The sequence below is a fragment of the Trachurus trachurus genome (genome assembly GCF_905171665.1).
Source record: "Trachurus trachurus genome assembly, chromosome: 18".
Classification (NCBI taxonomy): domain Eukaryota; kingdom Metazoa; phylum Chordata; class Actinopteri; order Carangiformes; family Carangidae; genus Trachurus; species Trachurus trachurus.
The window spans coordinates 27455242-27527330 of record NC_139909.1 but is presented as its reverse complement, the minus strand read 5'-3'; the positions used below and the strand labels follow the sequence as shown (position 1 = coordinate 27527330).

Here is a 72089-nt window from a genome sequence, read left to right as displayed (position 1 = left end):
TACATTATAAATAGAACTTTGACATACGGCTCAGATTGAGCCAAAACTGTACTGGTAAAGTGACAATAAAGACATCTTGAATGTAGTCTACCAGAGCAGCCTGTGTTGCTGAAACACAGCAACCCAAATGTTTGGCCCGACTCTTTTTACTGCTCAGGATTTAAAGCCCGAGGGTGTAATAATGCAAGAGCAAATACACAAGGAGGGAAAGAAAAAACACAAACAAACAACCAAAAAAAACTTTGAATTGAACCCCTGAGTCAAATCAGGGAGAGCAGCAATTCAAGACAAACAAACAACAGGGGACTTGAATAACTGACGCAAGATTTCCAATTAAGCCACACACATCTGCAAAGTGTGTATCTCTGCGTGGGACGACGCTCTGTGGCAAAGTCACACAAAGGCACGGCTTACCTCAGGGTGTCCATCATGTTGGGGCTTCCTGCTCGAGTCTCAGCTGACAGGTGACGTCTGACGTCATGATGACGTGTTTCCGTAGAAACAGGTAGTTAGGGAGGGACACGTTACGTGTGTTGATTGGTGGCCAATTGCGCTGGATGTAGCTTACAACGACACCTGCGGACCTCGGTGATAGACTAGATAGAGTAGCCTATCTTCTCTGATTAAACTGACCCCAGGGCAGCAGTCTGACGGCGGGGGGAGGAGCGCAGGTTCATCATCCCCGCGACGCTGATGCTCCGTAGAGTCTGCACGAGCTCACGCACCTGCAGCTGATTAGCTCGTTACTGCCATGGTTACTGCTCGGAGGTTGTGACGTCGACTGTCAGGATCTGTGTTTCAAAGGTAGGATGTAAAACTCAACAGTTTTAAGGGGAGACAGACACAGATATCACCAATGAAACTTCCCAAGTTTATCATTAAGACAAATATTTTTTGTATTAGCCTACAAGTTTTGTAAAATGTTATGTTTAAATATGTAAATTAGGCAATATCTGATTAAATATGCGCTAATTTGCATATTTCCATAACTGAAATCTGAAAAATGGATAAAGCCACTTTCAAAATTGTTGTTTTATTTTGTTGACATATTAGAGTCAGAAGTTTTACAGAGGGGATTTTGGATATCTGTTTTTATCACTCTGTAAATGAGAAAATAGGCTACTGTCAACAGCCCTAAAAAAATCCAATTTTGCCATATTTTTAGGAATAAAACGTTGTATAAATCAGGCTTTGAATGATATATCAACAATCCCCTCTGTAAAAACCCTCAGAATATAGACAGGAATAAAACTGAAAGGTCTGGGGCCTCATTTATCAAAGAGCGTGTAAAAGTCCTCTTAAATTTTCAGTACGACGGAAAGGCAAAATGTGCGTACGACCAAAAAATATACACTCTTTTCAGATCTATCAAACTCCGCGTACACACGGCTGCACGGTATTTCCCTTGAAAAGCGTGGATGAGAACACGCCTCATACCCAGCCCCCTAAATGGCCCCACACAACCATATATGGTCAATGCAAATCAGTTACGTGCATATTAAGTAGCCATGTGCACTCTGGAAACGTGTGGAATGACGTCAGTGGAAGACGGTGAAGACAACAGACGGACGGAGAGCGAGAAAGAAGCGGAGTTTCTCTGAAAGCGAGATACACGGTAACACGGCAATATCAGTCAGAAACATCATCTTGCATTGAAAGGCTACAATACAAACAAAAAACTCCCAAATCTAAATGAAACAGAACAGAAAGAAGAAGAATCACATTCATTCTGCCCCTTATTTTAGATTATGTCATAATAATTTAAAGCAGGGTTTCCACTGCCAGTTAGTACTACTTTGCACCCCTTTCCACTAACCCCCAACTTCCATTCACTGGACGACTTTGATTTTGATTTGTGCATAGCTATAAAAAATAAAAATAAAAAAAAACATTGAAGTCCACCAGTCTGTGACTTTTCCTAAAATGATGTTGGGCAGCACCAATTTTTGTTAAATAGGCTACAATAAATATTATTCACACAAAAAATATCGATCATGTTTTCTCATTTGCTTTGATTTGCGCCGACATTATTGGGCTTGCTGCTTGCTTGTGTGTGTCCACAGTCTGGTAACACACGCACGTCGCAGAAATTATTTTCCAGACTGGACAGACTGGTTGTGGAAGAGGTGTAGCCTACATGCAGGGGAAAAATATCAATATGATATAAAAAGAAAACGAAATTCGTTTTATAAAGCCAGTATTTAGGAGCAAACAGTGTAAATGCACAGGGGAAAAATCTGAGTCGCTGTGCTTTTCATGTAAAGTGCCGACGTCAACACGTGTGCGGTGGTGGTGGTGGTGGTGGGGGTGCTGGGGGGGGGGGGGGGGGGGGGGGGGTCATCATCACCACCACTTGCTACTTCAAACAGTGTCCGCGGTCCTCTCTCCCTCGCACACTGCAGTTCTCTGACTCTGCAGCGGCGTCGCCAATTCCTCCTGTTCTTCAAAAAGCGTGTAAATGCCGGTACGCCATGGTCAGACTGGTCGTAAATTTCGGCACTTTCTCCCGACAGGTTTTGGTTTGATAGATCCCAAATTAGGCGGAGAAAAGCGCGTACGCACAAAACGGGGGAAAGAGCGTGTAAAAAAGCGTGTATCCACAATGATAAATGAGGCCCCTGGTGTCTGTAAGTGCTGCTGAAGTGGAGATTTCAGGCCCAGAGTCTGAGGAAAAACTTTCTATAAGTCTATATTTTAAGCTTGTTTGTAGCAGAAGCTCCCAGTGTCTCAGTTCACTGCTCTTCCTGTGTCAGTGCAAATCGCGCGACATTCAGTTCACGGCTCCGCAAATCGCGCGAGATTCCGGCAGAGCAACACTGGGAGCTTCCGCTACACACAAGCTAAAAATATAGACTTATTTAATTTTTTTTCTGAACAATTTCTCATGTCGGGGCTTCATTACAAGAGGGACATTACAGACGACAAGCTGTGTGGAGGTATTTGGATGTTTTTTGGTGTGTCTTTTTGGACGAAGAAAAGTGAGCTCCGTTCGCAACCGTCATATGGACATGCAGTGCTGCACGGAGCCTCGCTGTAACTCAGAGAAGGCAGACATTTCAATTTTGAATGAACTATCCCTTTAAAGACTTGTACTGTTACATAGATTGTTAATGTAAATCACACTTTTACGATTGGTTGCGGATACAAAGGAAATGACCATTTTTGGAGCCCACATAATTGTTCAGGAGAGAGAGAGCTTTACAATGATACCTGACAGACAACAGGCACAGGACAGCACAGTAGCCTATATGTCACAGTTGCATGTTAACTTAATTAATTTAGGAGAAATCTACTGACAAAAGAGACAAAATGAAGTAAAATAACCACCTTAATGTGGATGTTCTACCATTTCTTTTGACTTTTCTGAGAGAATACATGTTAAGGAAGAAAAATAGCCCAAAATCTCAAAACTGATCAGTGCATGAAAAAACAGTGTTTTTGCCTGTAGTGTCTCGCCATTGGACCCAAATTAGGAACGCCCTCAAGTGCAGGATGAGTCATCAAACATCTGAAATCGTTTTCAGGAAGAGCAGATAGCCAACTCTGAAGCCATTTAAAAAAATATATATATATAAATTCTGATGTAAAATAACAAAAGAAACAAAAACACTTAGAAATCAACTTTCTGACACAAATCTGGCAAATATCAACAAATAAATGAACAATTAAGAATCCTGGATTAAAGCTCTGAAAATACATTTTTCACAATATAATGAAGGGGAAGCATCAGATCCATGTCTGGAATGGATGAGCTAAGTTAACTAACTTCTCCTTTGCAGAGCTGGATGGTGTGTCCTATCAGCTGTGTTGTGTGCATGTGGGCATGCTGCCACTCTCCAATCAACATTGATTGAGTCCAGGTGCAAGTTTGTCCTTCCAAGTGCTACAGAGCTGAATCGATACCAATTCACCCACCAAATTTGTTCACGCTCGCAACAAAACTCTTGAATTACAGTATGTCGCGCTTTGTATCCAAATGGTGTCGGATTCACAGTGCAGACATAGTGTGCTGTGCTCACATATCTGCCCAGTACACTGTGTGTCCCGCGTTGTCCTTTAGCAGTGAATGTTAGATCCTGTTGTCCTTGGATCACGTGTCAGCATTTAGCTCTGTGTATGTGTATGTGTATGTGTGTGTGTGTGTGTGTGCACGGCTGCACTGGTTTCATCAGGAAAATTCCTTCATGGACCAAGTGATTGTGATGGTCGGTCACGAAACTGCCCCAAACAACAGCACTGATACAGTAAATGCACATCTTGGAGCAAGCATGTAACTAGAACATTAAAAGTTTTATTTATATGCACAAGACAAAATTATTTAAAATTATAAGAATGCAAAAATCACACACTTGACACATACATTATGTTCATAGACAGCTCCTATAGTTGTAGTGAGTATAATACAATTGCTGCTCAGCTAACATGACAAACTGGCTTGTCACATTTAAAAATAAGCTTTCATGAAATGTGAAGACTTCCCACAAACTTCCCTTTGTCCTACAACTTATTGCCCTGTCTCTCTTTAACAAGAAGCAGGCGTGCTTGAATGGAAGAACGGTTCTGTCCTTCACACTGTCTGATTTGCTTAGGAAAGGCGCTCACGTCTAATACTAATCTGAACGACAGCAGTGGAAATCCTGGCTCAGTTTCAGAGGCTAGATTGGGCCTGGCCCAATGACCTTCTCTGAGAGAACATGGAAAGTTTGCCGGCTCAATATGTCACAGCCAGCATGAGCTTAGAAAGAGAACAAGAAGAGAGTGATTAAATGGGTTAGATCAGTGGCTGGCTTTGGTAGACGTCGGTAGGAGAGCAGCTCTGGTTGTACTATGAGATTAACGTAAATTGTATCACGCTGAAACTCTCCCATCATGGATGCATCCAACTTTACAGAGCACCCAATCAGTGAAAAACAAACCCAAGACTGTTTTTACTTCCAAAAATATTGAACTCCCACTTAAAAAGGTGACTGAGCACTGGTACGCAGCACTGAAGCATTCTGTGCAACAAGTCGAGCACATCTGTAGATCGATAAAGCCCTCCAAACATTATAGGAAGTGACAAAGCTATCATTTTGTAGGAGGCAGGCTTATGAAATTCCCTTTCAGGCTTCCTGCTGGATAAGAGCAGAGCCCGTCCGCTGAAAATCAGTGTTTCACTGACATAAATAACTGATAATTCAGAAATTGGACATTTCTTAAGGCATAATTATAGCAACTGAAGTAAGTTTAAAGCAAATTAGCCTCACAGGAAGTTGAAACAAAGTGTTAAAACGGGGTTAATTGAATTGTAAGCCTTGTCACAGAAGATTACCAAGTCCAAGAAACACCACTTTAATTGCGTTATTACCATGTGGATTAAGGCATGGGGTATTTTTACCCAGTAATTATAGCTTGACTGTCCGTGCATTTTAATGCACTTTAGTCAGGATGATTTGGGCTGAAATTTTTGACAGCCCAAACACAGAGGAAAGTTCCATTACAAAATGTATCTGTAATGCTTTGGGATAGCACTGACATTTGAGCTGTAGCGGTGCCCACAAAATAAGGATTAACAGGATATATGGTGATAATGAGTAATTAATTTGACAGCGCATCGCCTTGATTTGATGCTATTTAAGTATCAGAGGAGAGAATCAGACTCACTGCCGTGGCCATTTCTCCTTTTTCAGATTGCATGTCAGCCATGGAACCTTTACTACAGGAAGCCTCTGTTCTCCTGAACATCTCATCTTAGTTTACCCTGAGGCTGTAGGACTATGTGCTTCCAAACTTCACTGTCTGTACAGTGTCATTACATCTGAGCAGGAAACATGCTTTTTTCTCTCTCTCTCTCTCCGTAAAGCAGAGAATCTGTGATTTCCAACAAGTAGCCCCACTGCTTTTTGACATATTGCTGCAGCTTTCACTCTGTGTTTTTGATCGATTCTCCTCTGCGTTCTTCACTCAATTCGACCATCTCATTGGTTCCTGTGGGTGCTGTCACAGCCAATCAGAGTGTCTGATACAGACGCTTGGCCATATACCCAGACTGAACACAGAGTGAGGAGAGGTTGACAGAAAACAGACAAAAGCTTGTGATCTATGTTGATCTATAAAAACTAAGGAAAAATGCCAAGGTCTGGTTTTTGTTTTGTTTTGTTTTATGGGCTTTAAACTCGTCTTCTACTTTAGGTCCTTAAGGAACGACACGAGTGATTAACTGAGGTCCTGCTGATTTTGAGTAGGCTTTATATACCATTTGGTGAAACTTTTAAATATTGTCAGCTTTATGGGATGCTTTGTTGTTGAGTGGTTAGAGCACACCCCATGTTGGCATGGCCTGAAGCTGTGATCGCTGATTCGATCCCAACCCAAGACTTTACTGCATGTCTTTCTCCTAGTCTCTTTCCCTGCTTCCCTTCTCTCTTCACTGTCTTATCCAGGCATTATATGTCCCCAAAAATACTTTTTAAAAGGAAAAATGCAAAGGTTACAACACCAAACAGTCTTACTGTGGGCTAAGCCTACCACTGAATGACTTCTAATGGAATGTTATACATTGTGCCGAGGTGATGAACTTTAACCTGGTTCTGTGTTTCCCTCTAACACCACCAACAGGTCAAAGTTTCCCCTTAACAAGTGAAATACCTCAACATTTAATGAGAACATTAGCACATTTAGTTTTTGCAAGAGCAACTAATGACATTCACATCAGCCCCAGTCACAGCTGATTGGAATGTGGTGCGTTTAGTGCTAATTAATATACATGTTTGCATACCAACATGCCAAACTGAGATGGTGAATATTACACCTGATAAACCTCCAGACATCAGCGCAGCCTCACACAGCTTTCTTGTGTGGCTTCACATTCGTAGTCTTGTTAAGCGACACAAACACACACCCCTGTTTCTACGGCTGCACTGCTGTTTTGTTGCGTCGGTGACTGGTGAAGATAGTCATTACTTTTCTAGATGGACCGTTTTCAGAGAAGCCGGGGTCTTTAAATGGAGTGCTAATGTCACTGAAGGTGTATCCGCGCTTTGAAATGATAAGGAGCGTGGACTGCATCAACCTCTTCTTTTGATACCTTATTGATCTCCTGCTGCTATCCACTCTCTGCACTCCATATGTTGGTCAGTTCACAAAAACAGTTATACCGTTGTCTCTTTGCGGAGCTGCAGGGAATTCCATCTGTTGCTCAAGGGCACTACAGGGCAGATGTTTCCAGACACTGAAATTTGATCATAGCCCTCCAATTAAGCAGCGGCCTCCCTACTTTCTCCTACTTCTCACATTCGTGATTTCAACAGCCAGGGAACCTAGGACGGTCACAGAATATCATTAGCCTAATGGACAGGAGCGCAGGATGGCAAGAATGAATGATTGCATTACAGTGCCATTTGCCGCAGACTGCACACTGACATAAATAGTGCAAACAAACAATCACTGTCCATGTGGCCATTGTACTGTACTGTGATGGCTTGCCGTCTGATACATGGGTTCAAGCCGGGGTCTGAGAGGGAGAGGGAGCGGTGCTCTCATGTGCCCTTGAGTCAGAGTGAGTGGGTTGGGTGGGGGCTAAGTAGCTGGGAACTGGATTTAGACACAACTCCACGATCCGCCAGGACCACTCTGCATAAAAATACAAGGAGCAGATAAGAGACAGAGGGGAGAGAGACAGTCAGAAAGAATACGTAGGGAGGGAGGGAGGGAGGGAGCACTCAGCTTTTCTCTCTTTCCAAGCCATCCTGTCAAGAATGCTTGAATGGAGCCATTATGAAGCCCAGATCCAACTAGTAGCTATGGGTCAGTTTAAATAACAAGAATAAAAACCAGATAGCTAGCCTCACATTTTCTCAGGCAGTTATTGCTAGAGCTGGGAATAGGACCCCCATGAGTGGTGGCAATATCACTTTAGAGAGTCAAGAGTCGAGAAAAACAACATTTTGTACCACAACATGATGTTTTTTTTTTATTGTTGTTTAAATTTATAATAATTCTTTGTTTGCTCCTGTGAAATGTTTTCACCCCTTCAAGCCTCAAAAAATGATCACCATGAATAACTCTTCGATTTAACTGCTCACGACTCAGGCATTTGCTTTATTTAAAAGGGCCACAAACAAAGAGGGTTTATACCCATTGATCTAAACCATGATGGTAATGGTGGAGTATTTAAGAGCTGTTTACTTCACTGAGCAGTTTGTAATTCAGGTCTCATGCTACTTTTTTTATTTGCAGTACTCCATGTTCTTAATCCAGTCTCTAACAGACTGTAAATGATCTCTTTGTAAGGGGGAAATAAGCATATTTGATTTGTCAGTATTTTGAATGAAGTCATTAAGTACTGAAGTCATGGAAATTATGCTAATTGTTATTGATGCTACTCCATGATTGCCAAATAATTACCGATGATATGCTGCTCACATCATCACATTTACATGTTGCTCTCTACACCGGCTCGTTAGCGATGGCGCCGTGATGCCGGGCCTATCAGGATCCTCTCTCTCGCCACCTGCACACTTGGGGAGTGTGGGAGCGAGGGGACGGAGCGTCTGCATCACAGTTTTGGCCCAAAGTGCGCCGTCGCAGGCCTTGTCACGTCGAGTCAGTCGTACTTGGCCTCCTCCCCTCTCTCTATGTCTTCCCTTCCTCGGTCAGGTGACGCTCACAACAGGGAAAAAAAAAAAAAAGCCTAGACGTCTGCATCCGAGGCTCTAACGCTCTCTGTCAGCTGGCTGTCCCCGCGGTCACAGTGGAGATTCATCTTTTCTGCTGACGTCCCTTCTGTGTGGCGGAGAGTTGCCAGCCCCAGCAATCTTAAAGGCCTGCCGTGGCCTCGGGCGCCGGGGGGGCAGGTAAACGCCAGAGTCGTCAAGGCAACGACTCTGTGGTTTCTGTTGGTACACGATCAAAAGGCCAAATTACCAAATGATTGCCTTCTGGATCTGATTCCCATGCTAATCCATCAACAAAATCTATATGAGCACACGCATGCACACACACATCATTACAGACACTAAAACACTGGAATCTTTTAGGTTTCCCTTTTTTGTTGTTCTAATTAATACGCCACGTCTTGGGCACACTCGAGGTAATTAACATTGTTTTTTGCCAGCAACACACAGCAGATGGTGATTGAAAATAGAGGGATGAGTCGCTCAATCAACCACCATTTGTCTGTAGCCATTAATTATCTAGCGAAGAATACATTCAGTCCCCAAAGTTGATAGTTTGGGGGGAAGAAGAATACTGTCCTTCTGTTCCTCATTACTCTTTAACAGCAGAAACTGCTGAAACTAGAATGCCAGATAGGGAGATTGCGATTTTAATAGCACTGTCATTATCTTCTCCCATAAGGTGGCATACGATAGAAGGCTTGTGGCGGGGGGGGGGAAAAATCGTGCTAACAAAGAAGCGTTTCAACAAATGGAAGCCAAGCAACATCTAGTGGTTCATTGTGTTCCGATTCATCAAAGAACACTTTCAGAGATGTTAGGGACAAGATGCACAGCTCCATTCAACACCACGGCTCCACTAACTGCTGCAGGGACTGTTTATTTTTCTCACAATCAACTGAGAGCCGTCGGATCTCGTGACCACTGCCCGATTGCACCGCAGACCACGTGACTTTATCAGCCGTGGAATAGCAGCGTCTTGCCTGGCAGCTACAGTGCCATGATATCATTATGTTTCAATTCATGTATAGCTTCTTCCTCCAGACCTGGCAAAGTCTATGCAGGACGTGCTGACTTCTGCCTGGCAACAGATTAGTGTTTGACACTCAGCTTATATGAAATCCTCTAAAAATAAAAGGCAACAAGAGGGACAGAGAGAGAGGGAGAGGGAGGGAGGGAAAGGACAAGAGACAGACAGTGAAAAGGAGTTTGGGGAGTTGAGCAAAGAGAAACCTTGAAGGGACACTGGAGGCGAGAACTCGGTGACATAGCATCACATCCCGGCATCGCGTCTTTGATGTTATTTTGTCATCACCAGCAGCTCCCTAATCCTACGTCTTTGGCACACTATAATCTTGTTTTTATTCTCTCTGCCTGCCTTGTAGTCAGAGATAATCAGTGTCACCAAACTTTAATTATTGTGATAGAATAGGAGATAAACGCTGTTGCTTCAGTGTCAGTTGTTATTTCATTGATACAGAAAGGAAATTTGTCCTCTTGATACATCTTGTGTTAGGCTGAGAATAAAAAAAATAAAAAAAGTGTTCTTGATAGTAAATTACCGGTAGGATCGCTCATGTTCCACCCCATAGGCTTTAATTAACTAGTCTCAGTAATCTAATCTTATTATCGAAGACGGCTTTTTCCACACCCTGACCTGCTTACATGATACCGAGACAGGCAGGACCGTGAGAAAAATACAGTAGTAGATGATATGCTCACAGAAGAGCTGCCAGAATTCTGCAGCGTTTCATTTTCAAGTTGCTCTCGACTGCTTTGGCCGCCAAAACGCCAGCCATTTACACATTCTTGTCACATTGCTGGAAACAAAGACTGAACAGCCAGTGCCATGTCCGGGATTTCAACAGCATCCGACACAGCAGCCGCAGCCAGATGCCAAATAAAATACAGAGCTACACACAACAACAGTGTTTGTCCCACAGAGAGCCCAGCCCCATCAAACCCCATTATCTCCAAGGCTACCACTTACTTCCAACTGGAGTAGAGATAGCTGCTTATCTAGTGGTTAATAATAAAAAAGACACATAACAGATAAAAAAAAGCCCATCCTATCATGATGGAAAGAGAGAGGTGGGAGAAAAGAAAGCCGACAGGGAGAGGAGAGATTTCCAGGGACAGTTTCATTCTGTGGAAAGGGCAAGCAGAAGGAGACCTCCCGCTGTAATGCAGCAGCCAAGCCGAAATGAAAGCCAGCCGCTCTCTTCTCCGGGGCTAAACAGCGGCCTTAATAAAAAACACAATCAGACCCCCAACCTTAAAGTTTAATGCACATTCTTCCCATATTTCTCTTTGCACCAGAGAAAGAAAAAAAAAGGAGGTGGAAGCGTGGTGGAAGCTCCTGGTGTGATCCCAGCTCCCAGGGTAAGATATGTGTGTGTGTTAAAGAAAGAAAAAGGAGAGGGGGGGTTGTTATAGTAATAATGAAGCCCCACTGAATATCAAGCACACCATCAACTTACTATAGCTCTCCATTGTGTTAATGAAATTGTTCCCCCCAACTTTTTAATTAACTTGCAGACTCATGGTGTGGAGTCAAGTTGTGGACACAGACAAAGACTACAGTGTTCTCTCCCAGGTGATATGAATATCAAAGAGGGAAGCTGCTCTGAATTAAGCTGAGTTTCTTTATTAGGGGAGAAACTTCAGAGAGAGACAGATGTGCTGAGGATGGGCTCGTGTCATTTCTCCTGCGTCAGTCAGCTTTCACTTAACACTTTGATATAGAAGCACAGAAGGGAGGGAGGATGGATTTATTTTGAATCCACACATTTACGACGTGTATTTGATTTCATAACTTTTAAATCTACCTTTTTAGGAAGCCCAAGAATCATTCCACAGCGCTGAGTGAAAGTGGTACAACAGTGCCTGATGAAGAGACATTCATCACAAGGAAAGGAAGATCACAGGGAAAGAAAGAAAGCATTTTTTTTTTCAAACACATTTCCCTTTATTGGCATGGTGAGGCTGATGAGAATTGCACATAAAAAATAAAATTCACAAGAAAGTCGTACAATAGGTAGAACCACAAAGGCATTGGTAAGGACTTGGCAGAAGGCAACGTGGATAGGACACAAACTGGTAACAACCCACAGCGACCCCCCCTCCCCCTTCCCCTCCCGCGCACACACACACATACACACACACACACACACACTCACGCACACACATACGCTCTAGCACTTCCAGAAACGCACACGCACCTGCCTAAAATCACAAACTCACATGTGCACATCCGTACATTTGCTCGTACACATATTGTCCTTCCAAAAGAAACATGATTACCCAACAAACATTTAAGCAGTGGCAAAGTCCTCAATAGGTCACATTATTAAAAAGTCCGCCACAGTTGAAATTTGAACCATAAGGTGTTATAATATATTGCTACTCTAGGCAATTTACAAAGCTTTTTTTTTTTATTACAATGATTAAAGCCACATCTATCAAATGGGACACGACACCATTACCCAAACGCTATACAGACAGCAAAAAAGTAAAACAATGTCTTAAAACACAGGTAAAGGGTTTTTTTTTTAATCCTTCCTTAGACCAATTTTTGCCTCTTTGCATCATAAAAATTAGCTGTTTCTTGTCTCCACAGTCAAACTCCATGAAAGGAAGCCTGTGATCAGTAAAAGCCTTCCTGCAAAAAGATTTTTCCTTCCTGTGATGGAAGCCGGCTCTGTCATTACTTGGCTCGCGCTCGAAACGGGATATTAATTGAACCAGAAACCGCAAGGTTACCTTTTATGTCATGTCGACGGCGCTGTGATATCTGGACTGTGAGTGGGGGGAGGGGAGGGAGGGGGGGGTGTTGGCAGCAGCGGTAGTGGTGGTGGTGGTGGTGGTGGTGGGGGATGTATGGGGCGGCATGCGATACATTGTTGAGTAGTTTTCTCTAGGCTGATAGAATGTCATTTAAAAATCTGCCAGTAACGACAGCTGAGAGGAAGATATCCAAAGTGGGTAGACACTGTACCGACTGTCATCCTGTAATAGCCATGCACTACACAACAAACAGGTTCAACATTTTTTACACACAGGTGGAGTTTAAGAGTCACGTTTTGCACAGATGTCACAAGGTAATGCGTGCATTACAATCACATAGACTCAGTTACATCTTTAAAGGGAAGAGCAGGAGGTGGGCGTGGGGACATTCAAGTGTTTACTGCACGTGGTGATGTCACGGTGATGATGATGATGATGCCAAGATACAGGAATGGAGTCATCCTAACTACCAGCGACTGGGTAATGGGTCAAGTCCAAAAATCACACAACAGTAGGAGCTAAAATACAACTCTGAAAAATAATTTATTGCTTTTTATATAGTTTTTTCTTTCATTTATATTATTATCATTGTTATTATTATCTTGTAATTATTGTGAATAATATTAGTAGCATCATTGTATATATATATTTTGTACATCAAATACAAGATCTTTAAAAAATTCAGGAAAAGGAAATTGTAAACTTTTGTTTGGCATTCACATAATCAAGCGTGAGTGGAGCGATGACAACAAAGTGTTTTGTGGTGGTACAACACAATTCCTGCAAAATCATTTTATTGCTTCATGTTCTGCTTCTGTGTGGAAAAGGAAAACCAGCGACGAGCCGCAGATCTGACTGATAGCGGAGACAGAAATCATTGAGATGATGAGGGGGTTGACTGCTGGAGTGATTAGCTGAATGTTCTGATTGTTTCGGAAAGGCATAGAAGGTAATATTATCCCCACCAAAGCATTTATTGTACACCCTGTCTAGTGATTACGAGTTAAATAACACAAATCGGAGGACAACATAAATAAGCAAATAAATTTCATGAGGTACGCCATGTGAAATGGAGCCCATAAATATTTTTGATTCTAATATTAAAATAAATAGATAAATATGTGTTTTGTACTGATTGAAAAGATTTGAATGCAGTTTTCTCTCTCTCACTGAAGGTAATCAAAAGGAGAACCATACAAAGCAATGAAATCAAACCGAGTTATATATCTATATATATATACTGATTGCTTCAGAAATAATTAATAAAAAATGGGGTACCTTTTTTTTTACAATCATGAAAAACACGTTAAAAATGCATTTTACACTGGTTGTATAAGCAAAAAACACTGATTGAGAAACTTTATAAACAGAGAAAACTATACATGGTTGACTGTTTTTCCCCAACAAAATAACTTAAAAAAGGACGTTTGTTCACATGCTCCCTCAAAATGAGCAGTCGGACACATCTTTTTTTTCTTTTTTACAATCATATCATGTCTTCTAAACATCATGTAGGTGTACAATATGTTTTACAGTATTGTAATTACTACAGATCGACATTCTGGATTAAGAAATTTTCTCCTCATTTTTAAAAAAGGCTGCGTTTTACAGTGCATAGCTGTAACAAATAAAGAACTTTATCCGATATGTACATAAAATAAAAATATTCCTTTTTATAGTATTTGTAAATACACGGCTACATTTCTCCTTAAAATGTAGACAACAATGTTACCTTGAGAATTTTACCTCCAAGATACAATTCCCTATACTCTTGTTTGTCATGTAACACCAGATCCAAACACCAGATTCAAAAGAAAGAAGAAAGAAGAGAAAAATCAACAGCAAAACAAAAAAACAAAAAAGAACAAAAAAAACAAATCTGGCTGAACAAGCTGCATGTTTTCACCCCCAAAGAATTGTGGGCATTGTAGTGCTTGGAGAAAAAAAATCATTAAAGTTTTTTTTTTCTTCTTTCACTGATGGTTGTACAGCAGTAGAGTGCACCAAACCTGTGCACCAGGTTCTGAGGGTTCACTGGCTTTCCCAGAATGCAATGTCTCTTCCCAGCTCTTCAGCAGCTATGTTCATGTAAACTTTATTTTTGATATATTCATTTATATTGATATAGGTCTATAGACTTATTCTTATATACTCTACGACATAGAGTGTAAAACTTCTGGTAGTCTCGTCGTCAAAGGAGCGAGAAATAACAGTGAGGTATAAGAAGTCCCTCTGTGTGACAGACAGCAGGTGCCACTGAACTGGTTACCTTCTCAGGCTGCGCTGGGCCTCCCTCAGCAAGCTGTCAAAATCCATGGAGTCATACTTGCTTTTTGTGGAGGCTGGATCAAAGTCGTCCGAATGGGAATCTGAAATGGGGCGAGCAGGATTGTGGTTAGAGCTGAGCAGAGCAGGATTCTTTGAAACAAGACTTTCACCTTATTATTCTCAGTGGAGTTTATGATCAGAGCTCCCAGAACAGCCTCCCTTCACCACCACATTGTTCAACCCCGTCTAGCTGCAGTGTTAATCTGATTCATCAGTCACTATGCTATGAAGCTTAGATGTCCATCTTCCCGAAAGTGAAAATAGTTTCTCCTCTGACATCGCAACAGAGAGTCCATGAATTCATGAGTAACATGAAACCAGAAAAATACACAACCCACTGTCTGCCAAAGGTCAGTCCTGAAGATAACGTTTTATAAATCCTCAGGGCCTGAACTATTTTTTGATCGGCCTCAATTAATAGATGGAGATCGTTTCAATCAACCTGTTACAACCAAGGAGTTCAGATAGTGGGGCTAGGAAAAAGTGTTTTCTTCTACAGGGAGGCCACAGATGTTAAATCGTACCCATATGTCCTATTTTTCCTGATCAACCTGATAATACATGGAGTATCTTATCTCGGGCAACAGACAGCTTCACAAATGGGGCCCCCAAAGGGCCCAGCAGCACACTCCAAGAGCTTTGAGAAATGGGAATGACCATGGCAGCTAGGAGACGCCAGTCGTGATCTAATGCAATGGCCGAGGGCTAGATTGCGTCACACTGCGCACCTTGAGGGATGAAAAATATCCCGGTGCTCTACTTAAAACTAATGGACAGTGTCTCAGAAAACAACGGAGAAAAAAGAAAAAAAAGAAGCAAGAGCCTACAAGATTGAGAAGAGAGGGGGGCGAGGGGGTGGGTCGGATACCACACTATTATAAGATTCTCCCTTCCTCTCAATCTCTTTATCCTGTGCTGCTATCAGTATGGGGACGACCAAAATAGCCTGTTCCTGACAAAGAGGCGGTCAAATGAAGGCCTTTCCATTTCAGTAGACTGATTAGTCAATCTCGGCATAATGTCTGTCCTCAAGGCTTTAGGATTAGCAACTGTTTCTCTGTGTGTCAATTTCTCATCATGTCTTCTTTTAAAAAAGCCGATAGCTTCAAGCATGCGTTTTTGAAAATGTACAGAGCGCACTTCACTTATTGAGGAGAGTGCTCTTATTCCGAGTGACCCGTCGACCCCTCTCCTAGCTTCGCCTCATTCAGCCCTGACCTCCCATTCTGCTGGTAAACACATGTCAGGGGAAAAACTGGCTGCGGACATGCGAGAGTCGATATCTGTCTGATATGTCATGAAAAGGAGGAGATGATCTTTTGTGGCAGCGCAACACTTAACATAATGAGGCACGTCTCAGTTAAGTTTCAATGTGGCTGCTCAATTACTGCCACTTTTATCATTGTGCAGCTACAGAAGAAAAGGAGGAATCTTGTCTTTCTTCACGTGTCAGAAAGGGGCATCACCAGAGGAGAGAGCCTTGATTTCACTGATAGCTTGAATTATTTATCAAATGTGTCATTCAGCCTTCAGCTGCTCTCATTCAGGTCCACTTTCCTATCTGAGATCTATGTATGTGAGCCATATGGAGGCTGCACACACGGCGCCTCAGCTCCACACGGATGTGCACCTTCACTTGAATGAATCACTCATGTTAGATGGATTCTGCTGCACCGCTGATACTCATGACCTCCCGACTACCAACAAAGGCAGCAGGTACCCTGTAAGTAGGTATGCTCCCACAGTGGCCCCTCCCTCTATGTAAATGACGGGCGCCTACGTGCCACATCAAGGCTCTGCCTCATTTCGGCACCGAAACAGCTGGCAACAGATGGAATCTCACTCCGGAGGGAGGAGGGGTTGCTGGGACTTAACCTTGCTCCCACCTTCTTCTTCCTCACCTCATCTCTTTTCTTGTCTTTGTTCTAGCGTCGCCTTTCTCCTCCTAATTTCCTCTCCACTCCTCCCTTTTCTTCTCCACGCTCTTAAAGTGATTCCCCACTCCCACACAGCACATGGAAACATACCTTGAACACAGCTGCTCGCACGCTTTTAAGTGCTATCTGTCTCCCTAATGTCTCGCTTTTCATATCAACGGCAGAAAACAAGCATCCGCATCCATATGAGTAATGGAGGCTGCCTCGATTTGCCGTAGAAGCGACCAGCAGGATGGAAACGGAGCTCCAGTCTCTGCGTGGTCGCAGTCCGACCTCTGAACTCTCTTTGCCCTTTTGAGCCACAAATGCCTGGTGGACACATCCGAGGCTGGAAGAGTTTGAGATAGATCTCCTTTGATCAGGAAGCATCACTCAAGCTTTTTTCTTTCTTTTTTTTTCCTGTCTTATCCCCCCTCCTCCTCCTCCCACTTCCCACTTTTCGTCTTAACACTGACATCCCTCCCAGCTACGCAAATGTACTGCATGACTGCAGGGGGCTGATGCAGAGAACAACAAAGCTGCACTTACCCAAGTCTGTGTAATGTGATTTGCAGAATTGCTTTTGTCCGCCAAAGCACAGCTCGAACTGAGGCTCGTTTGACCTGCGTAAGGTGTGTCCGTTCTCAAGGGCGGCGAAGGCGTCACAAGTGTAGCGGTACGTGATGAAGCCAAAATTGTCCCTGGTCAGGAATAGAAAATGACACGTCAGAGTGTTGCTGTGGGGCAACAATAACCGAACAGGGGGCCTTCTCTTAGATGACGATCACGCTATTTATATGCAAAAGAGAATCAATAAATGTGTATCTTTGGGGCTCTGTAGGCCGAGCAGCAGATGAATCAGGAGACACTCTGCGACTGCAAAAGCTCCGTCTTTGTCTCAGACCTTAAACACTTCGCCTCTGCTCTGAGTTCAGCAGGTACAGCAGAAGACTACTGAAATAATCATTACTATAGAAACATAATAGGAATGCTGGAATAAATCTCTGCTGTAGCTCCACACTAACACCAGACCACTATGTTGATTCACACAGACGTGTACAGAGAGTCCTGGGGCCTTACCCATCGTCCCTTAAGTTCACTGCACATTCTTCAATTTCGCCAAAGACTTCAAAGCGGCGCTTCAGCTCTGTCCGGGTGCAGTTGGACCTCAGTCGCCCCACGTACACCACCCGTCTCTCCTCCTGCTCGTTAAGAGGAAAGACAGAGCAGAGGAAGGAGATTAAAAGGGGGAGTGTGTTTTTCCCTTTCCCCTCTCTTTCTTCACTGAGCCCTAATGAATTGGTCTTGATCACTCCTGTGGATACTGCAGCTGACTTTGGGCCCCCCGATTTTGTCCCCATCCTGTGTCTGTCTGTTGTGTTCCTGTGTGATTGGTTCAGCTTGCTTCCTCTTATCTGATAGACTTGCAGTTTGGAGGCGCCTTCAATCTGCCTTGGCACCACAATTCCTCTTTCTCTCCGCAACTCATCAACCAGAGGCAGTGATTTTTATCAAATCTTAAGTTTGGGGCTGCTTCTTCTTTCGTGAAGTCTAAAAATAAAGCAGCACGGTGACTCAGCCATATATCAGAAAAGCTTCTTCTTTCTTTCTTTCTTTCTTTCTTTCTTTCTTTCTTTCTTTCTTTCTTTCTTTCTTTCTTTCTTTCTTTCTTTCTTTCTTTCTTTCTTTCTTTCTTTCTTTCTTTATCTTGGGTGTCACTTTCTTTCTTTCTGTCTTTCTTTCTTTCTTTCTTTCTTTCTTTCTTTCTTTCTTTCTTTCTTTCTTTCTTTCTTTCTTTCTTTCTCTTGGGTGTCTCTTTCTTTCTTTCTTTCTTTCTCTTGGGTGTCACTTTCTTTCTTTCTTTATCTTGGGTGACTCTTTCTTTCTTTCTTTCTTTCTTTCTTTCTTTCTTTCTTTCTTTCTTTCTCTTGGATGTCACTTTCTTTCTTTCTCTTGGGTGTCACATTCTTTCTTTCTTTCTTTATCTTGGGTACTCTTTCTTTCTTTCTTTCTTTCTTTCTTTCTTTCTTTCTTTCTTTCTTTCTTTCTTTCTTTCTTTCTTTCTTTCTTTCTTTCTTTCTTTCTTTCACTCACACCTATCAAACTAGACAGGGTTGTTCACTGAGAAGGATATGCATAGCCAACAGAGAGGCAGCATTAAGAGCAGCAGTGAGCCACAGGGCAAAAAACATGGATTTCCTTGAACCTCAGAGGACGTAGGGGTCATAGCAGAATAATTTAGGAACAAACTGCACGAGGCTGCAATTATAGCTTTTGAGTAGTTTAATTGCATCTGCTAATCATATAATACAGCACAAGCCTGGGGCTATAGTGCATCACTAGTATTATTTATTTATTCATTCATTTACTTGCCATTACTGGTGCAAGTCCATTGAGGCCTGTAGAAATGTTGAATGCTGTCTTGAGGGTAGTAGTAACATATATGTAAATCAGTTGCCTGGTGCTAAACTCAGAGTTCACCTTTGCCCCGTTTGACTCATACAGAGTAGCCAAGAAATATATAAATGAACTACAGATGACTGTTTTTATGCCATTTCCACTCTGCTTACATACTGTTAGAGACAAAAAAAAAGTATTTGCTGAATTAGGGGTTTAGTTGCTGACAACTGATAAATAGGCGGTCTTTTCTTGATGGCACCCTGAGGGCTGCCTGTGTGTGTGGGTGTGTGAGTGAATGAGAGCATGAGGCAAAAACAGAAGCAGAGACAGACAGCCACAGTCTCTCTCACACACACACACACACACACACAACAAGGAGACACTTCCACGTCCCTGGTCTGCCAAACCTTGTTTGACAGCTCTAGCTCCTCTGCTCGTAATTGTTTGTCTTTCCATCTCTGAAAATGTATGCATGCCAAGCCACGTTTGCATTACTGCATCATTTAAAGTGCGCTTTATCAGCGGGTGGTAGTGGCGCGATCTCCCTGGAAACTTGAGTAATTTCACACTGAGACAAGGAGAGTGTGGAGACATGGGAGGAAATATGATATTCACTGCATCAGGCTGACTTTTGAAATAGATAAAGAAGGAGGAAAAAGAGCTCAAGAGAATCAGTAGCAGTTTCCTTTTTTGTCCTTTTCCCCGTCTTGCTCTCCTAGTTTCTGTTTTCCACTATTTTAACATTTTACCCCTGTGGTGTGATTAATAAGAGTCGACAGTGTTTCCAGATGACAGAGACGTTAAAAATACACAACCGGGAGATAAAGAGGAAGGGCCTGTCGCCTGAATCATTCAGGAACTCACTTTGTATATATTCTTTCAGCGGAGAGACGGCGAGGCACATGGCACTGGGCTGGAGGCTGTCTCATCTTAAGTAATGTGTGTGTGTGTGTGTGTCTGTGGGAGGTTTCAGTGTGTTTGCAGGAATTTGTACATGTGCCACAGCAGTGATTGCATGTGGTCTTTTATCAGCGGCGGCAGGATAGACAGAAAGTACAGCACAGGAAAAAAAAATCAAACAACGGGGTGATGGAGGGAATGAGATGGCAGTGGTGTCTGTTGACTCACTATTGCTTTCTGCCGTTGCCTCTCTCTCTGCTCGGCTCTTTCGAACTCCCGCTTCTCGTAGTCCCGGCGGTACTCCTCCCTCTTCAGCCTCTCATGCTGGTACTCCTCATAGCTGTCATACCTGTGGAGGAGAAGAGACTCATGACATCACCGTCCTCGCTCGTCCTCTAAATCCATCCCCCCTCCCCCTCCCTCCTCCTCCTCCTCCTCCTCCTCGTTTGATGCTGATGAAGAACAACTGCCAGTATTCACCAAGGAGCAGTCCCCCTTTTTTTCTCACCACTGATTGAGGAGAATGGGGGTTGCAAAGGGAACGGAAATGGACATGTTAATAAGATGTCTCTTTGCCATTGATATGATTACGGAGCCCGCAGGAAAGGCCCGCGGGAGTGCCGGCGAGCAACGCGGTCGGGGAGCCAGGCAGCTGCAACTGTCAGCACAACTTCACATGTCATTACTTTCTGCTTAGTTAGGGCTTCATCAAGAAGTGCAACTTTCTCTCCCCCCCCACCCCCCACCACCCACCACCACCTCCCTCCACCCCACACTAGCACAAGACGTGTCTGTTAAGTTTTCGACTGATGAGCGACTCTCGGGCTTGTCGGGTGTCATTAGGCACGTGGGTGCCAAATCAGCTCGGAGCGCTGGGATGGTGTCAGTCTCCCTCTCTCTCTCTCTCTCTCTCTCTCTCTGCACTGTGTCAGTACATCTCTGCATATGAAACGGTCCCCTCTGCAGTGGCTCATGGAAAACTACAGAGGCACTAAGTTGAATAAGCATCATTATACAGCTGGGAGCATCGACTCATGAGTGAAGTAATGTGCATCAGTATGATTTGGGATTCTCTTGTCACTAGTCCAATAAAACATGATCAATTAAACATATTTGCCCTGAATGTTTGTCAAGGCGTCTCCGTGTGGATGGGACAGGCTGCGTAAAAGGCTTCAGTCTCGACGATAAAGAAACCAAACTACTTGTGAGTGGTGACAGTGAAAAGTTCAGCGTACGCCGTGACTGCTCCTTTAGCCTCTTTTCATCATGCGGTGCTCTAAGAAGACACATTTATCCCAACACGATGTGACTAAACTAATGTTTATCACGCACAACAAATTAAAGGGTAAATAATTCATTTGGAATAATCACCTTGGCCTGCGACTGAGAGGAGATCGAGCCTGAGGGTGAGGGCTCTTGGAAGTCCTGGAGCGCAAGGTGCTTGAGTCTGTGTTGTGACGAGACCTGAGGAAGAGAGAGGACATGTTAAAACTGAAAACTTATTTTTGCCAACCGCCCCATCACAGGAGTGATGGTCGGAAAGGAATGAAACACACTGCAGAGTTGTGACACCTTGGTTAATTTCTTCGTGGCTTTGGGAACTAAATTAACTTCTTTGATATTTGTGAAAACCCATTAACATGTTAGAAACTGGGTTAATTCCAGATAAAAGCATTCTGGCCTCGTCCTAATCTAACCCAGGACCACAGGAGAAGTGCACGACTTTCTCTCGTTCTCACACACCTGAGCATGCACCTTCTATCTATGTTGTATGAGGAAATGGTCAATACTGCAGGCCCTGGTGGCCTGACTGGAGAGCTTGTACCCCTGCACTCCTTAAGCTTGATGCTTAATTATTGAAGTGTTGCTGAAGAAGGAAGAGCTGAATAATGGAGGGAGAGAAGTTTAGGAAGCTCAGTGAAGCAAAGCAATGGCAGCTTGGAAAGATCTAGGATCTTTTGCTGTGAAACTTGAACAGAGAGGAGGGTTTTGGAGAATTATTTTGCTGACATTTTCAGTATCTCTCCTTGCATCAAAATATAACAAGCTTCTTGTTCTGTCATTTTCAAACCTCTAATCCCCATCCAGCATTTTCAGAAGGCTTGTCACCGTCGGATTCTGATCGAAAGATTTGGGACTATTACGATCTAATCTGTGAGTGAGCTGGTGTAGAACAAGGTCCCAATAAAGATAAAGTGATTCTATTGGCTCTGTGGAGTAAACTGACCTTTAAATAATCAGGCAAACTAACTGAGTCACTGCAGTGGAGTCCTGCGCTGAGGCTCAATGAGCTACTACTGACAAACTGAATTTACTCACATCTTTCTCAGCAACTATGGTTCGACTCTGTTCTTCCACCACAAAAACACCCAAACAGAAAGCCTCTTGGCTCTGATCAAAGGGAAGCATGGGAAATGTAGTTCTCACACAGCGCTATGATGATAGGAGACTCTTTTGAGAGGGGTTTTGAGACTACATTCCCACAGCCTGGATTTGGCTTTCATCTCTGGGGATGTAAAAGAGGAGGGTTTGCCACTCAGTAAAAACAACAGCTGCCGCTTAAAACAATAGCCCCGGCATCAAACAAAAAACAGAAGCATGCAAGGGAGTGAGTGAGGAGGGGAGTGTTAGGAAGACACTCAAATATAACTCCCTGCCTAGAGATGAAAACTGATACTGTTCAAAAGTCCAGCGCCTCTGGCACCTTTCATGTTTTGGGTGTTTTTTTCCCCCTTTTTGTTCATTGTTCATTGCACCATTCAACCGATCCCTTCTCCTCACTGTCTGTTCCGAGAAATGAAAGTGCCACCTGGTTTAATAGGCAGAAATTGGTTAGCGTCACAACTGGAGACAACTTGGATTTGCGGAAGGCGTGACAAATCTAATCTGCATTTAGTTCAAGCAAAGCAAAGACTAGCAGGAGGTCAAGAGCCCATGCTAAGAGTCTCCGGGGTCTGTTCTGTCTGACATCGGCTCTGACGACTGATCAAGCCTGTTTTACACTCCTAAGCTGGACCCCCCGCCAGCTCCAAGCCCTGTTTAAACTGCATGGGTGGGGAGCAGCCAAGGTTCAGCCAAAAGAAACAGGAGATGTCTGTGTATGAGTGTGTATTTGTGTGTGTGTGTGTGTGTGAGAGAGAGAGGGAGGGAGGCAGATGACTTACCAGGAAGAGGGGCGTCTGTCAGGTGAGCTGGAGAGGGAGCGCCTTCGGTAGTGCGAGGAGGAGCTGCGGGAGCCGGAGTGGGAGCGAGAGCGGGAGCGGGAGCCGGCGCTGGTCCAGCAGAAAGGCCTGGCCGGCGAGAGGAGGAGGGAGGACGGGGGGGAGACGGAGCCTCGTGAAGGGGAGCAGCTGGATGGCGGGGAGCAGGAGGGAGAGCAGGGGGGGCAGTCAAAGAGTAGGTCCAGAGGGGTGCCCTCCCACGGATAGAGGAAGCGGCTCTCGCGGCCCTCGCCCAGCTCCAGCTCGTCGTGGAACGGCAGGAAGCCTGGATGCAGGAAGCTGGAGCCCGGCGGCTTCTGGGAGGAGGAGTCACCCTGTCCCCCCTCCAGGGGCTGGGGGGCTGCGGACTTGTTTTTAATGGGTTTGCTGCCTGGATCTCTCTCCTGACCACCCTGACTGTAGAGGGCGTGTAAAGGGTGGCCAAAGTGCTTGTTGAGTTCTGCTCTGATTTCTTGGTCGCACAGGAGCTTCCGGCTGATGGCAGAAGGGTGTTGTTGGTCCCTGTCGGTAGCGGCCTCGTGCGAGCGGATCTGGGCGGTTTGCGTCAGGGTCTGCCTCCCTAACCCCCGGACCCGGACCGCTTCTCCGACCACGGAGGCTAAATTCTGCTGCGGAGCCAACGGACCGGATGAAGCTGATGATGGAGCGCGAGAAGATGAAGATGATGAAGCGGATGGTGGCATGGCTGAGTCCTTACATTCGACATGCCTGTCCTCCACTGTGCCTGCAGCGGGCGCGGGAGCGGCGGCGGCACCCGAGGCGACTGTCATTTCCGCTGCTGTAGTCATGGTAACAGTGGCTGCGACGCCGCCGTCCTTCTTAGCGCTAGCTGACGCTTGGCAATAGTCATGGTCGCTGTAGCCGCGGGGCGCCGCCCGCTTATTGTTGCTAGTGCTGCGATGCTCCTCAGGGTAAGGGAGGGCCGGAGACGCTTTGCTCAGCTGGGCATAGAGCTCAGTCTGTTCAGGACCCTTCCTGTTGGGGCCCCCGCCTGAGGCACCTGGGGCCGGGGCCGGGGCCAGAGCGCCGGGGCCCGACTCGCTCAACCTGGCTCTTTTGCATGCCAAAGCTGAGGAGGAACATGAAGACAACTTGGTTTTGAGCGATGCTTTGAAAGGATTCTCTTGACTGGCTTTGTGTGGGGGCGTGGTAGGTGGTGTCAGACCTGCAGAGGAATGAAGAGACAGAGGTTGGTGGAGGGGTGGGGGGGCGGGGAGGGGGGACAATAAAATGAAAATGGAATCATAATGCAGACCACTCCAAATACCCCCCTCTCCCTCCCCCCATCACACATCTATAAACTCCCAGGTCAGTTTATGGACAGTGGACACAGATACATGCCTGATTAAAATATTCACTTTCACTTGGCCTAATCCTGATCTCTATTTTATTGCAATCTTGACAGATTAATGTAATGCTTGGTGTAACTTAATATGGCGCTGCTGTAATACGGATGACTTGCCACCCTCTTCTTCTCTGACCTTGGAAAGATCCCTTTTCATGAAAAAATACACAACACAAAACCTCGTAGAGGACAATTGAAATGCATCCGGAGAGGAAAAATTAAAGTGTGTGTATCATATCTCTGCCTGCTTCACACAAATGTCTGCACTGGACAGCAGCCAATTCATCCAAATCAGACCAAAGACTTTTTTTTTCTTTTTTTTATCAGTCTGAAAGAACAATCACTGACATGACTGTGTGCATGTTTCACAATGATCCAGCATCGTCTCAGTGAACCAAAGTAGGAGGATATGTCACTAGCCTTAATTTACATGTTGGCTTGCCTGCTGATGTTGCCATGGCGAGATGTCTGCTATGTCATAGAAGCACAGGAAGTACTGGCAAATGGGTTGTCATTCTTCTCAGATGGCATGTCACTAGTGCTTGTGCCCCCCATCTCTTCCCCCGCCTTCTACAGATTTACAACCAGACAGATGGCAGTTATATGGGAAGTCCTGAGATGAGCCCACTTTATAGCATTGTTAATGCACTCACACAAACAGCCACCACCATTACTCTCATTCTCTCTTTCCTCATCTCCTTTAGTCTTGAATTCTCCCTTCGTCTCTCTCTTCCTGCCTGCCATCTTCCAGAGATCAGTCTCTATTTGTCCCTTTCTGTCTCTTGGCATCTTTTCCTGTTTCTATCTTGTAGAGAACACACACACATACACACACACTCCAAAACAGTCGCTCAAACCCCAGTCAAACTCTGCCACTTTGAAACACCTATGCTCTCCCTACCTCTTTGACTTTCTTATAATGCACATCATTCTCCCTTTGCTAGTGAATTGCACCAAATGACAGCTATTAGTTTCAAATCCAGTGTTAGTGTATGCACTGAGAAGACAGCTTGGCAAAGGCAGTGTGGGAGCCTGATACATAAAAATGCAAGTTTCTGAAGCCACTTGCTGTGTTTGGAATGCCTGATCCAACGGATTATCATCCTACTTATTATCTGGATGTGTCTGTAAGTAGGACTCCAAGCCCCCACTCCTCTCTATCCTCCCTTTTCTCTCGTCTTCCACTCTCCCTTCTCTCAGTTCTAATATAGACACATAAATGCATTATGCCAATGAAATGAGCTACGAAAAGGAGAGGGCAGAGCGGGAGAGCGGGTGCTACACAATGCCTGAGGAACTTCTGATTCAACAATGAAGCACCATCTGTCCAAAACAATGTGCGCGTGGGGTCATAAACTAGGAGCCATTAGTGATAGAGGTGAAATAAATCAGAATTAGATAAATATGTGCCTCTCAGTCAATCCTGCTAGTGATGGATGATCCACAGACGTGAACACCAATCATACAGCCGCCGGAGAGAAAAAACGGTGAAGCAAGTGAGCAAGACAGACGGAAAGAGGAGGGTTTTATAATCTTTTTTTTCTTTTTTTCTCGTCCAGCTGTAAATTGCGAGGAGACCTCAGAGCGAATAACAACTCTGGGCTTAAAGAGTTGATCCGCCGGTAAGCCATGCAAATAGCAACACACAGACCACCCCAGTGTCATGAGATACAGTAATTAAAGACAACACGGCAGCACAGGGTAAATCTATTAGCTTGGCAGAGATTAGGCCTGAACAGGCAGATCCCAGGGGGGTCTGACTGGCGGCTGTAGCTTTACTGTACCTCTCTCAGAAGTGTCAGGACAACATGCAGCCAACAGTTCAAAAGGTGCTATTGCGTAGTATTAAAGGGATGGTTCACCCAAAATTCAAATTTCACTCATTATCTACTCACCCTCATGTCAACTAAGAGCTGTGAGAATTTTCAGAGTCCTCCGTTCCTTCTCTGAGTTACGGGGGGGTCCGTGCAGCAGTATTTGTCCATATAATGGTTGTCAATGGATACCAACTTTTTTCGTCCAAAAAGACACACCAAAAAACATCCAAATACCTCCATACTGCTCGTCTGTAATGTCCCTCTTGTATTGAAGAACCGACATGAGAAATCGTTCCGAAAGAAATTAAATAAGTCTATATTTTAAGCTTGTTTGTAGCGGAAGCTCCCAGTGTCTCGGTTCACTGCTCTTCCTGTGTCAGTGCAAATCTCTTGTGATTTGTACTGACCGGCGGAACAATTTCTCATGTCGGGGCTTCAATACAACAGGGACATTACAGACGAGCACTATGGAGGTATTTGGATGTTTTTTGGTGTGTCTTTTTGGACGAAGAAAGTTGGTATCCATTGACAACCATTATATGGACAAATACTGCTGCGCAGACCCCCCCGTAACTTAGAGAAGGGACGGAGGACTCTGAAAATTCTCACAGCTCTTAGTCGACATGAGGGTGAGTAGATAATGAGTGAAATTTGAATTTTGGGTGAACTATCCCTTTAAACGTAATTTGGTTCAGCACAACTTGTCCAGGTCTATGTTCAACTGATAAATACATTTATCTCTCTATGAAACAGCTGCCACTACTACTACAACTCATCATAAAGGCATAAAATAAAATGTTACTGCATGGAAAGTTCCGTCACAGAGTTGTCTACCTGGCTTGGAGGTGGACGGACGGTCGGACCGCCCACCTGGCTAACTTCCACCTGGTTATCAGTAACACCACCATAATCTCTATTGTAGTGGAATGTTACTCTAAATCTGCAAAGGACGTGTAACTCCCGACCCAAAGGCTTTCATCTCTGCTTACTGGGATCTATATCCATCTGTCTCATACAGCACGAGACTCAGAAGCTAATCCCTAAGTAGGAGAGGGGGCTCAGTAACCTGGAGCTCTCTGGACTAACGACTTTTCCTGCTAATATTCAATCCTAAATTTGCGCAGCGCGGTGAAGTCAGGTGAAGGGCTCTATTTGACTGCGCTTGCAAAATGGACGCGGTGGAACAGAACGGACGCACTGATTTGGCCACAGGTCAACACACTCGCCCACGTGCAGTAAAACAGGTAGAAATATTAACTCTGCTTGATTGCCCCAGAGATTAAGCAGGCCTGATCTCTCCTTTTCTTTAGGGCTCAACAAGCGTCGCCTTTGACCCCTTTGGCACTTCAACCAAGGGCAGGCTGACAGAGTGAGACCTCCACACATTTCCATCCCCTGCAAGAGCAGAGTAGAGGGCGCGAGGGGGGGCAGACATGAGGTATGCATGAGGGCCATTTCCCCCTGTTGGTAAATGAATACCCAGAGAGACCACCGCAACATCACACAGTGTGAGGGGTTAAAGGGCAGACATTTTGTTTTTATTGACCATGGATGATTAATCTGGGGTAGAAGGGGGGGGGGGTAATTACAGACATAATTTGCACAGAGGGAGAAAGCGTGATTTGACCCCCAATCATGAAGCTTTGGCTGAGATACTCCTCATTTTGTCTTGTATTTTCTTCTTTAGCCTATAATAGTTTTCCTCTGATGTAGTTTAAGTACAACTCGATGATGTCAGTAATGATGATGAAAAACCCTCCCACTGACTTCGTACTTTGCATGAGTCTAAACACTACAAACTGACTCCCAATTGATCAGATTGCTTGTATATGTAGGAATGAAGGCACAGATCATACATGCAAAACTAAATTACACAGCAAAAACAATTGAAACAATTCCACTGCCATTTCAGTGTTTCCTGTGATATGTAGGCTAAGTAAGCTGTCAGTCAGAGAACATTAGGATCTGATGGAGGAAGAGGAAAAGCATATTAACACCTCAGTAACGGGGGATGGGAGATGGTGGAGGTTGGGAGGGGTTTGCTAATAAACCCTGAAGAGATTGGAAAGCCTAATCAATACTCAGGCACATAAATGTTCTCCTTTGCCTTCACCTTGAACTTTGAACTGTGATGGAACTATCACGATGCAAGAAAAGCCACTGTTAACCCATTACTATCTAACAAGAGGGAAGTGAGACTTTCATTAATAATAATTGCATGCGTTTTAAATAAGCAGAAATGTGTGCTCACCTGGGGTTCCAGCAATCTCCACACTTAATGTGCGTTCAATGGTTTTGTTCTCAAACGGTGATCCCTTGTGGTCACTGGAAGACAAAAAAAAGGTGCAACATTTTACCTCTCAGGTGGAAGGAGGACCTTACAAGCCTTTGTGATCTAAGAAATGGAAATGAGTCACAAAAATGCCTCGACTCTGAAGCTAGTCTATATAGTCTTCTTTGACTTTTCTCATTTTTCTGTAGGTTGTTGTTGCTTTTTGCCTTGAATAATGTGGAAAAACTTCTCACACTTACTTTGGAGACTCTGGGGTCAAAGGAAGTGGCAAGGTGGTTGGTTTGGCTGCAGAACACAAAGGAGCATGGGTAATTATTGATCTAGATATAACACTCAAGGCAGAAGAGAACAGGTCCACATTCTGCAACTATTAATCTCAAACTACCTCGTTAAATGCAAATAGGTCTAAATAAACACCCATCCCTGGTTAGAGAGTCCCTGTATGGACACTAGTGTAGTGAGCATATCTTTTTTAGATTGACCCCATTTTAACAATTTATTCTCTTAGGGATAGACTGTTCACTCTGTGAGGCAGGATGAAGTGATGGTACATGTTTCACAGGTGTCTAGACACAGACATAACCTGTTCAAGACAACAAACAGATCAAAATGGAATAAAGACATAGAGAGACGATGCCACAAACAAGACACATGACAGTGGGTGAGCCCCTCCCTGGACAATAAAGTCATAAACGCATGCACCAACAGCAGAGGAGGGGAAAAAAAGAAGGAAGAAAGGAGAGTCAAGGAAGCTTGTGCAGTTGCCCGAGGCTCTGGCCGACTTGTGCTCCAGCTAAGGGAACATAGCTTTAGTAGCACGACGCTATAGAGCAGCACCCGGGCTCTGAGTCTAAATGTACATATTCAGCACACTCAGCTCAATCAGCAAAAGATGGTTCAAGGGTCGACTTTTTATGAATACAACACGTAAAGTAGCAAGACAAGGCTCGCCCCTTTTCCCACCCCCTCCATTTGATTCATTCATTTATCATTTTTTTTAAACTTCACTCGATTTCAATTTGAAAAAGAATGCCTTCGGGACTAGCAAAAAGCATTGGCTAGCAGGCTGTTTGTTGTCATTGTTGTTTATGCCCCTCAGAATGACTGTTAGATTCGAATTAGAATAGGGGGTTAGTTGTGAAGTCAAACTGGGAAGTGGTTAGAGCAGGAGAGGGAGAAGAGAGAGCAGAGATAAGGCCAGTGGGGGGGATGCAGTCATGATTACCTAACAACGGGAGGCCCTGGTCGTCGGGGGGCTCGCTGAGTGCCTGCCTGTGTGGCTGCCCTTGCCCTTGTCTGATGCAGGGAGGGGTGGGCTCTGCAATGCTAGTATCTGGGAAGAGTGGGCTTGGTGGGCCCTGTGAGAGCACCGCTGCGGGGCTGCCCATGACATGGTCATCATCATCATCATCAACACCATCATCATCATCATCATGGTCAACATCCTCCCCATAGCCCCCCTGGATTGGCCACCCCAGCTCTAGTCCAAAGCCCATGTCTAGCACTGGATCTGCCTGGCTGACCCAGCTCTCTAGGTCTAAGGCCAGAGGGGACAACAGGGGCTCTGAGTCGGGCTCATCGGCCTGACTGACCCCCCGGGGGGTTCTAATATCAGTGGTCCCTCTGAACTCTTCCTCCTCCAGCTTGGAGTCGGCCTGGGCTGGGCTCTCACACCTCTTACCTGCTAATTTGCTCTGAGTGCTGGGTAAAGGGGGAGTCTGAAGTGGGAGAAGGTGGGCCCGGTACTGAGCGGGCCTATGTTTGGAGGTGAGCAGCTGGCTGAGTAAGGGGTGCCCCGGCTTCTCATCTCTTTTCCTAATAGTCACTGTGATGTGCCTACGTGATGCGCGGCCGGCACCGCCGCTGCTACTACGGCCTTGCCTGCCAAAGCCCTCACTAGCCTGAGTGGCGCCCGCAGCCTCTCGGCAATGCCCACAGCTGTGACTCGCCTCTCTGGGAGGGAGGGAATAAGAATGCATATACCTAATAAACCTAGCGGCGGCCAGGCGGCCCGCATCGCCTGGCGGCCTTCCTTCTTCACTGGGCGGCCCGTGCTCCAGTTTGGGGCGGGCATGGCCGCAGGTGGAGGTTCTGTGGCCGACAGGGATAGAAGCACCCTCCGACTCCTCAACACCGCCATCGTGACTGCAACGCTGCCACTTCCCAGCCCCAACACCAGCCACACTACACTGGCCTGCAGCCCGGCTCTCACCTCGCTGGTGATGCTGCTGCAGCTGCTGCTGCTGCTGCTGCTGTTGCTGATGCTGCTGATGCTGCTGTTGTTGTTGTTGTTGTTGAGATGGCACAGCTGACTTCTTCTTGGAGGTGGTGGAGGAAGATGAAGAGGAGTTGGAGGAGAGGGAGGAGAAGGAGGAGGTTGATGACGAGGATGGCGACGAGGAGGAGGAAGAGGCGCCCAGACCCAGGCCGCTCTTGTCCCTGCCGCTGGCGCCGCCCCACGTGCTCTTGGCTTCGCTGGCTTTGGTGTGGAGCAGGATGTCATCGGTGGCCGTTAGGTATTTGAGCAGCTCGGTGCAAGGCCGCCTCACCGGGCGGTTCTGTTGGCTGGAGCCCCCTCTTGCTTTGCCATTCCAGGGGCTCTCCGTCTGTGCAGCACAGCAAGATAGAGAGAAAGAGAAAGAGAGAAGTTTGATTAAATAAAAAGTTTTGCTCTCTGTTGGTAGTGCAGAGCAGTCGGTCCAGTTGTGAAAACTGTTATGTGCTTTATTTGGTACAAAAATAAAAGCAGAGAGAGACAGAGCGGAGAGTGTGGAGCGACTCGGAGCACAGCGGTTGCCCGACTGTCTGGGAGGCGATGGTGGGAGTGCGGTCCGCCCATCATCTTAATTGCGTGGCCCCTCCGAGCACCACCGCGCCACTCTGTACGCACACCATGTCCTCCGGGAGTCCTCATTCGCCGTGCTCCAGAAATGGATGACTCAAAGGCACGGTATGAAAATAGACTCTGTGAGGAGGGTTGACGCACTACATGTACAAACATAGTAGGCGCAGCACACACACACAAATCTGTGTCTGTGTCGTGTTTACCAGACAGTGTGATCATACAAAAGCTTTTTACATTCAGAGGATTTTAAGCGTGAGCGAAAAAAAGCATAACAGGGACATTTTCCCAAACAAGAGCAAATGATCAGGCGCTTAAAGCTGTAAATGAGGCCGAACATACAGCATGTCAAGTTCTGACATAAATACATTACTGAAATCACATACTTTATTTATTCACATTCATAAACATATGATACTTACACTGACTAAATTTAATCTCAATCAATCCCACCCCTTAAGAGAAAAACCCTTTTGAGAGCCATCTAATGAGAACATGAAGTCTGGTATTTTGATCTTGTCATCTCAAGGCATCAATCTTGCCACAAGAGTGCCTGTCGCTGCTCCTTTTTTTTTTTTTTTTTTTTTTTCCAACAGGCACCATACCAAGGCGGATAAGTGGTGGAGCTAATGAGACAACGGTGCCGATGCCTCGCCTGGAAAGCCCAACAGCAATCAGCCTGTTTTCATTACGAGATGGCCCCCTGGGAGAGTAGACTAGAGCAGTAGTCTAACATCTTCTAAAGGCGGCCACCAAAACAAGAAAAGAGCGAGAGGGAGGGAGGGAGAGCAAGCAACCAGAGAGAGGAAGAACAGAGTGAGAGAGATAAACAAACGCCAACAAAAAAAAAATGTGTGTACATGAGCGAAACAGCATGGCAGTGCATGTATTTGTTTGTGTGCGTGCGTGTGTTTGTGTGTGTCCCTACCTTGACGACGGCAGGTGGTGGTCTGATCCGGTGGTTGCTGCTGGCTGCATGGTTCTGTGCCTTGCCACCTGTGTATTGATTATAGCTGAGCTGGGAGTTTGCGGGCGCCAGAAGGAGCTTCTTCAGCTGCGAATGGACCCAAACAGAACAAGAGAAAGTGGTGAGGAAGGAGGGAAGGAGGGAAGGAGGGAAGGAGGGAAGGAGGGAAGGAGGAGGGGGGAGTGTGGCTTATGCAAATGGCCAGTTCCTTTCAATTAGACAGCCTGTTACTTTGTAAATGAACAACATGCAAAGAGCAATACTGCAGCTACAGGAGATTACATCCCTGACGTGTCTGAAAGATTAGAGATATTTTCAAGAAATTGATAATATGTGACAGTAGTTTCTCTGCCTGTGCAGGTGTTTGTATATACACAGAGCCAGCAGGCTTCACAAATGTGATTGAATAAACACACTCAGGTTAGTGGCTAAAGGTCATTTTGGAGGGGACCGGCATGGAATAAAATGGACTATAACTGTACATAACATAACATTTTAGGTCAAAGCCTTTCAGATAGAAAAATGCCCAGATGGTGTGGGTATGTGTAAAAAAAATAATAAACAAGGAAGCGCAAAGGTAAGCTGACTTCTTATTGACAGGCCTGTCTTTTTGCCAAAAAAGCTGACTGGGGCACGGGGGGATTAGTTGAGGCTCGCTGGGAGCGGATGAGATGAGATAGATTTCTTTTTCCCCTTATTTTCATTACGTACTAGCTTGATTTTAGGGCTCGTGGCACCGTGTCAACCACAGTTGGCCCCAACACAGTGTTCATATCATTGAACTGGCACCACAATAGCACTGTTACATAATTATCACTAAGCAGCAAACACGCTGATCTGTTCCATTTACTTCCCTCCTCCCTGCATCTGTATCTCTTTCATGCTCCGACTGCACATATAGTGAACACATGGTGGCGGATGTGTCAGAGTGAGGATCAGGCGCGGCCTAATACAGAGGACTAACAGACACATGGCTGGCTTTGGTTGCCCAGTCTGGTTGAAGAGTCTTATCTGGTGTCTGCCATGGACTGGCAAAAAAAAAAAAAAAAAAGCAGCAGTGTGTGCAGTGTTGGGGGGTCAGGTCTCAGGAATAACATATGTTTTGACCCTGGAGTGGTGGTGATGGGAGAATAATGTGAGGGAGGAGCTGTTGGTCATACCAGGGAAGGCTCCTCAGGCTCTGGGGTGCGTGGCGAGCCGTCGGGGGAGGAGGGACAGCTCCGGTCACTGGCATTGGTCACGTCCCCATCTGCCAGGGCCTCAAACGAAGGCAATCCGTCCTCATCCACCGGGATGCTGTCCAGAGTCTCTGTAAGCACTGCCAGCAAGTTGGCCTCATTTTCTTCATCTATCTTCTTAGGAGGGCGAAAACGGGGGGGGGGGGGGGGGGGGGGAGACAGAAAAACAGAGACAGAAAAAATAGGACATTTTAGTCTGGGGAAGTTGCATCTTTTTTTTTTTTTTCTTGAGGGAAGTAAAGGTGGTGGGTGGGTGCATGCAGACTTTCATTGCTAATAGAGTGGGAAGATTCTTTTTCTCTATTTTTTTTTTTTTGCAGCAGCTGAGCTGGCGCTATCCGGGCAGCCTTTTTTAAAAACAAAATTCTCTCCGTGTGCAAGTGAGTCAAGCCTGTCACTCATATTTTGAACACGCAGCTTACTGGACCAAAATAATATCCCCCCCAAGAAACCCATTACCAGGGCTGACAAGTAGCAAGTGCCTCGGGAGGACAGGAATGGGTAGAGGTGGGTAGAGGTTTGTGGGGGTAAAAGGAAACAATGAGCGGAAGTCGCCTCTCCTTTCTCTCGTATGGAACAGAGAGACGATCGGCTTGCCGACAAGATGTTTGCAAGCAATCCTCAGATAAGGAGAATTACCACCCACTAATTCTGGCTAAATGTGATATATTTAAAATGTTGGCATAACAGCTGATGTTCACAACAGCCGGGAAGTTACCATCAACATTTCAGGAAAAATAAAGCTTGTTCTTGCCACTCAGCTCCTCTTTGATGTACCAGAGGAGTTGTTTGCTTGCTGCAGCTGGCTGTTTAATGGTTGAGATTAGAAGAGAGAGTGTGTGTGTGTGTGTGAGAAATACAGAGACGGAGAGATGAATATATAGAGATGAATACTGAGAGTGAGAGGAAAAGAGAGATGTGAGCTGCCAGCTATCAACATGGGAGGTTTACTGGGGATAATAACTATGCATGTGAGTAGTGAAAAAACAAGAGTGGAGAAAATGTATATAGATAGATATTAAGAGTGAGAGGAATGCAGCATGCTTGACAAAGGGTGTGTGTGTGTGTGTTTGTGTTTGTGTGTGTGCACGGCTCTGCCTCTGCACAGACAAGTGACAACTTGTGACAAGTGACAACAGGAACTGTAAGTTCCAGGGCCATAAAAGCCCAGGGGACTTTAAGACAGCGGAAAGATAAACAGCGTCGTCACCCCGGGACGTTCTGTGGCCAGCCCAACAAGAACAAATCCCTTTATGCACATGGCAGGATTATCATCGCTCGGCAACGGCGTGTGGCCATCATTATGCCGAGGGGGCCACCAACCTCTCAGATACCAGCACCATGCCCCTAAGACTCTGAATCCCACATGCACAAAATTTACCCGCCCGCTTGTTTCTGTCTACCCCACTGATTTTACACAATTACACACCCACCATGGTTGGCACTTTTGGAGCAGCTTTGGATTCACCAATGAGATAGAGGCCATTCTAATGCTTTACCCCCTCCAATTTTCATTTAAAGATGACACAGATATCTCGGACGTTCAGTTAGCGAGCTAACAATAAGTAAAACGTTAATCTGATGCTCATTGAGTAGATTTTCTCCTAACAACATGAGCACTCAGTCATTATTAAAAAATGATAAAGGGGACATATTTCACAGAGATAACACGACGTAGACTGGGGCCATGCCGCACTGGCAAGCAAATGCCTTGCAGGAAATTGCTCTGTATGAGGTGGCATGCTGTTTAATTACTTGCAAGCAGCTTCAAATCCACTGTGCTGGAACCCTATGCTACTGAAATGCTCACCGTATTCCAGCATCCCAAGTTATTACCTGAGCACTAAGCGGGTAGGTATTAACCGCTGATAAAGCCAGAGCCTTTTCTTAGCTCAAACATATAGCTACCCTCGCATGAGAAATTTAAAGTAGGATCATTTTAGATCATCACAAATGAGTCTTTAATGAGTCAGCCATCTGTTTAGGTCCAACCTAACCAACCATCCAAGCCATGCTGTATCTAGGTGTGGCTTTATTCACCTCTCCAGAGCAAGTTCACACCTATACATTCTGTAGAAAACTGCAGTCTATGGCACTTTGTGACACTAGTTACATTAAAAGTTGAGAGGGCTGTGCGGGCTTCATTATGTCATGGTTTGGAAAGGATTGGGGAATTTCTGAGGCTGTGGAAGGCTCGAATGTAGTGATTTCAATCCTGTTTCAAAAAGCTCCACCAATTGGCAAGCTCCCACAGGCACACTGTATCCCCGAAGATAACCCAGAAAGGACTCTCATATTCTGAAAGAGACACTTGTAAAACCTTGAGTCGTGACGATCAGGCTGCAGCCGCTGCTGTGGCTCTAGTGGAGGCACTCATGGGCCAAGTGGGGATTTGAGAAACTGGGGTAAAGAGCAAACCTCAGTGATCGTTTTTACTCCTGACAGAGCGTGATCTAATACCCCCGTCCAGGAGGGCCAGCTTTGGCCATGCCAGCTGCAGGACCACACCTTGCAGAGTTCCCGCACCAAAGTCAATCTACTACCAATGCCTCCCTTGCCCCTTGTTTATTTATAAACAGAATCTCTGTGTGGATGGACTTTAGGAGCTATATGGCACCCAAAGGGGGTGACGCCAGGATAACCTGGCAACCCGCTTATGGCCATGTCCACTTATATTGATTACTACAGCAGCTGCTGAGAGGAAAAGAGGGCAGGAGGAACAAAGGGAGACGAGAAAAATTGTCTCGGCGGGAGCACTTTCTCACCCATCCCGCTTAATGGACCTCACCGAATTAAAGAGATCTTAACAATCCTGGGCTAATTGTGGGATCACAATATATTAACCCCGCTTCAATTCTAAAGGGTGCCATTTTGAGCCTGTTTTATTCCAAATGCTTCAATTAGCCATAAAACATGCTGGCAAGTGCTGGCAGAGCCTCTCGCTCCCCTCCTTCACCCCAGCTCCCCCACATTGGAGAAAAGAAAGCCAACTCCAGTTGTTCATTATTAGGTGAAGGCCTTTTGTTATCAGGCAGGCTGTCTTTGAGATTGTCCTTGCGTTTAACTCTTTTATTGAGTTCCATAGCACAGCATTGTGTTCCAGGAGATACTATTCAGCAAGCTGATAACAGAAGGTGAGGGTGCTGTTTTAAACAAACACTCACTTCTGAACACTGGGGCAAATAGCCAAATTAAATCTGTTAATTGCTTCTTCAGGATTCCAAGCTCCTGAGCATATTTGCCAGGGATCAAATTTTAACGAGCTTTTCGGGGCAATGCATCATTTACATGTTAAAAGGAACCAAATGTGTTGTGAAAGTGCCAGCATGATAGACCTGATCACTGAATAACAGCGAGATGAAGTTTCAACAGACTAAACAGCGGCGTTATCTTCAAATGAGAGGCAGAACAAGTGAGACAGACTCTGGATGTGGGAAGATAAAATATCTCCCATTAAATGGGTCATCTGGTATTTAAAGTACTGTTTATTGTGGCTGTCTCTTTTTGCTCCCTCTCTTTTTCTGCAAATAGAGGAATAGCAACCAGTTGGTTCACACAGAAAACACCTAATAAACTGGCCCTCAAATTGCATGGTGGGGTTAAATCTGAGCCTTGACAATTTAATTGCGTTGCTTCATCTCAATCTTTTTTCATCAGCTCTCTGCTCTGTCAGGTTTCAAAAGAATTCCATTGGAAGAGGTTAAGCGAACTGACAGACCTTCTAATCATGGCGCGATCACAAATTGTGGCGGCTATAAGTACGCGTGGAGAGCGGTGGGCCGGTGGTGGTATCGAGTCGTCACATCTCGACTCTGCCAAGAAAAGCAGCCTTGGATTTGATAAACAAATAATGTCATTCTGTGTTATTACCCCCGGCCCCCAGATTTCAGAGGAAATAAATCAAAGTCAGCCGAGCCGTTAAGGCGTTAGTCAGGCCTGACACGTCGGCCGGTCACACAGCCACAACATATGGCAGCGGGGAAGGAGGGGGGGGAGAGAGGTGGGGAGGGTTAAGGTATGGCACGATGCACGGCGGAGAGACAAATCATGGCAGCCACTAGAGATGTCTGGTCATTTAGCATGAGCTTACTGAGATGGAGAGAGGGTGATTATGGCCTATACGGAGCAATGAAACCATACATAACACTGTTAAGTCCCTCTGTGTGTCTGTGTGTGTGTGTGTGTGTGTGTGTGTGTGTGAGAGAGAGAGAGGCGGCGGCTGCACAGTCTGACAGTGTTCCAAATCATAAAACTAAATGTTAAACCTCCATTGTGGTCGGGGCTTTGCACCACGTCGCAGCGAGCTGAAGGCTCCTGTTGGTGCTCGTTTTCCAGCCGACTACATCGTCAATAGAGCAGCTCCTCATCCTGAAACACTCTCCTACACAAATGATCCTATGGACTAGATATCCAGGGTCAACATGTCAACACTGCACATTAAACCACTGTCTCTCCTCTATTGTCAGTACTGTGTGTTGAGTATTTATTCTGTTTGTCATGATGGTTTGGCCGCTTAGTTGCTAAATCTTGTGCCCTGTAAATGCAGAGAAAGATTGTCCGGTCCAAGCACCAGGCGGCTGATTTTAGGCTTCTCCATCCTACTTAGCTATAATACCACAACTGGCCTTGTGATAATCCCTTGGTCCTGGCAGAAATTCACTATTTTGTGCCTCTGTTTAAACAAAAAAAGAAAACAAAGCAAAAAGAAAAGAATGGCAGCTCTCTGACTGAAGAATAAGTGCTGGTGCAGAAGCTGACTGTTTACATGCCAAAATGTCTGTCTCAGTTTAGGAGGCTACATGAGTTCTAAATCAGTGAGGGAAACGGTGCGACCTATCAATGAGGACCAGGATGTGTGTGCGCGGAGACGATGCGTCTCCTGGGAACCATTTGAGACTGTTAGAGCACTATCGGATGAGCTGATGGGGGGTGGGGGGTGGGGGGGGGGGGGGGGGGGAAGAGAAAGTGAGAAGAGGAGATATCTGTAAGTGAGTGTGTGAGAGCGAGCCAAAGAGAGAAAGAGAACTGTTGTTACACATCCTGACAGAGACCAGATCCAATTGAGACACCTACCCAAGGGATGTTAACAGTGCTGTTCTTTCTAGTTCTCTGTGGAAAAAAAAAATCCTTAGACTGGTAACCCTGCTGCTAAAACTAACCACCTGAACTCTGTCACACATCTGCTGAGATCAGCTGAGGCTGTCACATGCCTTCACACCAAACAGGCCCTTTCTGTCTGACTTTGGGTCAGAAACCAATGCAGCTGGGTTGTGTACCTTTTCCACTAAAACACACGCACAAGCAGAGATCAAACAGCAGCCGTGAGACATTACAAACCACTAATGAAATGTTCTCTTTATATTTATGACAGCTCTATAAAGATAATCTAATAACTCCCATCCAAACAGCATACAGTGCGGGCGAGCTTGTGTCGATATGAACTCATACACATTCTCAAACAGCTATCCAAACAAGTTAGAGCATCACAGGGGGGTTCGGTGTGTCCTAGTGGAGCTTCCCCATCTATAAGCTCTGCCCCGAGCTGCTGTTGTTTTCCTATTCCAGCCGTCCAACAGATGGTCCAAGCAACCATTTGCTAACACCACAGAATCACACACCATCATAATGACTGGACACTCACTCTTTTGTTTTGGCAGCTACTTCCCAATCGGCCTGGCACGAGAAAACACTGATTGCTGTGATTGCTCTGCTTCCGACTCGCTCCGACGGTCACAGTGGGAGGGGGGAGAAAGGCAGAGATTTGGAGCCGCGAATAAGGAATATTCCACTAGATGCAGAGATGGGATGAAGAATGGTGCTTCACTTTGCTTTTCTTTTTTTTTTTTTCTTCGCTTAATGGCATGCAAATAGCTATTTGCTTAAGTCTGCAGCTCTGAATGTGCACCACTAAGCAAGGGGCCTTTGAACATACTGTTACACTGTTGATAATGTGCTGGAGGAGCACAGGGGAGGGGGAGACAGGAAAAAGGAGCACGGGGACTATGTCCAGTGCTCATCTTGCTGAATGGACACTGCCATATTCGCTGGCTGGGATGTCGAGTGACCGTCCATAAAACAATTACACCCGCAAAGACGGCTGTCACTTTGGTTCTGACATTTACATAGATGTGCGAGGGGAGCAGAATGGACCAGAAGTTCTTGTTTTTTTGCAGCGAGGAGTCAGGGTTATTATCCGCCACTGACACCACCTTTATACAGTCATACTCTCTCACACACACACACACACACACACACCAGTGCAGCTCCTGACCTTTCAGGGCCTGCCAAGCCCATTGAGGGTTTGTGGAGTTTCATTTGTCACAGTAATGTCTTCCTCGGAAAGATGCCAATGCAAGGAGAGCCAGGATACAGCGGGACAAGATATAGTGGTTTACAGAGTTTCAAACAGTCGGTGTGTTTCTGTGTCATTGTCTTTTTCTAAATCCTCGTGTGCGTGGGGGCTTTGCGCGTACGTACGGCAGAGGACGCAATGTCACAAATTTATGGTGATTGAAATGGCAGAATCTTTTGAGGGAAATGCAGTCAATGTGATTCTGCGGCTAAGAAGGTCACCCTATTCAATTTGCACTCAATGGCGTGCGCCGTGCCACAGGGAAACACCTGAAAGCAAACGATCTTATCGAGGCCTCGCAGGCTTCACCACTTACCCACTGCATAAAAGCTATTTGCTGATTACTAAATAAACGCATTATCTTTTACCTTGACTTGTGTGTGTGCGAGCGAGTGCCTCCTTGTCGCTCCTGGATCCAGGTAGGAGGCTGCCACTGCAGTGTGTATGCCTCTTATCCGTGTCGTGACTTTGTGAGCGTGTTATCTGAGCTTTTTTTTTTTTTTTTTTCTTGCATACTTTCAAGTACCATATGTGCATATGCTGCATGTGTGCAAGCAGTGGTCAAACACAGAGGACTTCACAAGCCTTTGTGTGTTGTGTGAGTGGTAACGATGTGGGGATGCGCCTATCTTTATAAGTAAAGAAATGAAAATACATCAAAGGAGTCGTGCGCCCACTGACGTGAAGCAGGGATACTATAAGAAGAGAGGGGGGGGCATGAGAGCTCTCAGAACCTTTCTTTGTAGCATCAACATCGAATGTTGAGCTGTATTTCATCTTAATCTAGGATCTGTTCTCCACGGAATACTGATGGTGCTGCTTTGAGTTTGGATAGGCTCACATTCCACAGCTTGCACTGAGCCGAGCGCACCCACCACACCTGCACACACTACTATACTACGCCGCGTCTGCCAAATGCAGAATGATCAATGGCCATTGACCACTTGACGACAAGCGTCCAACACTCGAAATCCTTTCCCAATCTGCCCATCAAGTTATTATACAACACAGCCCACAGCCATATGAAAAGAGCTTTGGCTGACCACAGAACAGCCTGAAAATGGTCTCCTGGAAAGAGCTTAACAAGCAGACAATTTTAGAGCTGTCGACTTCCTGGGGTCAACAGCACTGTCGGAGCAGATACGTGCAGCAGATTTACCCCACCACACAATTTCCCAATGCACATACTTTCACAATTCACAGGGTAAGAAACTGGATTGCTTTAGCTGTGCTTATGCCAAATAACTATGTAGAATAAAATGTGCAAACTTTTGCAGGAGTTGATTAGGACTGAGTATAAACACCTGCCTTTCTTAAGCTGCAGCCTCTGGCCTGGTCCTTCAGATCTTTTCTTCCGCTGGTCCTCTATACCAAATCATTTATCGATATCCACAAAAGTTTTTGTTTTCCAAAAAAGTACAGTAGAAGGACTGTTTTCTATCTGCAGAGATCAAACGTCTTGCAAAAGCTTCTGCTTTCAGTCGAGGCTCAGGAGCTACTGATTGGGCAGCAAGTGAGTCATCCAAGCATCCAGTCACTCATGCATCAGCAGAGCCTCGGAGAGCCTCTTGAACTATTTGAGGCCTGTGCAGACTTAAATGCTTCAGGGGGGAAATAAGCTGGAGGTATAAGCATGCAGTGCACATCATAAAGCTTAGTTAGAATGGGGTTTTTTTCTGCATGGATGACAAAGCACTTAAAAATAGACTCGCAACCAGGGAAAACTAGTCATTCCTATGTACACTACAAGCCTGGAGTGCGTATGGCCAAAGGAAAAAAAAACATAAATTCATAAAACATCAGGAAATCAAACTTGGGGAAATGATAATCAAAGACTTTGAGTAGATGCAATTAATGACTTTTTATCTCTTAAGAATTTAATAGAAGATAAGAAGAACTCCTCTGCCACAGCACTGATCATCAGAACCAATCAGAACTAACTTAGGGCTCATTGATGATCTCTAGTTGTTTGACCTAATGACTTCAGTGTCAGGTGAAGTGCAGCTGAGCACATCTCACACCCACACACTACTATACATCCATCAGTGATGCTGGGTGTGGCCAAAGATGCCACCGTTACACATTCCCCACAGTGAACCACTACCTTTTCACTGTGGTATCAAATTAGTCTTTTAAATATCTGCCAGCTTCTTCCACAACTGCATTAGCTCGTTTTTTTTAATGCATCACTAAAAACAGATCATTTGTCCACTGAATTATTCATTATCGTCCAGAATCAACAAAGTTCTCCAGAAGCCGTGTTACAAACTCACAGAGATTGACAGAAAGTGGCAAACTACCAGAGCAGAAGGGCTGGCCAAGGCTACTGCCACTGCTGGGCCCGCTGGCACGGGACACACACACACACACACACACACACACACACACACACACACACACACACACACACACACACACACACACACACACACACACACACACACACACACACACACACACACTGACACACCTGGGATCGATTGGCCTTTCCTGGAGAGGGGAAGCAGCCTATCGCCCAAGACTGATAGCGCTTCACCATGAATTACAGCAATCACTGATTGAAGGCCTCTCTCCATCCTCTTCCCTCTCTCTCTCTATCTTTCTGGAGGTTTCCCCTTTTCCTCTGTTATTCACACTGTTTTCTCACCACTGGCTATTGCTTTCACTCTCTCTCTCTTTGTAGCTACCTCCTCTCCCTGACACTCTCTGATCAGTCGGCTTCATCTCTATGCAAACACCCTCTCGCGGTTCCTGTCTTGTCGTTGCATAAGAGGAAGAGTATTAAAGCATTCTAGGAATCCAGCGTAGGTGCCTTCCTGCCGCTCCGAAGTGTACACTATTAAATAATACAGAGAGGAGCCGTCTTATCGCATGGCATCGTTGCAACATGTTGCAGCGCGCGTGTGTGAGAGTATGAGTCGGGGGGGCGGTGGATTATTGGCTTAGTGTTTTGGCCAGGTTAAAGTGAAACAGCCCTGAAAGGCTCTTAGTGGAGATTACCCCAGGTACTAAAAATAGTCATTTCCACCCAATACACACACACACACACACACACACACACACACACACACACACACACACACACACACACACACACACACACACACACACACACACACACACACACACACACACACACACACACACACACACACACACACACACACACACAGAAAACAGAAAGAGCTGAAAGTGTTATGTCTAGGTGGAGAAGACCACTATCTGATCTTTGTATAGGGTGTCTCAATTACACAGGAGAACAACACACACACGCACGCACGCACACACACACACACACATGCACATGTACACATTGGTGGCTCCAGTGTGATGAGAGAGATGGGTATCCACTGGGGGCAGGGGATCAGCTGGGGCACCAACACCAAACCATGCCTCAATCAGCAGCAGCGGCCCCACTGGGAATGTAGGTTGAGTGTGTGTGTGTGTGTGTGTGTGTGAGTGTGTGTGAGAGAGAGAGGAAGAGAGCTAGACAGGCAGCCAAGCAGCCGCTGCCAGACCAAAAGATGTTCCCTTCCTCTTTTACCAAACATTCCCTGAAGGGGACTATTTTTTTCTGTTGGCCATATCTACCCCTCCTGCTCCCTATTCTTTTATTTTTTACCCCTCGCTCCCTCTCTCCTGCCAGCCTCTCTTTCCAGAAGCGTCCGTCTAAGGCCAGAATATATTTGTTTAGCCACTGCAGCTTCAACTTCCCATCAGCCAGGAACAAATGCTTTGCCTTGGGAGGGAGGGAGACAGAGGGAGGGAGGGAGGGAGGGAGGGAGGGAGGGGGATGGCAGAGCCCACAGTGTTGTGGGGCGGCTGTTTGAGAGCTCTTGTTGTGGAGTGGATCTGACAGACGCTCCAAGATGACACGGGCTTGGACAGCCTAAGTCTGCATCTCTCTGCTATACGTCTGCGCCTACTTGTCTGCGCTCCCTCTCATTTGTGTATCTTGAAACGGCGTCGCTGCAGGTCTGAAAACGCTGTTTGCCTTCAGTTTGACAGTGATGGAGGATTTCTTCCATCAGACAGTGCAAACAATGTATCAGCACAGTAAGTACTGGAGGGAAGTTGAGATGAGGAAAGTATGGTGTATTCTAATAAGACTCACTTGAGAAAATCATATTATACAGTGGAATATGATAATTCATACACCCTTTGCTGGAGCGGTGAACTGGTGCGGGTGGTGTACTCTCAAATGTCAGCATAAATTTGCAAAATAAACGCAACCCGGTATTCAGCAGGGAGTAGGAACAGGGACAATAAGGGTCTGTGCCTGTGCTGTCTGTGCTGTCTGTGTGTTTATGTGTGTGTGTGTGTGTGTGGGCGTGACAATTTCTCTCAGAGGGTCTCTGACTTTGTGTGCGCTCCTGTCTCGGCTCACAGGAGCGCCTCCCCGCCAACAAGTGTGTGAGCTAATCTATGCTTACACGTGTTTGCGGGGAGAGAAAGAGCTGCCTGAGGAAAACATTTTTATCACAGCATGTTTTATCAAAGCCCGCGCTCAAGATGACCCAATCAATCTAATCTGCCTTTACTTAAGAATAAGCGCCGGAGCATCTGTCCAAAAAGGCACAAACAAGCCAGACAAAAACCCCCATGATGCCTTTGGGAAGTCTGATGCCATCGCTGAGAGTTTGCATTGCAGGCGCAGCCTCCATACAGTACAGCATGTGCCTATATGCTATCACAGTAATGCTTTAAGCCGTCGCATCTTATTTTACTACCTGCAAAGCCCACAACCTTTTATTTCAATCCACGGGCTTTGATTAGGCTGGCACATGTCCAGCTGTCTCCTACTCTATATGTTTGTCTCTTTCACCGCCCATCTGTCCTCGCGTCTGTCTGTCTATCTTGTCATCTGCTGGCCTTGTCTGTCCATCTCCGCACCTCCCTTTGTTTCACTTTTCTCTATCTGCCCTTGTCCCTTTTCTCTCCCCCCCTACCCCACCCCCCAGCTGTCCATCTTTCATCAGAGGATCTCACAACAGGACAGGTACAGCAGAGACGGCGTGTCAGAAGGTCGACTCTGTGCCAGGATTCTTGCATAATTGCGTGAAGCCGTGAACCCATTCGCCGCCACCTGCAACAACTGTAAATGCCTTGATCTGTATATACGTGTGATGTGCCGTGCCGCATGCCGGGGCGACCGCCACCGGGATGTCCACAATGGAATCCGAAAAAGCCCAAAAGCGACGAGACACGTTTCCATCAATCAAACGGTTGAAGTTGACATGAAATCTGAGCGGGGACCTGCGGTTAAAGAGACATTGGGTCACGCTTCTACGCCGTTATCTTTGGCAGTACATTGGGAACTTATTGGAGTAACCACCCCTTAACAACTGCAGCCCAAAATAGACTGTGGACTTTCACGGTCGGCCCGTTTTGAAGAGGTGTCAAACACACTGTGCCAGGAGCAATAGTTGTTATGTGTATGTGTGGGTGCGTGTGTGTTTCAAGCGGAGGGAGGGAGGGAGGGAGGCTGCGGGGGGGAGGAGGAGGAGGAGGAGGAGGAGGAGGAGGAGTGTGGTGTATCATTCTCCACATTTCGTGTCAGGGACAGTTGGGACAGTGGCAGGGAATAGAGCAAAAGGCCAGCCAGGGGACAGCTTGTGATCTAAGACCGTATGCTGTGTACGGAACAGAAAGCACACATACGCTGACAGAGACACGGCCTCGTCCATGTCCATACACACACTTCCACTGCTTATACGGTGTGTAAACAATTTCCATTGTCCCCCTAATGAGCACATGAGATTTACTCTGATGTGACAGCCATATATCCGGCCCCAGCTCCACTGTATAACCAAGACAAACTCTGTTTACTTATTTGCCCACTGTCTGTCACACGGAACTTTAACCTGAATGAAGGAAGAAAAACAGTGGATGTTTGTCTTTCCATCTGTGCTGCAAATCATTTCAGCGGCCGCTTACTTGAACTCAATGAAAGTTGGTGCAAACTTCCAGAGAGTGTGTTGTTTGACGGGGGGGGGGGGGGGGGGGGGGGGGTTAAAAGAGGGGCCTCAGTGTGACAGCTGCACCCAGCTGTTACACATGTTACTCAGGGCAGCCTTGATTGTCTGCTACCTGCCTTTTCTTAAAGCACTGATTTGTGAAGGGGAGACACTACAGGTGAATAGGGTAAAAATTTTAAATAACAGATGTCACCATGAAACTTCCCAAGTTTATCACTGACATTAAGACAAATATTTTTGTATTACAAGTTTTGTCCAATTTTATGTTTAAATATGTAAATGAGGCAATATCTAATGAAATATGCGCTAATTTGCATATATTTTCAGAACCGAAATCTGAACAATGGATAAAGCCCCTTTCAAAATTCTTGTTTTATTTTGTTGACATATGAAAGTCAGAAGTTTTTACAGAGGGGATTTTGGATATCTCTTTGTATCACTCTGAAAATGAGAAAATACTGTCACCAGCACTAAAAAATCTAATTTCGCCTTGTTTTTAGTGATAAAATGTTGTATAAATCAGGCTTTGAATGATATATCAACAATCCTCCTCTATAGATTGTTAATGTAAATCATACTTTTACGATTGGTTGCTGATACGGAGGAAATGACCATTTTTGGAGCCTACATAATTGTTCAGGAGAGAGAGAGCTTTACAATGATACCTGACATGACATGGGTCAGATAACAGGTACAGCACAGTATGTCACAGTAGCTGTTAACTTTTGGCGAATTTAGGAGAAAAATAACCACCTTAACATGGTTTTTATACCATTCTTTTTTCGACTTTTCTGAAAGAATACATGTTAAGGAAGAAAAATAACCCAAAATCTCAAAATTGATCAGTGCATGAAAAAACTGCGTTTTTGCCTGTAGTGTCTCGCCTTAAGTGGGTGTACACACAAGCAAGGAGTAAAAAAAAAGAAAAGAAAATAAGCCCCCCACAAGAAATAATAGACTCTCTGGCTTCAGGAGTGGCCAGTGTGTGTACAGGCCAATAAGAGGGGCACAGGAAGTACAGCGAGAGCCCCAGCTCTCTGATCCTTGCCGAGCGGCAAACTTTCCCCTGTCAGATTAAGTAGGATTAGCCGGGTCCTGCCGTATGATGAACTGAAGCCTTTCCATATCCTGAGCATAATACAATAGCTGCTGGCTTGTTGAGTTTGTGAAAACATCAGCCCACTTATTGCAATGTACAGTATTTGTGCGGATGTGCACGCGCCAGGCCATAAACACGCCAGGAAATCACATACGACTTCTTGCTCCCCAGCTAGCTCCCTCCTCACGCTCCTCAGTGGGTGCTAAGTTCCATTGTGTTTTAAAGTCACACGCGCACACACATAGACACACACGCCAGCACATGCATTCACTCTCATTGGTATTTTTATCCATCCCCAGAGCCACTCGGTGGCTGCAAGCCATATCACTCTCAGACGACAGAGGAGCCTCGGTCACACCAGCTAGTACTTAAGGCCCCCCCCCCCCCTCTTTTTGTGTGTGTGTGTGTGTGTAGGGGTGGTCTGCAGAGGTAGAATGTGTGCTGATATAAAGAGACTCTGAAAAAGGTGGTGGCAGTGGTGGGGAGGTTAAACGTGGAAAGAATTTAGTCTGTTATCAACTGCTGCCTGCAAGACCGCTGAGGAGGTATACACACACACACACACACACACAAACAGAGCAAAGACCCCGAAAACGTGACTACATGACAGGGCCATAGGCGTGCACACATGCGCTGCCTTCTCAGACAGGGTTTTTCCTCCCGAGGCGAGGCTAAAGCATCCAATCTCAGTCTTTCTTGTCTATCTCTGTGGCACTGATAAAGGCTTATAATGAACTGGGGACTGGAACTCAGTCCCAAGACCGATGGCTTTATGGCCCCGGCCAGATCATCACCCTCTGTGGACTTCGTTTGTCACCGGGTGAGAACAGAAAGAAAGAGTCAGAAAGAGAGGGATAGGAGTAAACAGAGAGAAGGAGAAGCAGAGAGAGAGAGGGGGAGGAGGAGGAGGAGGTATAGGGAGGAAACAAAGATTAAAGTTTTACACTCTAACCTTTGAGAAGTGTTTTGCAATCCAGCTGGCATGTCCAGAGTTTACTATGGGAGTGTTCTTTCAGATGTGTGCCGCGTTACTGACTCTGCACTGAAATAAACGCTCAAAGTTTTGATAAGGGAGCCCAGCGGCGTGGCCGGGATCTACACAAGGGGACCAAGGTTCTCCTGGGCTTATCGTTCTTCACCTTATCGCCTCTTTTGTACTTCAGAGCAATGTAAAAGCATGTTTGTAAACTGGTAACAGTTGTACATTTTGTTTGGCTGGCATTCAAGAATGTGATAGCACGTTGTGTTTGCTACCGCATGTTATTATTTCAGCTCACTCCTGACCCCATGGGAGGGCGTGTAATGAAATCACTGTGGATGCAAAGATGTTCCATAGTAGCATATTGCTTAGAGACAGCAACCTAACATGAATCACACACAACATACAGGTAAAGTAAGGAAAGACAGACAGATGCAGTGGTTCAAAACAACAACAAAAAAGAAGCCTCACTTACCTCAAAAAGATTGGATGCCTCATTGCCATACTGAGTGGAAATGATCTCTGATTGGTCACTGTACCATTTGAGGCCACCCAGGAAGCTGTCTGCATCTAAGTCACTGACATCCAGCTCTGAGAGGTCAAGTTCAGGTAGGTCTGGGCAGAGGGGCTGGTCTTCACCAACCAAGGCAGCACACTGGGGCAAAAGAGACAAACACAAGGATGGTCAGACAGAAATCACATCTCCTTCATATGCAAATCAGACACTGAACGTGCCAGTGCCAAGATTGAAAAACAATGGGAACGAAAATCTGGACGAGAGTCAAAAGTCCTCTTAAGACCTGCTGCTGAGTCCTAAACAAAGGAAAATTCACACATTTGTACAACATACAAACAGTTAAGTTGTTTCACGCCTGAGATTCTCAATAAATATGGTTCTAAATTCTCTCATTTGAACGTCTGCCACTTTCATGTGGCACGCTCACTGCCTGTAATTAATTAATACAGCCTTTATTACCGCTCTTACTATGACTCTATTGATTATTAACAGAGCAGTTTTTCTTAGCTGCAGGTCCCAATGTGCCAAGCAGCAACCTGTTTCCACTCTGCCTCTGCTCAGCCCACAGTACACTTTGTCCTCCCACCATCACTCCCCGAGCACCGTCACCGGCGCTGGCCTCTGTGCTGCTAAACGCTGCCTGTTGACATTTTGTTATTCACCAGCCACTTTTATGTAATCTAGCCAATGTGTACTGTATGTAGCAGCTGCTCCCGCTTCCTCCCCACACAAATTATCAGCTCTCTTCTGGCTGCAAGTGAGGGGCTCCAGCAGCGTGGACGCTGGTGATGTGAAAAGGTGTTTCAGTGGAGGAGGTGGAAAGGGCAACAGATTAACCTGGCTCAGCTGATTTTGCAGGATCTTTTTAAATGACAGATATTCACCACGGTGCAACTCTGTGTCTTGGTGTTCTAAGGTGTTCAGTTCTTCTATCCAGCAAAATGACTCTCAGAATTATTTTAAAAAGTGGTTATTTCATTCGTTAAAAAAAGCAGCAGAAATGTGCAACAATCAGACAGAGCTTCCTGCAAACTTTGAGCTCTACACAGTGAGAAATCACGAAAAGGAAAAAATAAAAAGCTGTCCAGAGTCGAGGTCTGTTTACACTCTGTGGCTGTGCACATGCAAATCCAAGCCTGAGAAAAGCTTTATGACTAGTGTCTGGTGGGCTACACGTCGCTAATTTTGTTGACAGCACACCAGCCAATGCATAAACGCCACAGGACGTTCTGGATACAGGATATATGATAGATATCCCCGGGCGAAGCCGGGAGGTATTTGGCCCGCAGACTGAGCAGAGATGAGGGACGGGTTCGGCTCAGGGCAAGGCTGGGAGACGGATGCTGTGCCAAGTAGGAAAAACCGCGCAGACACCGGTGTCACAGTTCATCTGTCCACGCAAACGCACCAACACGAATACACGATGACTTAGACTATGATGAGACAAATCCGTTATGCTGCAGCCGCAACAGCGGAGGGGACAGATTCACTGCGTCTTAGGCTTCCCCCTGAGATGATCCGCTCTGACAAGGCACGGCATGAGAACACGGTAGCAAAGCTGTTCGGATATTCAGAGGCTGGACGTCCTATGCCCAATTATCTTATGGACTTCTTGGTGAACTAATGAAATAGCGCCGCCAGAGAGACAATCAGGGCGCACTACAGCGCTCCACTGATTTACGCACGCGACGCACATAAAAAGCACCCGCTAGGAGAGGATTATTAGAGGAAGGACTGATGACATGGATGACAGTTGTGTTTTTGGAAAGAGCAATGTTTTATCACACATTCTAGAGTCTAGATGCACATTTTCACAGGATGGGTCGAAGGAGGGGGTCCAGGAAACGCGCATTGTTGGTTGACAGTGGCAGTCAACTAAACGCTATCGCAGCACCAAACGGTAAAGAAGACTCTCCATCCTGGCTAAAGTGACAGTATGCGCCTGGCTCGGTAATTAAAGTGCAAAGCAGTTCATCTGAATGGAAACCAATCCCCGAATCGACCGGGAATGACAGATTCTTACTTTTATTACCAAAATAAAGGCAGTTTTCTCTCTTCTATTCTCATCACGCAGCCTAAATGAGCACACATATGCAGCCAGACTGCAGTCACATCATGTAGTTACTGAGAAAACCTCTCCGAAGCATCACTGAGCTCCTGTATGCAGACAAGTACCTAAGTGCAGCCAGGTAGACCTAACCCAAGCCGGACAGACTCAGTAGATCAGGAAACACAAATCCCTTTGATGTGCCTCATTATCTGCATGCACTTTAATCCTAACACTGAGGAAAATGTAAACATGACTGGGAGAGACGACGGGAGCGAGTATGGGCTAGTTCTTTGGATCAAAAATGCGCAGAAGGTAAAAATGCAATACGCACGAACATCAAATCATCTATTCTGGCCGGCTGCGGTGCTGCTCTCCGGCCAGCGCTATACGCTCCCCCGGCCGAGATGTTGGCACACAGACGTGGCCGGTACCGATGGCATTATGATGCTCCTGCGCAATGCCAGATAGCGGTCCCTCAGTGTGCACAACCTTTGCTCTCGCCTCTGAAAATAACATGCACTATCCCCCCGACACAGCACATCAAAGGGATCGTGGATTTCATGCGTCAGCGAAATACCTGACTTTGAGACATTTCAGTCATTTCGGCATGAAAAAGCTTCTCAGCACCGGAGCGCGTACAGTCCGCGGCTGGAGACAGATCCGCCAGCTTGCAAGCACTCGCTCCGACTGAGCAGAGATCCTATGAAGGAAGCAAATGGTCCTGAGCCTGTGCACACGTAACAACAACTACATCTTTAACTGAGGTGAAAAGGGAGATTCCGCACATTCCCTCCACTTGTCATATATCCCCGCGTGTTGTATGTCCCCCGCATCCTCAACAGTGTCCAGACGCGCACTACACCGGCATGCCACCGCACCAGCACCAGCACCAGCAGAGGAGAAGAGAGCGTAGACTGAGCAAATCACTGTCTCGAATAGCCAGTGTTGTCCATCGTTCCAGGGAAAAAAAAGAAAGTCCAGAGGGCTAGAAAGATGAAAGAAGTCGGATTTTTTTTTTTTTTTTTTTAGATGCGCTCACCTCTAATTCTCTCCACACCGAGTCCTGGTTACACCTGTCCCACGCCATCCAGCCACTGAATGACGGTCCGAAAAAATAAAAATAAAAAGGAAAAAAAAGAAAAAAAGAAAGAAATCAAGTAAAAAAGAAATCCACACACGCTTCCCACTCGCTCTCACACAGGCAACTGCTGCCCCTCGCCGAGAATGAACCGAGGGCACCTGTCTTACAACTGCTTTCCATCACATGACAAAGCTATTAAAAGTAGGCAGGGGAGTGACTCCGCGTCCACACTACTCGCCAGTGACGCGCAGTGAGCAGGCGGAGTCTGGCTGCGCACATAGTAAAATCCTCTCCGTGCACTGCAAAAAATGTCCATCTCCAAACAATATTAATATCTATCTATCTATCTATCTATCTATCTATCTATCTATCTATCTATCTATCTATCTATCTATCTATCTATCTATCTATCTATCTATCTATCTTATTGATTGTTGGTTTACATACTTGTCTCTGGCTTTTTTCAGAAAACAAGTAGTACACTCATATTAAAATTAATTTTATTTTCTTGGCTTTTTATTTATTTATTTTTTTTTAGATGCATTTCTTAAACAACGTGATATGTACTGTATGTTGTGGTTCCGGCCATTTTTTTGCAGCGTGAACGCCACACGGGCGCACGTCTCCTGATTAAATTCGTTTTAAGTTGCTATTGTAGTTTTAATAATTCGACTCTGAACTGTCAGGAATATATATAGAGCATTCAGGATCAGTGGTCTTTTTTTTTGGGTGAGTTCATTAATGATTTGTCACATAATTACTGCCCGTCATCAGTCACCCTCCATGTCTTTGCAGCCCCGGGGTTTAGTGATTTAACGCCTGAAAATGAATTTAAGGGCGGTGTCTCAGTGTACATGTCAATCGCATTTAAAGCACCAATTGTCTAATTAGCCTACAGGTTTTAAAGCTTTTTATATTTAATTAAACTATCGTTCAATGTCAATTACTTTTAATTGTTTGCGTGATTCCTGCGCGAACTGGTATTGAGTGTATCCTCAAATACCATGTGTTCTGCGTGTAGAATATCAAAGAAGGTAATTCAGTCCTTTGGAAAGTGTTTCTTTGTCCATCCAGAGGCAATAAAAAGGACAGGTGGCAGTATCAACCATGTATACAGTGTCAACAGGACGTGTATAGGCAACACTGCCGGGGTAAAATAAAAACAAAAGCTTTGTGGACATTTCAAACAAAGTGGTTTTTCTGTTGTGTAGACTGACAGGGATACTGCTGCATCTGAAATGTTATTGTCTTCCTCTGATCACACCTTTAACAGAAACATCAGTTTGTATGTAAATGATTATAAGCTATAGACTCAGAGATTTTCTTCTTTGTGTCACCACAAATAAACAGGGTTTGTAAGGGAGGGATATCAACTGTGATTTTTTTTTTTTTTTCAGTTTTTTTCAGTTTAGACATTACTTAATTTCTGACAATGCATTTCTGTAGTCAGAAACTCACTCCATGGACTATGCTAACCCCAATCCAATGTTTAGTCTTGTAAGCCTATTAAGTTCACCTGAGCATGCAAGGAGCAATTGTCTGGCTAAATTAGTGAACCACATACAGTGAGTCTCATTAAACACAAAACTGCACAGAAACCGTTAAAAAAGGTTCTGGAGCTGCAAATGTAAATTGTACAGACTGTGTGTATCCCTGCCAGCGTACTGCCCTGTGTGTGCAGTAAGACATTATATGAGAGCGTTTTATGCGTCTGAGTATCTGGGGCCATTTGTACCACTAAATCTATACATCTGCCTCTCCACGCGTGCCCAGAGATACTACCCAGAAGCCACAGCGAAACCCGATCAGAGCAGGTGGTGTGTGCAGTGACCTCACAGAGCCCAGATGGACCAGTACCACACAGACCATAATATAGGGGCAACATGGGAGTGACACGGAGCTTCGACGGTAGCTGGCTTTGTGACTGCAGCGTAGATAAAACACTCAGGCAACGGGGATTTAAATCCTTCTGTGATGAAAAAGTAGAGTTAAAATAACCTCCCGGTCTCTACATGGTGTTTATGTGTTCAACAGATGGAGGTAATTGCAGGTACAGTAGCTGCTGGTGCGACAGATTCCTCACAACTTGAGTAATAGCACCATAATGAACACAGACTTGCAAAAAAAAAAAGAAAAGAAAAGGAAAACAAAAACAGAAAAAGGAAGGAAGAAAAATCTTGGCCAGAGATATATGCTGGTAAATGATATTTCTCCCTCTCCTGAAGCGGCATGTGAGTCACAGTCAAAAGCCTTATCTGATTGTACTCTTCATGCCAATTAAGACGACGGAAGCTAAATATAGATATAATGTTATGATTTCCTTTCTTGAATGGCCTTTGATTCTTCTTTTCTGCAAACACATTCTTGCTAGAGGCTGGATATTTATATATGCAGTGGTAGAGATTTGTAGATATAGGAATCATTTCAAAAGGCAAAAAAAAAAAAAAAAAAAAGGAGGGTGGGGGGATTCTACAGGCATACTGAAGTACAGGTAATCTTTGAAATGCCACAGCTTTTGTTTCAGTTGCGGAAAGCTGATAACGAACGGGTAAGTATGGGGAGATTGTCGGAGGCTGGTGTAGAATGAGAAGTAGGTGGTGTTTAGTCGCCCACATCAGGGGAGATATTTAGGCCAAAGCAGTGCAGTTAGGAGGGTGACATCACTACGTGTTTGATCATTCTGCTCCTATGAATGGCCGTGGGTCTTGGTTTCACACTGCCCCCTGCACTCCCCGCTCTTATACATTTCACATCTCAAGGGGACTGAATCTATAGGATGGAGTGTGAAAACTTGTTCGCACCCATTTGATGCATAGCATGTTGTGATTTGATGGGCCGAGACTTCACCCAAAACCCCTCCGAGGCTCGGAAAGTTGCGAAACTGCGGGGCTTAACCTCGCAAACAAGTATACTTCAGTGGGGACCGTTAAGCCAAAATGATTAAAAGTGACTTCTGGTTAATTGCTCAATGGTTCAGCACTCAAAAAGCAATGCACGTGATGAGTTTTTTCCTGTGAAAAACCATGCCAGCTTCCACGTGCAGCAGACACTACTATCGGACTTGACTTGAATCAGGGGTTGTGCTGCTGGCAGTTCTCAGAAAGCAAAGGGCCTTAATGATTAAACAATTTCTCCCAAGAGTTAGCTGACAAGTGCAGTTCTCAAAGACAAAATAGTAAAAAGGGGCTAATCCACAGATAATTATCTTTGTGTGAATATTCAGTGTGGCGTGACTCATGGTACACAGTCCCCCATTTGCATTTCTGGTCTCAGATTGAATCTGATATTAACATTTCTGTTTAAGAAAGGGATTTCTATTGACCCTGTAGAGGAAATTATGGTTACATGTTTGAATCTAACGCAGCCTTTTCTTTTTCTAAACTGTCTTCTTTGACAGTCCATCCACACTTAAGTGGCTGTGTCTTGTTTTCCCTTTTCCATAAATTGTGTCAGTGGCCCTCTGAGAGCGTGCTGCTGCACGGTGTCTGGGGTGGGTGGGAGAGGGGGGGGGATGATTCATATCACTTTGTTGCATGTCATTGCTCCCAACAGAATCTATCCTAGCATCTGGCCATTTTAATACATGGTGGCTGGATTCATAGGAATTAATTGAGGGCAGAGGTAAAACAGAGTGCTACATCTATTCATGTATTGTTCAGGACGGTTAAACGACGGCGTATGCCTCATTCTCCCGCTTGTCATTTGATGTGCATTCAGATCTGTCGTGCGTGGATCATTTTTCCACTTGATAAGTCATATTGTTTTCTCCTTATTGGGGGACAAAAGAGGAAGTGGTCACGTTTCACAACAGTCAAACGTTCTACAATAACATAGGATGTAATGCCATACAGAGGTGGCAACAGGAAATGTAAAGGGATACACAAAGCGAATACGAGGCTCTGATGTGGTGTCAAATGCTCACAAAATAAACTGATATGACATCATAAAACTATATCACATACTCTTAAAGGGATAGTTCACCCAAAATTCAAATTTCACTCATTATCTACTCACCCTCATGTCGACTAAGAGCTGTGAGAATTTTCAGAGTCCTCCGTGCCTTCTCTGAGTTACCCGCGCAGCAGTATTTGTCCATATAATGGTTGTTTTGAAATTGTTCCGCCGGTCACACAGGAAGAGCAGTGAACAGAGACACTGGGAGCCTCCACTACAAACAAGCTTAAAATATAGACTTATTTAATTTTTTTCGGAACAATTTCTCATGTCAGGGCTTCAATACAAGACGGACATTACAGACGAGCAGTATGGAGGTATTTGGATGTTTTTTGGTGTGTCTTTTTGGACGAAGAAAGTTGGTATCCATTGACAACCATTATATGGACAAATACTGCTGCGCGGACCCCCCGTAACTCAGAGAAGGAACGGAGGACTCTGAAAATTCTCACAGCTCTTAGTTGACATGAGGGTGAGTAGATAATGAGTGAAATTTGAATTTTGGGTGAACTATCCTTTAAGTATATGACATTGTTTAAATTGTTTGTTTGTTTTTGTCTCTTACACATCTGAGATATCTCACGTGACCTCCACAGGCCTCTACCGCTGCCGTTATAGGCCACAAGATAAACAGTGTGATGCCACAAATTATGCCAACACTCGCCCTTTGACTTACAGTAAGCTAGTGCATTCTCCCCCTGTGAAGATTTTACATCGCCTCTCTTTGTAGTGCCCTTCAGAGAACCCGTCGCCTTTCTGCCCTGCATGCAGGCGTGTAATCCTTTCCATCAATGAACTCCACTGTGTCATTTAGCCACTCTCAGGATGGCGGCTACTTTCCCCGCAGAGAGTCCGGCCCACATTATTAAGGCAAATGGCATGAAGAGGCTAGGGCCAGTTAGCCATGGCTGAGCCCTGGAATTGAAAATAGCATCAGTCCCACGCAGGGGCTGGTAAACACAAAAAGGAGCCTGGGGCGCAACACAGGACGGTTCCACCCTCCCCTTCCTTACTCCGGCTCTGTTTTTGGAGGAGCTGGGGAAAAAAGCGGCAGCCTGGCCCCACCACCCCGACACCCACCCACCCTCCCACCCACGCCACAGACGAATAATATCACGGTCACATGGCGCTGCGAGCCGGAGTCTCCCGTGGCAGCCCCGTGTTGCGGGGTGCTTATTGGGCTTGTTTAAAATCACCAGCGAGTCATGCAAGATGCATGTGGAAAGTGGTGGCAGAAAGTGGGTGTGCTGCGAGTGCAGGCCTGGTGTGTAAATGCGTCTTGGTGGAGAACCGTGCTAAACTAGCGCTCTGGGCAAGGACTTGTGAGGCACTTTGTGTTTTGCTCGGGTATAGCACTCACAAGGAATATTAAAATTTATGGACCATGAGGGTTTGGGTTGCAAACACACTTACATAAACAAGACTTTGCGCACTCCCTGTGCTTAAAACGCTACAAAGCCAAACTTTGAAATTGCTGTAAAATTCCAACAGATGCCACATGCCCGGCAATGTAGAGGAAATGAGATGCACTTGTGTGGAGGAGATAGTTAAATCTTTTTCTACTGAAAGGGCAGAAGAAAATAGAACTTGTTGTCATGCTGAATATCGAGTGAGGCACTTTTTGAAGTTGTATACAAACTTTAAACTTGGCGATTCAAAAGCCATGGCCTGTAAAAGCAACGAGGTTTGCAGTGTTGTAATCTAAATTATATACAAGCGTTAAAGGAATTACCTGCTTTCTGACATGCTTTTGCTTACAAGATCATTTTGGGATTGTGAACTGCATGTTTAAATATCTACAATAAAAAATCATGTTTTGACTCAACAACAGCAGCAGGAATCGAAATGAACACAGGAATGTGAACAATACATTAATGATATCTTATCGCTGGCTACAGGCAAATTTAGGTGCATCTTTCTGCAAAGTGTGAAAAAGCTCCTGTGAGTCACGAGGAGGGCTCACAGCACAACAGATGTTGCTTGATTTCTAAAATAATAGAGAGGCAGGGCAGAATACCTTGACAGCGCAGTCCTTATGTACTCTTAGCACTGGAAGAGTGCCAGGGAAGAATTAGGTCAGCTGAAGTGCATTGTGCCTTGTGGAACTCCACGTTAAAACAGCACTAAGGGAGGAGGAGGAGGAGGAGGAGGAGGAGGAGGAGGAGGAGGAGGAGGAGGCTGAAGGTAGGTGGAGGGGGTGTTGGTGACACATAGGTAGAAATTTCTGGAGCAGCACAACCAGTTTTTTTTTCTTCTTCTACTCTTGTATCATGGAAACGCGAGAAGAAACGTTACACCCCTGAGTCCAGACTGCAGCCTAATTATTTTGAGCAATGAAAAGAGAAGGAAGAAAGGAATGAGAGAGGAAAAAATGCATGTGAATTGCAATTCTTTCATACAGCCTGCATACGGGGTGTATAACCATAAGCCTGAAAAAATCCTTACGGCACAATAAAACTGATTGTATCATCACCTTTTTTTTCCCCTTACAGGGTACATTTCTACTACTCCTCACATCACCTCCTAAAAGGAGCATGTACTGCTGGAGTACACGCTGATGGAGGAGGGAGAAAGCGGAACAGGGATGAGAGGAAAGAGAAAGCACAGTCAATACCCATTTTTGCCAAGCATCCTAGTGAAGAAGAGCAAAGAGACAAAAGGAGCAGATGGATGGAGATGGTGCTAATGCTGAGGGAGAGTGTGACAGGGACTAACAAAAGCAAGAGGGAGTGAGCCGCTGAGTGTGATAGAAAGAGTTGGACAAAGATGGGGCATGAATTAGAGGCAGATATGGAAGGAGGAGAGAGACGGTGGAAGCTAAACACAAGAAGGAGTGATTGGGGGACAGGAAATGTGGAGTTTAACAAAGGCTTAGAGCGAGGGGAGGGGAGGCGAGGCCAGCATCCACCTCACCACGCATCTCTCATCTGAAGATAACCCCCAGCCGTCTTCCGCTGGGGCTGCTGACCCCCGAGTCCCTGCTGAACTCAGCCAGGGCCGGCCCTATAGCTGCCGCCGCTATCTGGCTGTTAATCTAATGGTTACCACGTCCCCCCCCCCCCCCCCTCCCCTCCCTCCCCCTCCCCCGCATCTTACCGTCACGGTCTGAGATCTTCCTGCTTACGATGGGTATCTGGCTCGCACATGCTACGTATTCATTTACAGGAAGGTCTAGATTTTCACACACAGATCCTTCCACCGCCAACATGACCTCGCCGCCCCCTCATGACTGTCACGTTTTGGATGTAAAATCATGTTGCAGATGATGAACCCCTCCCCCCTCCTCCCCCCTCCTTCCCTTGTTAGCAGTATTACACTGGGAGAAATAATGAGATGCAGATTCTGAAGATGACAGAAAGTAATTGGTTTTGATGTGTGTAAAATCATGATTTTAACTGGACATGATATTCAAATGACTTGGCAGCCGTCCATCAACGCAAAAAAGTGTGTGTTAAGCATATTGCAGTTTGTGCTGAGCAACAACGTTGGTGAGTAGGCAACCTCAGTGTTTTTTTTGGCAACTAAAGCTTTTTTTTGTTTTTTTTCTCTCCCAGTCAGACGCTGTTACGCCTGGAGCCATTTCCACTGTCTGGAAATAAAATCCCGTCCCTTATTTTCATGTTATCTGATCATCGGTCGTTGAAATCAAGAGTTAAAATTGACTGTGGGGCAGGTCGTCCACTCAGTCAGTCAACCTGGCCGTCCCGTCCCGTCCCTGCAGTCTTCTCTACAGTACGTCTCTCCCATAATCCCCTTGTTGTGTGTTTTGTGGTGCTGTGTGTCCACCGGGACTGTCATCACCGCCACAATAAACAGGATTAATCAGTGCTGGCATTGGGCACTTTGGTCCAGATGACGCGTGTAATTAAGGAGTAATTGGCATGTCATCTGTACATGAGGAAATATGACATGCGCGAGCCAGATGTACTCATTGTGCCTCCCCGCAACAAGCAGCGCTTCAACAACTGTGTCCTCAAAGGCTTTTTTCTTTTTTTTTTCCAGAGAGATAACTTCCTTTGCACTGCTGACACTCCTGCTTCTTTAACATCTTTATTCATCTTGCAAACTCCCTCACATTCTAATTCACTTGCTTATTCATTTATTTACATGCTAACACACTTAAACACTAATTTGCTAACTTATTCATTTATTTACATGCTAACCCACTTACTGCCGCTTGCATTCAGCAACTTATTCATTTATCCACATCCAGGATGACACAGTTACTTTCTTGAGTATTCATTTATGCACGTAGGAAGTCACTTACATTCTCTCTGGCTTAATTAAGTGGCCTCTCTCTTTTCACTTCACACAAAAGGACGGGTTTATGCTGCTCAATATATACTGTAGCTGCTCACAATGGGAGATGGCCAAGATGCCCTTTCATGTTTAGGGTCATGCCGGCTGCAACAATAGGTCTGAACTGCCCTTATCTCCCCTTGTAAACGTGAAGCTGCGGGATAAGTCAGAGCCCGATTTCATGGCTCATGTGGGAGATGTTAGGATGAACATAACTGAGGGGAGAGTTTTCCTATTTGCCCTTGCACCTTATATTTCCTCAGTTGTTAGGAAAGACAGTAATAAAAAACGAAATTCACAGCCAGGCTTAAAGGATGATACTCCATCTAACCGCCTATGAAGCATAGCAAAGACGCATGCCTATTTATTACTATTTCACATGTGTATCTGCAGCCATTCGTCAGTATAAACGCAGTGATGAATTAGAGGAAACATTATGTGTACCAAGCAACGGCTCATCTCTATAAATTCAATTATCTCAGGATTATTAAAGGTGTGCCAAAGCAAATGAATATTATGGTTCATACATGTTTCAGAGAGGATTTTTAAAGATACCACACAAAGAAAGAAAGCCCAGCATCACGGAGACAAAGTTTGGGCTGAAACTGGGCGTGGAGCTGGTTCCAGGAGGGGTGAGCTTGGCAGGGAGCGAGGTCAGTGATGCACTTGGCTGGTAACCTCAGATAGCTGCTGGCTAATTTGCAGTATGCCCCCAATTGCAACAGAAAGGCGAGAGCCACGCTGAGGGGGGAGCGAGGGTGGCCATAACGGCAAAGCAAATGGCACATAGAGATATCCCAGTTGTTTTTCATCACATCAATTTCACGCCTCTGCCGCCAGTTTTTCAGAAATGTGACAAGATGGAGACAGGGAGGGAGGGAAAAAGAGAAATAGGGAAGAAGGGATGAAGGAGATACTGAGGAGGAAGAAAACAACGAGCTCGGAGATACATAAAGCTGGCAATGTTAATCTCAAGGCCTGTTCCTGGTGCGAGTGATTGCTGTCATAGCTGTCTCATAAACAAACAAATGAGAATATCTCTAAAGCTAATATCTTCACTGACAATATTGCTCACCCACTTCTCAATTTACTGATGCAACACAGGAATTCTTCCGGCAATTCAGTTCCTGCTTTCTGGTGTGTTTGCAGAGAGTTCAATTTGTTTTTAGTGCAATAACGCTTTGGAATGAGCAAATGCGAAGTCAAACTTAGTCATCCTTTTAGTGCAGCTTGACAAAAGCACAGGTGTTAATTATTGTTAGTCATGGTATCACGTATCACCAGAGACTTCTGTTCCCTAATACACTTATAATTATAAAGTCAGTGCACTTTGTTACCTGAATTATTTTTTTTTTTCAGGGAAGTTAAGAAACGACAGATGTTTTTATCTCTATTGTTATATTCTTCTAACACTATTCTGTGCACATCATGCCTCTAGGGAGAAGACCCCCCCATCCCCCCTCCCACTTCCCCCAAAAAATTCCACCAGGAGATATCAGCCAGGTTTTTATCTCTGGTGTGTTTATACAAGCTGAGATAGCAGATATTTAACCTGACAATTGCTTTATGGTTTCTTGACCAAACACATTTTATAGCGCTTTGCATAATTCCCGTCTTTCATCGGTTAGGAATTGAAACGAGCCACGTCGTGCCGCATTATGACTCAACGGTGAAGCATCGGCTGATACAGCAGCACATTTAGGATCTCTCCAACTGTGTGTCGTGTAATTATAAAAGCAAATGTGCTATTGCAGTGAAAAATCAGCCTGAAAAAGAACATAAAGTGCTTAATTTTGCGTAACTACAAGATATATTTGGTTTCTACGTGTCGACCAGAATGCTGCAGATAAACAGCAGGGGGTCCGGGCCTAATAAAAAACTCACTCCTCTCGCTGAGTGCCTGATGGAGCTCTTGCTTGGGAAGGGAATAGTCAACAAGACTCCAACTCATTGGACAATCTTCCATCCAGTATAATTAATGACAGTGCATTTTTAATTACCCCTGTGCGGCAGTAGGCACTACAGCTTTTGTTTATTGAGCCCCACTGATACCCATATTAACAAAGTTAGGTTAATGATAGAGGTATTTTACTTAATAGCATTTTTATTACTCCCGCTAAGAATGAAGCAATTAATTAACAATGGGCGAATTAAGTTCCTCTCCTGTAATGGCCTACCAACACAGGACATCATTACCAATCGTCAAAATAATTCATAAACCAAGGAGTCAGGTGGCAGGATGGCGGTGGGAAAAATGAATATTCCCCAGCATATGGTTGATTTTTCATTTTAGAATAGAATAAATTATGGATATGGTCTGTCAGAGCCGCAGGATCAAAGATGCAGCACGCTAAGTCACAGATTTGACATAGGTGTCTGGCAAAAGAAAAAATAAAGGAACGAAAAAGAAAAAGAAAAAAGTTTCGGCACACAAAATGAGCAAGAGAGTGTTATTTGAACAGATAAAGAAGTGAATTAAAGATACAGAGATAAATGAGAGAACAACCAAAAGGGAAGGAGTGATGGGAAAGTGAGGGAGAGGACTGATGTTCAAGAAATGACATCGAATAATGGACCTCAAAGACATATATGAAAGAGCCTAATCTTTTAAGCTTGCATTTGAAGGTAATCTTCCATTAAAGAATACTAGCTATTTCTTTGTGGAGGAGAAATGCAAAGACAGCAGAACTGATGGGGACTATTGCTGTGACTTTGAATAGAGGAAAGACTGAAATGGCAAAAGGTGCAATTTCTCACTTCCGGACTTCTGTGGTAAATTCTCTCATTCTAAAAAGAACTACTAAAACAGTGGCTGCTGAGAAACATAATCCCCCACCCCCAACCTCCCAATGCCCAACACACACACACACACACACACACACACACAGAGCCCAAGTACACATGCAACAAAGAGGGAGAGATTAAAGCATTAATTCAGTGAGAGGGAATAGGATCCCGGCATAAATTTAGAGTGAATGTTTGGGGTTATCTTCTCTGCTGACTGCCGTTTCTACTCTCTGTACTCCATTGCACTCCACATGCAAATGTAAATCAGGGTCACACCCTGTATCCTGTAACATATCAGGCTGTAAACTCTTGTTTTTCTTTGATAAGCTCTGTATATGTGTGTGTGCATGTGTATGTATGTGTGTGTGTGTGTGTGTGTTTGCAGCGACAACAGGTGCACCCTTGTGTGTGAATGTGGAAAAATACCAAACCATTCATGTGCATGGTGCACTTTCTGTATGTGTGTATATCTGTATGGCTGGGTGTGTCTGTGAATGGGGGTATTTACATGTCAGACAGTGCATTTCAAGCTGTGCTGCTTGCCTGGAAAAAAAAAAAAAAAAAGAAAAGAAAAAAAAAAGACGACACCAAACAGGGAGCTGTGTTCGTTTGCTTGTCATCGCTGGGTGGGATGTACTTTTCCGAGCACACCAGTTTTCTCATGGCTTCACACTGGATACCAGCTGGCGGGCACTGGGGCGCCACAACGTATCGTGCCAGTGTCACAAACGAAGGGGAAAGTGTGCCTCATCATATAGAAAAGTAGTCTGGCAGCCTCCAGTCCTCATTAAAAATGCACTAACGCTGAATGCTCCCATTAATCTAAGCATGCTGTATTTAGCGAGGGTAGCCTTGTGTACAGTCTATAAAACACAGCAATTAAAGCAGGTACTTTTGGCTTCCTCAAAGCCCAGCCAAGCGCAATGGGCCAGAAATGTGAAAAATATCTCCAGTAGCCAAAGCCCTATACGAGAGAAGAGCCAGGATGTAGTCCATAGCACTGAGATAGATATGGAGCTGGAAGATGACATGATTTAATCTTGGCCCTGCCTGATAATGGAAGGAAAATGTGTTAATGTTCTATCTACTGTGTTGCAGATAATCATCTGTGAGGTATCAATCCTTCTTTCAAGATATCAGTCACCCTAATGTAGACAAGAAAATTAGGATATCATGGCAGAAACATATCATTAACTTAATATAATACAATTACGCGGGAGCAAATGCCGCCGTCGATGTATTTGTTTTTCAACACATACGATCCCAGCAATATAGCAGGCCTATATGTAGCTTATCTAGGCTATTTGTGTTGTATTATGTTGGTAACATGATTGCCAGTGTGGAACAAGGTGGAGGACATTTGATAACGGCATCTGTCATGACATCATTACGACTCCGGCATGAACTTCTTACAGCAGCGGGTTCAAGGATAAGTGCTGAGATGCAGGCCGTCTATGCATGCTTTCAACTGCAACCCGAGTAGGTTACAACGTGGCAAGATCACCACGTGCAGATTCTTTAAGACTTTGATGATTGTTCAAAGGGACGGGCAGAATAACTTGTGTCGTCTCTTCCCATAGCGACACCTTTTTTTTTTTTTTCTTCTCATGTCTAATGTTGGGGCAGACATATAAATGCTCCTGGATCTATGACATTGTTTAAATAACCCCTCAAATAAATGCATATTAATGACAAACAGACATTTAGTCTGGAGTCTGCTAGTTACAAAAGCCTCAGTGACAAAATGCAGGGAGGGGCATGAGGGTTAAAGGTAAGATGCCCTCTGATGAAAATCTAGTTTTTAACCTTGTAAGCATGTGAATATGATGTTTTTATATCATTAAATACAAACCATGGCTGTGCATTTCCACCTTGGAACAGCAGTGAATCAATGTCTTCCTCATCTGGATCTAACCCAGGCTCAAATTTGTAGATGAGTATCTGTTGTTTCCTCTGTCATGTATCTGGATACGCTCTGCTCTTTAAAGGGACAACGAGGAGTTTTGGAAAAGCAAAGCGTTTTCACACTACATTTATGAGCCTCCGCACCGTGAAATTCTTTGACCGGCGCAAGACGGACTCATGTTTTCATTCATCAAGAATTAAAGTCAGAGGTTCGAAGACGATCACATACCGTCGTAGTTCCCACCATAAACAGCGATTCGGCGGCGTTATTCTCATGACTCGTTGTGAAACCGAAAGTAAAGAAACGCTGGTCGGCTCGACCAGCATCTCCGCCACCACTAATAATAACAAAATAACGATAGAGACAAAACAATATATTTATCGAAAATGGGCCCATTAACAAGTGTGGGTAACGTAGATTCATCCACATTAATATGAGACTTTTTTATTGTCGGGGAATTTTTTGTTCTGCCGATGGAGAAACTCCTCGTTGTCCCTTTAACATGTCTGAAACCTTGTCAGCACAGAGAGTTTGCATTAGCACATGTGCAAATACTGTGTCAGCCATGGCCTGTTCCAAACTAAGAAACTACAAAGACACAACCGCAATAAAGACCACAACTCCCAACCCTCACCACCTCACCACATTGCTCTTTTACCTGTCAGCCTGGGACAAACAGTTGTGGTTGAGGAAGAATACATGTGTTTTCAGCTCCGTGAAGTTTTCCATTTTTTTCATCTTCAACAAAATATTAATGATAGCAGAGTATTTTGCATACAACATGTCTCAAGAGGAACTCTAAATGTTATCTAAGAGCTTTTAATGGTGAATTGTGAATGCTTTTGTCATTTCCTGTTGCATTGTTTCTACAACAGTGGTCAAAGCGGTCTCAGCGGGTTGGGCACTGATATTGTTGTAGCATGCGACAGCGGCGGTCATATCAGAATTACTTATAAGCAATTATTTCCTCATGTGCAATGCCATCCACGGGGATAACAGCATTAGCTACATAAATGGATAATGAGGCCATGCTCATAATGAAAAGATACAACTGACCATAAAGCAGCGTTATAGTCGGAAGAGGAGAAGGAACAGATGTATCAGAGAGACAGGTTCCCCCCAAACAATGTGAAATCCCTCCAGAGACCTCGGCCCACCCATATTAACAGGTGTGAGTTACTCTGTCACTGTGTGTTCTAGCGAGTCATTTTATGAGTGAGTCAGTCTTGGCAATGTAAAGCTGTCAACATTTCCATACCCTAAAAATAATTACCCTCAATCTACCCTCTGCCCCACAGGCAGCTGGAGTAAACAGGCCAAGGATATAACCACCTCCATGGTAAAATGTGATTTCTCATCAGGAGGTGGCCACATGGTATGGAAGATAAATCATTTTCTATATGTATGAGAACTACGGTGCTGCCAAGTGCAAGATAAGAAGTCAGCTCAGTCCACTGTTGTTTACAAGGTTCCTTTTTATGAATTTTATTTATAGTGGATCGTGACCTCGAATAAGATTAGCGAGTCAATAACAAGAATTCGCTAAGTTGCTTTCACCGATAAGACCACACTGCAGAATTGTTTCATAATAAATATTTCCCGTAGATGATGAAACTAGGACAGGATTATGTTTAACAGTGAAACTATAAAGTCTGACTATGTATAATGACTAATAGCAATGTGATTATAATGGCTGCTCCTGCTGCTGCCACACACTCATTCAAAAATGATTAGTTAGCTCCTTTTCTTTTTCCGAATAACAACGTGTGCCATCAGATTTGGGAGCGCTACGCCTGACGTCACCGTGACGTCAGTGCAGTGGCCGATTGTCACCAGGGTTTATTATGAAATGCTGCTGATGTTCACGCAGCCCCTGACTTATAATCAGTTCCCATTTCGACTGCTTTCATGGCTTTGGCATCAACGGACACTTCATCTGCTTTCACCCTTTAAACTGTCTGTTCAGCTGCTTTTAGTGCTTACATAAAAACTGACCATTTAATCACCCATATGGCTCACACTGGAAACGACACCGAACAGCAAAGAATTTGAACACTTTTGTTGCAGAACTGACACTTCAACTGCAGCTCTCGTTTAGCATCTCACTTGCAATCAACCAAGAATTGTGTTAACTTAATTGTTTTTTGAATGTAAGCGAAAGAGACTTTTGAACCCAACAACTACTGACGTTTAAGTTTGCACTGATAAACTAAATGACACATGGGAAATACACAGCAGGGCTCACACCTACTGTATAAGGCTATAGGCCAAATGAAATCACATATAGGAAAAACCTCAAATGCACTTGCATCTATGCCAACTGAGACATCGTCCTGCCTGGGTGCAAATTTTTGCACAAATGAGAAATTATTGTATACAATTCTGCTATGTTATAGGTTCCAGGTTTGGGAATTGAGGTCTGGCAGCATTTGTTAAGGTATAAAAAAAGACAATACGTTTGTCTATGTGTGTCTCACTGTTATGTTCTCCAACACTACATCTCCTTAGGGACTGCCAAGCTCAAACCACAACTGTTCCTCAACCATTTTCACATTGAGTTGGCCCAGACTAGGGCAAGGCAATTTGGCTCTCAGGCCATCTATACAGTGCCTTGTCTGGGAATGGATTTAGTGATTCTGATCTTTTTTTGTGCCTATGCTCTTTTGTCTCCATTGTGAAGACTCAGGGAAAGAGAGAGAGGGAGAGAGAAGAAAAAAAAAACAAGTTTGACCGAAGCCCAGTCAATTATCTCCCAGGTGTTTGACTGAAGTGATTGTAAGCGATCGCGGCAGTTCCCACGAGCCCTGGACTGAGACGGGCTGGAATTAGCCAGGAACAAAACCCAATTCAGCAGAAGTGAAGAAACAGCAGTTTTGAATAAAACCAGGCAGAGAATGCAAAAGAAAAGGCTCCCTGCAGAAGATAAAGTCGAATCTTGGCTCCTTTTTCCCCTCTTCCTCCATTCCCCTGTTACACACAGCCTATCATATAGCCTAGTCTTTTAAACAAACTGTGGGGCTGGAATTGTGTCTGTGGTGCTTCCAATACCTTATTGTGTGGAGGTTAATTACTGGCAAGCCATGAGAAAATTACATTCTCAAAATAAAGTATTATGATTGGCCCCTCTGCTGGCTATTTTAAGTCATGCGTGGTCTTCATACGAGATAGCTGAGAGACGAGATTTTTAGACTTGTTCGATATCAAGTAACCTCGTTTCAAGTCCTCTATTAAAGCGACTATTCTGACTTGCAAATTACCTTTCTTTCCCAGGCCCCAAACACCATTTCCTCACGAAGATTAAGTTATAGCCTGTACTTGAGTGCACACAGTGTTGTAATAACACAGGACACTTTTCTATTGATAGCAGTGAATTTCCTTGTGTCTTTTCACATCTCTCCCTGAGAGAATTCAGTCATGCTGAAGGGCAGCGTTTCTATACAGGGAAGATATTGTGTGGATTGACATTTAGAGATGGAGGGGGGGTGGAGGGAAGTGGTGGATTTCTCAAGCACAACCTGCGGTGGTCCAAGCTAACGCATGAAGGTCTAGCGTTGGCTAGTCCTGCAGGAGACCATGCAGGCACATTCCCCAAGTCAATTCTTAACCACTGAAGAATGGTTAACCGGGCAAGGACTTTAACTCAGCCTCAGTGAAGAGTCTTAACAGCGGCCTGCGTAGGTTTGCATGAACCTTTAAATGGGAGGCCTCAGTTCCCGGGCAATGATTGTGCATTTTCCTCCCTGCTGGAGTCATATTTACTTTCGCCTTCCACATGAGATGGCCACATCAAGCATGGTTTACATCCGCTGCACTTTCGCTTGGCCGCTCATGCTGCATGCCAGCTCACACGCAACATCGCTAATAAATATGAAGCCTGGGGAACCTGGCCTTCGCCTGACGCGGCAAGGCTGGGGGTTTCTGCCAAACTGGCAACCCACCGGGGTCAAAGAGTACATCACGTGGAAGCTAGCACTGCTCGGGACTCTACATGAGCAAGTAATCGCACACTAGGGTACAACTCCAGGGTCAACACCACCCCAACAACCCCCAACACCCCACCAGCTAATACACCCAAAGCGCACGCACCCAACCATAACCAGAAAATGTCATCTAGATGTTCGTTTTAAACAACAGATGAGATCTTTTTGTTACAGCTCCATTTGGCTAACGTTGTATGCTAACATTCAGCTATTTTTTTTTTTACTCGACACGTTTTCTTCCATTCACAATAATCCATATCTCTCCTTTCAGTTCACTGATCAAACATGGTGTGTGTGTGTGTGGGCTGAAAATATGGTTGAACCCACACACACACAAACACGAAGGCAGTCACCCCTGTGTAGTTTGTCTCTGCTCTGTTTATTAAATTAAAGCAACGCAGCAAGGAACAGTGCTCGGTGAAACTCCATCCTGAATCAGACCTCGAGGTGGCTTCACACTGAGCTGTGGAAAAGCCTCTAAAACAGGAGGAATGAGGGTGATGAAAGGTCCATATGTCAAAGGCAAACACCTTCACAGGATGCTTGTGGTTTGGGAAGGTCCGGGCTAGGCCACACCTTAGCTTGTTGGCAGAGTGTGACACCCTGCAAGAAACAAAACTTTTCTCCATTAGACCATTTAATCAAGCTCATCTGTGCCGTCACATCATCAGAGTTCAACGTCTTTAAACACCAAACAGTGGGAAGCTGCGATGATTTGGTGGCATGGGCAGCTCGAGCCAGCAGCTTAGGATCACATGCCGATTTAAAACCTCAGTTTTCCTTATCCACAAAAACTGCCATTTCTAACTTTCTGCTTTGAAGAGTGTTTTCAAAGAATTTTGTTTTAATGGTTCACATTTATCTACGTTTCACATGGACACACTGGGCAGTGTCTTGGACACAACATAAGCAGTATTGTATTTCTCAAATTTATGTATGTCAAGACCCAGCATGCATACAGTGATATATGATATGAACGATCTGTTACACGTATTATGTTACAAGGTGATGGTGTTGCATTTATTGATAGTTCACGAGACTCTTGTATTTGCTTTGCTTGCTTTCAGTAACACCCTTAGCGCTGAGCAGCCATTGCCACTGTGTCGAGCACGGCATCTGCCGGTGATTACTTTAGAACAGTGTGGCCAGTCCTTTGACATCAGTGAACTGACAGCAACTCCCACATCCCCAACAAACAAGCAGGAAATGATCTGCTGAGACTTGTGAACTGACTGCAGATGACACAACAGCAGACTCTCACTTGCTGGCTGGGAGTGACCATGCGGACAGTATAGTGTTTACTGACAGAGCATAGATCAGATATGGTTTCTCTAATGATGTCATAACTGTGCAGTTATGTTGCTTTTGCAAATTCAGTTTTAATCCAGTAACAATGGAATGGACAGATCACAAATCATAGACATAAAATAATAAGAAATAATACAAAAAATTTCTAGATTAAAACATTTTTTAGCTGTAATATTTGCTAGAATCTCAACCTCTGACCCCACCACAAAATTGTAAAGAATTGCAAACTGGGTTTAATTGTGCACCAGATGGAGTGAATGGCTGATGATGCTTGAAGTTGAGATAGAAATACTAAATTGAGTTATAGTGACCTACAGGTGAAAATGTAATTCTGGCAGCAATTGTGTTTGATTTCTCTTTGCTGTGTCTATCCACTTTTTTCATAGCAAACAACTTACTAAAACGGACAATATTGACACCTCTGCTGCAACAAATGGACGGACTGATTGAACCCAAATGAATTTGGAATTGCTGTAGTCATGGTGGGATTTGTCTCTGAAGATGGAGCCCGGTTACCAGCAGCGAGTGTGTACCAGAGACAAAAAGAGATAGAAACTGAACCATTAAGTAGAAACTGCAATACACAGAGGAAGAAACAGGCTGGGATGTGTCAGTAGTCAAGATAGATTGACAAAGTCGTCACTGGCTGAAGCTCAGGGCTTCCACAGCCATACCCGAAACCTGTTTGTAACATCTTATTTCCAGCTTGTAGCCAGGGGCCACTTCCGTGTGTCTTAGAAGGCTGTGCTTTGTAGCCACACTAGCGTGAACCCCCTGATGGCTGGCACAGCCCTCTGATCTGGCTCCTCACACTCTAGTCCACACTCTAGGGATCAGGGATAAAGGACCCTTTTCTCTTCTCAGCCCTGCTTGTTACCTCCTCTCCTTCCTTCCCTCCTACCCGGCATCTCTCCAGCAACCTCTGTTTTAACAACTGCCTTCCTCCATCACTTTGTCTTTTTTAACTCCTTCCTTCACTTCTCCGCCTCTTGCACTTCCTCCCTGTTTCATTTCATCTTTCCTTTCCCCCCTCTCTCTCTCCCACTAGCTGTTGAGAGCAGCCAAGGCTTTTTGTGTGCAGAGTGGCTCTTTATTGAGTGTCACGCTGGCCGATAATCGCTGTTAGCGGTTATCGCCCCTCCACACCAGGCCCATTAATTAGGCTTAATAGTCGAAGAAGCAACTTTTAAGGATGCACTCGTACAGCTATAAGGCCATGGTTATGAGCTGCCACTTGTTTGCATCTGACTTCTGAGTGTGTGTTCTTTATTAATGCATGTGTACACGCTTAGTTATTATTGGTGTGTTTGTCGGCCTGGGCCTAATCAGGAGGAGCCAATTGTAACTGACATGTCTGTGGTTTATCTAGTCGATGATGTGGCGGGTGAACAATGGTGCCAGAAACAATGAACGGGGGAGCAGTGTCAACCGAGATTACAAACGTCTCAGGGAACAGCGAGAGCCCTTGGGGATGTCAGATCACCATATTGTAGGGCTAATGAGATGGCGACACACTGTACACAAAGGTGTTGTAAAATCCTTTCTCTGTGATGGCTCTGCCGGCTCGCTGTGACATTTCAGCAGGGGTCATATTGAGGTGACACAGAAAGACAAGGTCCTCTGGTTTAACCTGTCTCCTAAAGAATATCAGCCGCGGTTGTCATTTGAAGTGAGTGCTGCAGACAGATGTTTGAATGTTACTCAGATAGCAAAATAGTATTGTCAAGTTTAGTGACACAATATGTCTGTTTTGTTGCTATTTCTAGTCGGTATAATCTAGGCGTAAACATGTCAGCTTCTCAACGTGCAGAAGTAATGTGTTCTTTTAAATTCCCATGCCCATTAAAAGCCACGGGCTCATTTTCTATGAGTGAAATAAACTCCAAATATTTGCGCATGGCATCAAAAGGGGCTTACATCGCAGACAGCACGTCCTCAAACAAATATTGGCGAAAATGTTGGGGAGGGATTTTGTTAATTGATGCTGTCCTCTTCCCCTTTTAATCACATAAGCCCTGGATGAATCTTAGTTTAATTCGCTGATAAAATGCCTCTTTTTCCAGCCTTCCTCCAGTTCGTGCTGAAAGCTGAA

At 44.9% G+C, this 72089-nt stretch overlaps 1 protein-coding gene across 3 annotated transcripts; it reads right to left on the bottom strand.

Moving 5' to 3' along the window:
* Nucleotides 1–13942: 13942 nt before the first annotated feature.
* ppargc1a (peroxisome proliferator-activated receptor gamma, coactivator 1 alpha) lies at nucleotides 13943–51948 on the bottom strand. 3 transcript variants are annotated; one of them, XM_083992924.1, is made up of 13 exons: nucleotides 51722–51948; nucleotides 48591–48770; nucleotides 33630–33824; nucleotides 32431–32556; nucleotides 29886–31266; nucleotides 28900–28945; nucleotides 28619–28692; nucleotides 23149–24370; nucleotides 21356–21448; nucleotides 20213–20333; nucleotides 17765–17886; nucleotides 17234–17385; nucleotides 13943–14809 (listed from the first exon to the last, which is right to left on the bottom strand). In XM_083992924.1, the coding sequence occupies exons 1-13, from the start codon at nucleotides 51767–51769 to the stop codon at nucleotides 14706–14708; spliced, it is 3864 nt and encodes a 1287-aa protein (XP_083849050.1). In that variant the 5' UTR covers nucleotides 51770–51948; the 3' UTR covers nucleotides 13943–14705. The 3 variants fall into 3 exon arrangements, with proteins under 3 accessions (XP_083849050.1, XP_083849051.1, XP_083849052.1); XM_083992925.1 differs by having other exon boundaries at nucleotides 30873–31266; XM_083992926.1 differs by having other exon boundaries at nucleotides 30873–31266; nucleotides 33630–33821.
* Nucleotides 51949–72089: the final 20141 nt, after the last annotated feature.

Bases quoted from the DNA above. Each gene is read 5' to 3' on its own strand.
- ppargc1a (XM_083992924.1), bottom strand. From the start codon at position 51,769: ATGGCGTGGGACAGGTGTAACCAGGACTCGGTGTGGAGAGAATTAGAG. The intron at 32,557-33,629 runs GTATGACCAACA...GTCCATTCGCAG, and splicing joins AGCCTGAGGAGCCTTCCCTG to CTGAAGAAGCTCCTTCTGGC. The intron at 17,887-20,212 runs GTGAGTCAACAG...CTTAACGAGCAG, and splicing joins GGCAACGGCAGAAAGCAATA to GAGGAGAGACGGGTGGTGTA.